The sequence below is a fragment of the Gymnoscopelus microlampas genome (assembly GCF_963454915.1).
Source record: "Gymnoscopelus microlampas genome assembly, chromosome: 11".
NCBI classification, from domain to species: domain Eukaryota; kingdom Metazoa; phylum Chordata; class Actinopteri; order Myctophiformes; family Myctophidae; genus Gymnoscopelus; species Gymnoscopelus microlampas.
The window spans coordinates 35,132,968-35,205,056 of record NC_139948.1 but is presented as its reverse complement, the minus strand read 5'-3'; the positions used below and the strand labels follow the sequence as shown (position 1 = coordinate 35,205,056).

The following is a 72,089-nucleotide window of genomic DNA, read 5'->3' as shown; positions in this document are numbered from 1 at the left end:
AGGGTTGGGATCCGGAACCGGAGGAACCGGATCCAATATTGAGGAACCGGAATTGGCTCCATCACATTTGGAACCGTTTCCGAAACCGTTTTTAACCCACTGTCAGAGCTGATATGTGAACTTCACGTCTGCTACACAATTACACTTCTAGTGGTTCTCAAACTTTTTTAATTTCAAGGACCACCATAACTCTGATAGTGTACAAATGGAACGGGTCCATTTGGTTTCATTTGTACACTCTCAGAGTTACAGATTCCATACAGGTCCATTTGAAACCCCCTATAGGAATCGTTAAAGGGAACCGTTAAAGGTTTCATGACATGCTGGTTTACAAACATTAAAAGTCTTTATCATGGTCCTTCAAGCGTGTATTAAAAGGGTTTAACTGAAAAATTCGCTGTTGAGGGATTTTGCCTGTGAATCATCGCCTCTGCTCCCCCCCCCCCCCCCCCCCAAAGAAGAAGGAATGGGGAGGGGTGGGGAGGAGAGGGGGCGAGATTAACTCATTCACTGCCATTCACTAAATAGCCCAAAAAGCCCAGACTGCCAGCGATTTTTCTTACCAAGTAGTCACAGAATATTTATCTCCAGTATGATCGCTCCCCTGATGGTTGCTAATCACGGAGGGTTTCACTGTGCTTCCGGAAAAAAATAAAATGTCATCGCGACCTCCCGTTCGCTTGTCATAAGCCGTTGAAAATAGCCTGTCTCGCCAAAAATACATAGTAAAACACAGGAGCCGAGATACAGAATATTTCCCAAATACTTTAACCAGGAAGTGAATGGAGCAGTACATCTTTGGATAACGTTATCTCCTGGTTCTGTAAAAAAATCAAAAACTAAAAAGACGTCATTGGCACTGTGGGCTTTCAATTTACAGCCCTCAAAAGACGTCACTCAGTGAATGAGTTTTAATGGACTGTGACATCAAAGTCCACGGGCCAATCACAGCACTTTTCTGAGCCTAATTATTCAGAAAACCCTAGACCACAGCAAATCCACTGAATGTTCAACCAAGTATAGGGTTTAAATGGTTAACAAGCATGTGAGCCCTGATGCCCTGATGAGTGGATTTATTTTGTGCTCGGATTCACCTCTGTTGACAGATGATGAAAACAGCATCCGATCCGCCGACGATGTAAATAATACTCCTCTCTGTCACCACACTTCACTGATAGTGAATAACATCCAATATGAGATTTTCTGGAGATATGAAGAACGTAATTCTTGTGGATAGGCATTAAAAAAGGGGATATGAATTTCAAGGAATATTAAGGGGTTGTTTCATAACCACCCTGACAAGCACTTGGAATTGTGGTCATTACATATAGTTTGACTCGGTTCCACAGATAAATATTGTGAAAATAGCCGAACTACAAGCTCACAACGCCTCGCACTGCGAGACGTTGTGAGCTTGTAGACCATTCTTTTGCAAAACAAGACCTGAAGAATTCCTTTTTGTCCACAAGTGTGGTTTGTAACAAAGGCTTTCATGTCATAGTTAGTTTGAAAAGTTGCCATAGTTACCCACTACCTTTGAGTGAGTCCTGTTTGTTATGGTTATTGCTTGTTAGTATGTTTGGCATCATGGGCTCCATATTTGGGCATGGCTGACCTTGGGACTCATAGCTGATTCATCGTGATATTACCGGGATGACACAAGCATTCCCTCAAGAGTGAGTGGTGTATATACAGTATATAGACTCAATCTTCAAGGTCTTCAGAACCTTATCATATAGGACAACCTCCAGGACTCATAGCTCTCTCTCAACACTCCCCAGGATCTACACACTTTTAACCACCTTTCGAATCCAACGTGTTAGATATCTGGGCTTACATTCTGATTTGACAGCACTGCGGCAGGTCCTGATCACAAACAACCAGTCCTCTTTCCTTCGAGTGGTGCTGTTGTGTGAAATGTTACGCTGAGCGGATTATCTGGAAAGAGGAGCACAGAGATAACCTATATCTAGATTCCATCGTGTTGTGACAGTAGGGCACAAGGTGTACATATTTGGTGGTTACAACCGTGATCGTAATTTCAATGATCTGTGGAAATTCAATCCAGAAACCTTTTCCTGGAAGAAGGTTGAGCCCAAGGGGAAAGTACTAGTACCAGGCAGCCTCCCCTCCCCACAAGGAAGGGCAGTGCCCCAAAGCATTATGGTCATTGTAGTAATGCAGCAGTCCAGTCAAACCCCAGTCAAACACACAGACTTCTATATTTTTCTGGTCATAGGGTGCACATTAAAAATGTTGCTACTGTTATCTACTACAAATATTATTAACAATAAGTGACTGTAAGTTCTTCCAGGGGTGAAATGCTCCTTTAAGGCCTAGTCTGAAGACGTTATGCAAGCGAGCAGCTATCCGGTATGGTCTGGAGCAGTCAGGACTCCCTCACAACATCAGGTAGAATCTATCAGCCAGCCATGAATAACAACAACAAAACAACAAAAGAAAAAGAAAATATAAACCACAAAAAAACAAGAATGACAGTCATATTATACCAGCTTGTGCCAAGCTCAACCCCTTGAAAAGTACTCTCATAACTCTTGCATCCTGTATACGCTTATAATGTATGTTGGTTTGTTTACTGTTGAGTGAGAAAACAATGTTGCACATTAAGCTAATCAGCTGGGGACCTCCCAAAATAATTTGGGGACCCCCCCTGGGAACCACTGGCTTAAATAACAGACCGTTGTTGACAGGCAAAAACCCTTCATCTCCATATTCTATTATTTTTGTTTTTGTTTTTGTTTTGACTAATATCACTGCGTAGATATTAGTCTGGAATCTCTGTGTGAAACCTGCATTTCCAAGGGGCAAATTAAAAAAATGCCTCTGACAGTTGCATACTGGACCCCACAACTTAAGGGGCAGGGAAATCCAATCACAACAGAGAGGGGCCAGAACAAATCTGCAGAGGGCTGTTTTTTTTTTGACTGGACTTTGACTGGACTGCTGCATTACTACAATTGACTGGACTGCTGCATTACTACAATGAAATGACCATAATGCTTTGGGGCACTGCCCTTCCTTGTGGGGAGGCTGTAACTAGTACTTTCCCCTTGGGCTCAACCTTCTTCCAGGAAAAGGTTTCTGGATTGAATTTCCACAGATCATTGAAATTACGATCACGGTTGTAACCACCAAATATGTACACCTTGTGCCCTACTGTCACAACACGATGGAATCTAGATATAGATTATCTCTGTGCTCCTCTTTCCAGATAATCCGCACAGATAAATGCTTGTATCCAACAAATCTGTTGTTTGTCATGACACGCGGGGAATATTGGAGGCATGATATCCATGTCAGTTTCTCCTTCAAAAAAGGCTTACTGATTGGTCAGCTAGATTACACATACAGTACTGTACAGTAGGTTCTTAGAGGAAAATTCACTCAACTTTGAACAACAAAAAGGGAGGGGAAGCTCCTAGCAGGTTCATGGTTTTCCCCAAAAGTAACATTATATAAATGACTAGGGCAAACATAAATAAATCACAATAAACACATACACTCCCCAAAACACATTCCCATAGCAAATAATAACACAATAGCAGAACAATAACACATGCTGTATAGGTGCACCCAGAGGCATGCTGGGATGTCTCTCCTCAGCCACTAACCACCCGGTTAGCGGCTGCGGTTAATTTCTCCCGAGAGCAAACTGATGTCCTTGTGCAGGAGGTGCAGCGTCTTCAACAACAAATCTACACAACCTGAAACAGACCACCAAGAGCAGATGGTATGAAATAATCGGGGGAGAAAATAACAAATGCCGTTAATACATCTGGTACTGGTCCTATGAGAAGCGTAGCTCAGTGTAAAACCCAATTCATTTTTCTCAAAATAAACTACCCCGACCCCTCCGGGGTCCACTTTGGATCTGCATGGAGCGGACTCTGGGCAGACGCCTAGGAGGTCTGCACAGCATCTTTTGTGTCCATGCATACCTGTATATGAGAAATGGGATTTGTACACTGTCTGGCTTTGAGTATGCTTTGAGTAGACTGGACTATGAAAGGACTAAACGTCCGTCCATGGACTCTCCATCCCTGAGCGTGTGTGCTCCCTGTTCTAAACATGTACATGAGCATCTTAACTGTTAAGGTGCTCACGTACTGTACATGTTTAAAACAGGGAGCACACACGGCTTAACACACTGGCTCCCAACGTCTGGTCCGGGGACCACCAGGGCTCCAGATGGACCCTTACGGGTCTGTAACTCTGAGATTGAACAAATGGAACCAAATGGACCCTTTGCGGATCCAGGTCCATTTGGTTCCATTTGTACACTCTGAGAGTTAAATTAACAATGGATTTTACAGTGTATAGTGGAGTCCTAGAGATCTAAAATACTGAAACTAATAAAAACTAAATGAAAACAAATTTAAAAAAATCGAACTCAAAACAAAATAGGGGGGGGGGTTCACTTGCTCGCTTGCTGACAATTTGCTAGATGGTCTATTTTGAATCCCCCAGAAATGTAATATGAGTTATGACCCACATCAGGAGGAGGACACGTTTCCTCTGTTGTGGAATCCAGCAACATGCAGCATGTTTTATGCAAAAAGTACATTCATTTAGTCTAAACATTGTTAGACGGTGGCAGTTGTTGCCGCTACTAACAATGTTGATGTCGATTCATTCAATGCAAAAAAGGTCTAACTGGATTTAACCCTCCAGATTTACCTCCTTCCAGGAAATAATTGTTAAGACTGAATTAATTAGCAAGCATCAGGAAGAATGTAGAAGCATTTAGCAAGTGTCTGAGGTGCAAAACAGTATGTGCACGCACCTCAGACACTGTTTAATGAGAGAGTATGATTTTGATTGGATTCAAGACATTTGGACAGTCAAATTGGACAGATAGCAGGACGCAAGTAAAACATTATACCGGTAAATGAGAAGTGGGGCTTGTGTGGAGTTCTCTAAGCCTGAAAAAGATGAGGCTCGCAACTCACTTGTGTGCTCCAGGGTTTATTCAAACACAACAGCTCATGATACGACGTTTCGACCCTTTCGGTCTTTTTCAAGTATAAACAAGAAAGCAGGATATGACCTCTTTTTATACAGAAATACATGATTTTGGTTACCAGCCCCACCTGGTGAGCGGGGGCGGTACCAAAACTTAATAAACACTTTGTCCAAAGACAACATTTCATCTTTTACATTTCACAAAATATTTTTAGAACATTTTCTTGATTTTTTACAGCAGTTTTTTAGAAAAGACTTTAGTAAAAAAAAATATATATACATTTTAGTAAAAAAATATACATTTTTTTAAAAAATAGACTCAATTCATTTGATTCAACAGACAGGTAATAAGGATTATGCTTACTATCTGTTGACACATATTTTTCAGAAAGTATTCCTCAAGAAATACATCTCAGAACATGCATTCCTAAAAAATACCTCCTAAAAACCATACATCTTTTTTGACTCGGTCCAAAACCAGCCACTGTATACCGCAAGTTACACATCAAAAAGAAAAGAAAACCCATCAACGGGAAAGATAAGTTAACTACATACAGTAAAGACCGCTCCCTTTTCTTGGCTTGTTTATAAATATGGCCTAATGTCAAAGTCCTCATTAAGTCCTGTTGGTGCCATAGTTTTAAGATAATGGATCCACCATACTTCCCTCCTTAGTAGGAGATTGTCTATATCTCCCCCTCGCCTCGGAAGATGCACTTTCTCTATTCCTATGTATCTTAAAGATGAGACATTGTGGTGTGCTTTTTTGAAATGTAAAGCTACTGGGCTTTTTTCATCCCCATTACGTATCGTACTCCTGTGTTCAGCAATGCGTGTTTTTAATGCACGTGTTGTCTTACCCACATACGCTTTCCCACATGGACATCTGAGTAGATAGATTACATTGTTCGTTGTACATGTTATTTTGCCTCTTATTTTTATCTCTTGCCCCGTTGACGGGTGATAGAAAAAGTTGCATTTTTCTGTAAAGTGACATTGAGCACAAGAACCACAACGTCGATTACCATCTGGCAAGTCATCTAGGAAAGTGTGGGGTTTTTTTTTGGAGGCAGATCTGATTTCTCTAAGCCTAACAGCTGACACATAGTTAATATTTATGAACCTGACACCTTTCCCTCATGAGAGCACAGACCTCTGAAATAGCATTAACTCAGTTCCACATAATACTATAGGCAACAAAACATTGTTTTCACTGCAAAAAAATGCCATTCCTACTTATTAAATTGGACTTCTTGCTTCGCTATTAAATTGCAGAATTATTAGCCCATTTGACTGCAGGCATATTGACCTGTTGGTTAACAACCTTTCATTGTCTAAAATTAAAGGCTGAAATATGACTATGGCCAGGAAATAAATTGTGAAGCATAGGTCAAAATGCCTGTGCATGTCATACAGCTCTTATTTAGTATGCAGCAGAATTATTAGCTCATGAGATATGTAATTATGAGCAGTTGAATTATTGTCAGTTTCCTGGCACTTGGCCGTATACCCTGGCAGGATGCTACAATAACAATACAGCAGCAAATCATCTGGTGGGCCACAGTGGTGGAAGAAGTACTCAGATTTTTTACCTAAGTAAAAGTCATAATACCACAATATAGAAATACTTTTGTTACAAAGTAAAAGCCCTGTATTCAAAATGTTACTTATGAGTAAAATTACAAACGTATTGACATAAAAATATACCAGTAAGCCAAAGTACTAACATTTTCCAAATCTGTAAAAATGTTTAAAAAATAGCTGATCTACAACAGCTGATCTTGTAGATCAGATATTTTCGGACAGCTGAAAGATAAAATAGTGTTTGAGGGGTCAATGTAAATTATGTTTTGGATTAATAATCTGAACCAGTAAAGTAATTAAAGGTTTCAAATAATTGTAATTGCGTACAAACTACAATATTTGCCTCTAAGATGTATAGTGTAGGAGACGTATAAAGTATAGAAAAATGGAAATACTCAAGTAAAGTAAGAGTACTTCAAAATTGCACTTTCCACCACTGGCCACAGCAACACTGTCTTTTATTGGTTTCATTGAATCACTGCTATACGTCTTTATGTCATGACTCTTTTTGAGAGAGAGAGAAATGAGTGACTCATCGTTCCATGATGGGAAGTATAGCTCCTTTGTGGCGTCCGGTCCTAAGGTCTTTAAGGAGGCTCTAGTTGAAATGATAGTCCCGTCTGACCTTGTTCAAGTTTTTCTTCGTTAATGTGTAAGATGATGTCTTTAAATAACGATGATTCAATAAATAACCAGGCAAAGCATGGCTATCGTCTAAACATGCTACTATTCTTAATGTTAAAATCTAATTCCTCCTTTGATGCTCTTACTAACCAAATCAAGGAGGAAGGGGGGAAGGGGGGGTTATCAACCATTGTCATACGGTATCTCCTCAGGCAAAATAAGTTCACCATAGACATATTTAAAGTCAAAAGAAGCAGCATTGTTTTAATCTGATAAAAACATAAAATACAAATAAAATAAAACTCTGCTGTGCCTGTACTTGGATAATTCAGGCTTGCGGTATGGTATGACGATTATTAACCACCCAAACCCTGATTGGACAGACCCCCTGTCTTCTTCTTCTTCTAATCAGCCTGCAACCGATTGGTACTCTGTAAGATCATTTGTCACCATGCTGGCACCAGTGTGGGATGCAATAAAATCCCTCTCCTTTCTCTTCCACAGCAGCAGGCAAATCTGTTCTTGTCTAATAGGCCGAGCTCAACGGAGGAAAAAGCTGTGTTCATTATTTGTTGGGGGCTTTTTGGTTGTGGGGTGTGCACTGGTGTTATAAATCTCTCTCATACCAAGAGAGATATCCCGAGCAAAACTGTGGATATCTCTCACATTAATCTGCCCTCTGTACAGCTGTGCTGCTGAGGGTGGAACATTCTCTGTAAACTACAGTACCGCTTTGGAAATGTTGACAGATCAATCGAACACTCCAGATGAGTGTGGGGGCGACTGAAGTAAAAACTTTCTCTACTACTTCAACCCTTGCAGTTTTGTTCTTACATCATTCCAATAAAATTATTCACACCAGTTTGAAATTAAGGGCATTTATTACAAAACCTGCCTCCACCTTGAGGAAATGGTGCTTTTTAGTTTGAGTCTGTCTGTCTGTCTGTCTGTCTGTCTGTCTGTCTATCTGTCTGTCTGTCTGTCTGTCTGTCTGTCTGTCTATCAATCTATCTTTCCTACCTTTCTATGTCTGTCTGTCTGTCTGTCTGTCTGTCTGTCTGTCTGTCTGTCTATGTATCTATAGTATAGATACATAGACACAGTATAGATTCTATGCAGTGTATATGTCGCAGGGAGATTAGCATTCGTTTGGGAAATTGGAAAGGTATGCTCGTTTTAGGCGCGAGGCGGGGCTTCGGCGCGAGGCGGGGCTTTGATGCGAGGCGAACGCTGAGGAGCGCTGAAAATAAAATGGATAATATGAGAGAAATATTTTATGACAGGTTGGATAATGAAGCCCTAACTGAGCAGAGTAAGGCTGTATTTTTAACTTGCGAGACGGTGATAATAATTATTGTCCATGACGGAGGCACGCCGACTCAGCAGACCTTGTGGCCGAGGAGGCACGCCCGAGCGCCTCCAGGCGCGAGTGCCTGCACCGACCGGCCGATGGTCTGCTAGTCGACTCAGTAAACCGATAGGGGAGAATAGATCTTTTCATGGCTTACTATCCACGACACTCTCTAATTAGTGTGCATGCGTGCGTGCGGGGGGGCTCTAGTGTGGCTTGCATTGCCCTCTAGTGTTGGTTCTACAGAATTGCCTAGTAACAGGTGTGTTGATTAGATAGACAGATTAACGTCACCAGTCGCAATCAAAGTGAATCATAACAAAGGGGGAAGCGAGGGGGGGGGGGGGGTGTGTGAAAACGAGCGCTCCTTTTTCAATTCTACTGGTTTTCCAATTTCCCTGTAACATGTTATGTGTGTGCGTGCGTGTGTGTGCGTGCATGGGTGCGTGTGCGTGTGCGTGTGCGTGTGTGTGTGTGTGTGTGTGTGTGTGTGAAAATGATCCTGTTGAGCATAATAATCAGTGGAGAGCAGCACATTTATCATGCTGTGGAGGATGTGTAGATGTAGTATAAAATGACTCATGTGCTTTACTTAAACAATAAGCCCCCCCCCTCGCTCTTATTAGCATTATTCTTCGTTCGGTATGCAGTGGGTCATTCAAATGCCCGACTTTTAATCTTTGCTGTATGGATTCTTCAAAGTGATTTAAATCAATAAACTTCTACAATTACATTTACACACCCACCTGATTATACTCTCCCAGCCTGCGATATATTTGGTGCCACATTCATCCACTTACCCAGTTGAACCCTAGCCTCCCTATTCTGGGGGGACATTTGCATAAAATAGAATATCTACAAGCTCACAACACTTGTAGACCCCCCATCTGAAAAGATTTTGTGCCAGGGGGACCCCCACAAGATAAGATTTGTGTTGTTAAAAATGTTCAAAACTATTCAAAGACTATTGTTATTATTATTATTAGTAGTAGTAGTAGTATTAGTATTATTATCATTATTTATTTATTTTAATTGGCACTGTAAAAGCTTTTGTAATTTCTAAATTAGCCCCCTTGGGAGCTTGTAGATTGGCTATTTTCAAATTAAGTAAGTAGGGCTAAAATATGCTGTGAACCCCTTGGAGACCCCCTCAAGGACCCTTGGGGGTCCCCGGACCCGACTACACAGCTCTGTACAAATGTCATGTCTACACTGTAGTTGTTTGGCGGTCTTCAAATATTTATGGCTGGTCTCAAATCAGTGAATACAAGTTGTTTGAGCTATTATGTGCCATATTAAGTGGACACATCATAAATATAATGTGACACAAACACCCCTTTCCTTATGGAAATAAGACTGGGGGAAAAAGCTATTATGCATAAACAAACCTGGCAGATAAGAATATTGTATCATGGATGGGACTCATTTTTATTTCATATCAGAAGCATTCTTCATGGTTTGCATTTATATTCATCAACATATCCTTATTGTTGTAGTCGTGGAGATAAAATAGACCTAAATGCGTACGTGTCAGACCAACATATCACCATTTTGCCTCCACCTTTATTGCCAGACCCAGAGGGTCGGCCTACATGAGGCTTTGTCTGTCCCTCTTTCGTCCCTGTCTGTCCCTGTTTTCCCCTGTTTGTCTGTCCCTCTTCCATCCCTCTTTCGTCCCTCTTTTGTCCCTCTTTTCCTCTTTTCCTCTGCACACACGTCATGCGAAGTCCGGCCATTCAGAGTTCAACCACTAGGGGTCTGGCAGTACCAGGTCTCCTGGTCCTAGTTTTAATAACAAAACAAAACATGAACCTACAACTACATGGAAATAAGAATAAAATAGGGGTTTATAACATTGATTCCCAATCTGTGGGCTGGGGGCCCACTGGTGGGTATTGAGGATATTGTAGGTGGGCCCCCAAATAATTGGCGAAACACATTTTAATGATAATATAACATTCATATAAAAAATCATGATAATTTTTTTTAGATGCGATTTCTTTGTGATAATGAGAAATAGTAACTAAAAGTATACACCGTTGGTTCCATTGATCCAAGCAATCAGTTGATTGATGATCAAAATGATCATGAAAATGAAATATCTCTATTTTTCATCTCTATATGTTTTCTGAATGCCCTTAACACTTCATCAGCAAAGGTTGTGAAATGAGCAGACCCAGATACAAGCTCAAAGTGCGCCATAATGCGACACATTGTGAGTTTGTAGATCTGCTATTATCATTTGGGGGGGGGGGGGGTAGTTGTGTTAGTCTGTCCCCATGTGTCTTGTATCTTATTGTGGGATCGCTTTAGCGATCACACTAATGTTATCTTCACTATTTATTATTATTATTATTCCGCCCGTTTTTTGGCGCCTATTAGTGTGGATTGGTCAAGCCTCACGTGACATCACAATATGTAATATAAATTGGTAAGACAGAATTAATCAGGAACAGTACTTTCTAGTGTGATACTATCAAGATTCTTAGCGATCCCACACTGTTTCTTCAGGAACAGTACTTTCTTTTTTTTTTGTAACTTATTTTTTATTGGTTTCCAGTTTTCAACAGTCAAATAAACAAGTATGAGATTGACACATAGACAGAGAAATAAAATGAAATGAAAATAAATAAAGTAAAAACAAACAAAAAAGCATACAAAAATTGTGTTGAGGTGGGCGTTATAACACAAAGATTAACATATTTATGGATTACAGTATATATATATATTTTTTAACAACAATCAGTCAATGAATTACATTTCTCATCAAACAGTAAGAAGTCCATTTCTTCCATTGTTTTGCATATTGTTCCGCTCTCAGCCTAAGAGAGATGGTCAGGCTCTCCATAGAGTCTATCTCATTGACAACTGTAATCCAGTCTTCCTTGGTCGGTGGTGCGGCCTGTAGCCATTTCCGGGTGATGGCTTTCTTACAGGCAACCAAAATGATGTTATACAGATATAAGTCCTGGCTCATGAGTTCAGCAGGGATTTTCCCCAGATAAGCTGTAACAAAAGAACAATCCATTTCTATTCCAAAAATGTCTCTAATTTCTTTGATTACCTCTTGCCAAAAGGGTTGAATTAAAGGACAGTCCCAAAAAATGTGGAAATGATCTGCCATCACTTTACCACAATGCCTCCAACATTGACCCTGTCCTTGACAGCCCCGAAAATGGCTTTTCAATTTTGGGGTAATAAAGTAACGTATAGTATTCTTCCAGGCGAATTCCCGCCAAGCCCTTGAGTTAGTTGTCCTTGTTTGACCTTCCCAAATATCATTCCAATCCTCCTCAGATATCTCCAGGCCCGATTCTTTCTCCCATTTCTGTCTGACTTTAGTAGTCGAGTGGACTTTAGAGGTTTGTAATCTGTTATAGGTTTGTGATATGAGGTGTTTACTATCCTTATTTTTGTACGCATTCATAAATAAATGAACCGGATTGGGTTCTGTACCCTCTACCTGTTTAATTTCCTTATTGACATAATCCCTGACCTGGAGATATCTGTAAAAGTCATTTTTCCCAAGGTTATACAGTAGGTATCTGACATTTGACTGAAGGATGCAAAAATGCCTTTGCTGAATAATGTACAAAATAGGCTGTTATGCCATTTTCCGCCCATTGCCTATATCGCTTATCCAGATTGGATGGTTTAAACTCTGAGTCAAATGTCACCCATTTCAATATTCGTATATGATTATCAAGATGCAGTTTTTTGCAGATCCTGAACCATGTCCCCAGTGCCACCTTAATCCACCTATTTACTTTGTTCTGGTGAAGGGCCCATTGACGTTTGTCACCTAGTATAGACTGAGCAGGTATATCAAATTGACTTAGTTCCAGTTTCTTCCATTTCGCCGAATATTCTGGGTTGCACCAGCACATCAGTGGTCTTAATTGGGCCGCAGTAAAATAATCCTCCATACATGGAAGAGAGAATCCACCTTTATCTTTGGGTAATTGTACGGTTTTATATTTGACCCGGGGTCTCTTACTGTTCCAAATGAATCTTGAGATCATCTTATTCCATCCATTGAAGTCTTTAGAGGGGATTGGGACAGGTAGTGATTGGAACAGATACAAGTAGCGGGGTAGAACGTTCATTTTGATGATTTCAATTCTATTCGACATATCTAGTGGCAACAGGGACCATCTGTCAAGATCTGCTTTAATTGACCTAACACCAGAACCATAGTTCTTGTCATATATTTTAGATATATCTTTTGGAATCCAAACCCCCAAATATTTGACAGCTAGTGCGTCCCATTTGAAGTCAAATCTGGTTCGCAGTTCTGAACTTGGAGTAAAATTATAAGTAAGTAATTGGGTTTTGTGTGTGTTCAATTTATAACCCGAGTAAATTCCAAATATGCTCAAGGTTGTCATCAATTTGGGTACACTAATCTCTGGATTTTTTAATGTGAGCAATATGTCGTCCGCGAATAGGCTTATTGTGTATTCTGTGTTCCCGATTAGTACCCCCTGAATCTCTGGGTCCTCCCTAATTGCCTGAACCAGTGGTTCGATGAAAAACGCGAAGAGGGCGGGGCTTAAAACACAGCCTTGGCGGCAACCCCTCCCTAGCTTGATTGAGCGGGTTAGATGTCCATTAATTTTTATTCTGGCTGTGGGAGATGAATAAAGAGATTTTATACATAGCACTGATTTCTCGTCAAACCCAAATCGTTCTAAAACCTGGTAAAGATAGCTCCAGCCTACACTGTCAAAGGCAGAAGCGGCGTCAAGGCTTATTAGCGTTGCACTTATCTTTTCCTCAGTCATATAGTCAAACACATGGAGTGTCCGCCTAATACTATCTTGCGTTTGTCTTTCTTTGACAAAGCCTGTTTGGTCAGGATCTATCATGTCCGAGACAATATCTTCCATTCTTCTAGCGATAATCGCTGCAAATAGTTTATAGTCTATGTTCAATATTGATATTGGTCTATATGAGCTACATTCCAATTTATCTTCACCCTCTTTGGGAATGACTGAAATCAGCGCTTCACTCCAAGATTGGGGCATATGGCCAGGAACAGTACTTTCTATTTATTATTGTCTCCGCCAGGCCGAAGGCATGGCGAGAGAGTATGTTTTACCCTCCGTCCGTCCGTCCGTCCGTCTGTCCGTCTGTCTGTCTGTCCGTCCGTCTGTGGACAGCTAATCTCTGCCACCGTTGGCTTGATCGCAGCCAAACTGTGCACACACACTCCCTGGATGCCAATTCAGACCCTCTGCCCCAAAATGTTCACATGGGCTTGTTATAGCGCCACCAGGAGGCCGCTTTTGCTAAAACACATTTTATGACAGTACTCCTACAAAATGTGTCCAAACGTCACACAAATCGGTACACAGTATCTCTATAGTCATTAAACCAAACAACTTTTTCAGATTTCTCATATTCCATCTGGATTGGCTAAAAATGGCTTCCAAAGTTTGCAGGACTGCTCCGTTTTGAACAAAATGCCTCAAATCATGAACACAGCATGCAATTTCCGTGAAATTTTGCACGCACATTCTCACTAGGCCGAGGAAGAACTGCCACTTGAGAATTTTGAAATCAGCCTCATGGTGGCGCTACAACAGGCTGCTTTGTGTTTTCACCTATAACTGCACCGATCTGTGTAAAACTTTGTATGTGCACTCCCTAGAGGTCAAGGAAAAACCTTTGACCTGCATTTCTCACATCTGCCTTTTATAGCGCCACCAGGAGGCAGACTTATGTAAAACATATTTCTTTACATTACTTCTTCCGATTTTATCCAAATTTCACGCAAATCAGTACACATGATCTCTATAATAGTCATGTGATCAAGGCGGATCTGTTTAATTTTTCATATTCCATCCCGATTGGCTAAAATTCACATCTTAAGTTTGCAGGTGTGGCCCGTTTTCAACAAAATGCCGCAAATCATGAACGCAGCGTCCGATTGTGGTCAGACTTTGCACGCACATTCACACTATGTTGAGGAACAAATGCTACCCTTTTAATATTTGCCTGTTATAGCGCCACCAGCAGGTCTAATTTAGCAAAACACATTTTTTGAACAAAATGCCTCAAATCATGAATGCAGTGTCCGATTGCCGTGCAAGGCCTAAGAAGAAATGGCACCCTTTTCACATTGGCATATTATAGCGCCACCAGGAGGCCACAATAACCTACCTGACCTGGCGGAGACCTGTGCTCCGAGGAGCACTTTTTCTAGTTATTATTATTATCATTCCGCCCGTTTTTTGGCACCTATTATTATTGTGCATTGGTCAAGCTTCACGTGACATCACAATGTGTACTATAAATAGTGGGATCTTAGCGATTCCACACTGTTTCTTCAGGAACAGTAATTTCTAGTAATGTTGTTGTTGTTGGTTGTCATGGCTACCAGTTCCCACCTAATGTTGTGTGGGAGTTCAGACTGCTCCAGACCGTGCTGAATAACTGCTAGCTTACATAGTGACTTAAGACTAGGACTTAAGTCTAAAATACACAGGTCATCAGAGGGTGTGTTGTCACAGACTCTGTGTTTGTATCCTCCAAAGAGGATGATACGATCTCCCATCATGCAACAGTGCATGCCATACATTGGACACGGGCCTTTCCCCTTGGGCTCAACCTTCTTCCAGGAGAAGGTCTCTGGACTGAATCTCCACGGATCATTGAAGGTCTGGTTATCGTTGTAGCCACCAAATATGTACAGCTCTCCATTGTAGGCAAAGGCTGAATGATCCCTGCGTTTTTCTGGAAGAACCTGTGCAGAAGGTGTGTTCAGCCAGCAGTTGGTCTCTGTGTCAAACACTCTGATGGTGTTGTAGTAGACACAATGGCTCCAGCCAAAGCCCCCAAATACAAACATCTTTGTCCCGATGATGGTGGCAGAGTGACCATATAAACCAGGTGGTGGAGTTCCTGTGGTGTTAATTGAAGACCAGACTATTGTGCTGGTGTCCAACTTGTACAAGGCATTAGTCCATCCAGGCCACTTGATGAATCCTCCACAGATAAACATGACCTTCTCCAACACACAGGCTGAGTGGCTCCATCTCTCCTCTGGAAAAGTCCCAGAAACCCTGGGTTTCAACCATCTGTGGGTAACAACATCAAATGCATAAAGCACGTTGCAGAAATCCCGTCCCCACTGTCCCCAGTATCCTCCCCAGACATAGACTGCATCTTCTACCAGCACAGCTGTGTGGCCCCGGCGCTTGGAGGGAACCTCAAGGTGACGTTCTCCTCTTCCAGGTGTCACTGAAGGCAACTTCCTCCAGCATAAAGACACCGTGTTGAAGACATGGACATCCATATGATCCATGGTGTTGGAGGTCTCTCCATCAAAGCCTCCAAAGGAATAAAGGTTGTTCCTCACTGATACAGCAGCATGATAGACTCGCTTTGGTCCTCCTGCTTTGGAAACAGTCCAACAAGACATAACCCTGTCTGTCTGTCTGTCTGTCTGTCTTTGTGTCAGTCTGTCTGTCTGTATTTGTGTCTGTCTCAATCTCTCTCTCTTCTTTCTCTCTTGACGTCTACAGTCATTGTGAACACAGAGCATCATCTTATATCTTCTGGTGTGAAATCACACGCAACACAAACTGCTGTCATGCATGCCGTAACGACGCCAATTTGTGCAGCTGTTCTCAACTGCACCCTCTTACTCTCTTTAAAACCATGTTCATTCACACTCACTGGAAATTGTTGGTATATGACAGTTTTGAGTCATTTGTGAACCAGTGCCAATCTTGTATGGCACAGAGAAGAACTCTAAGAATCTAAGAGATCTTCTCTTTGCAGCCATGTGCTTCCTGGTACAGTTCAGTTGGTAGAACACTTATCTATCGTTTCTGTCAGGTGGAAACCTTATATGTCCAAAACTATTACTTTTCATGATTCAAATTCAAAAACAGCAAAACAATAGCAGATCTACAAGATCAAAACCAGTCGCTTCACGCCTTTTTATTACGCCTCTGGATATACGATCAGATCAAGATTACGATCAAGATTATCTCAGGTTCAGTGATAAACATTCACATGATCTTGTAGATCATTGATAAACACCTACATACAGGAGTTTCTGTCGGGCAGAAACCTCTTATCTCCAGATCTAAACATTTTGTGAGGTTTTTGTTAAATTAACACCCTAATAGATACAAACTACAAAGTCACACAAAATAATCAAACATAACAGCGTTTGTTATAAGACAGGTCGGGATACCAATTTGATCCAACCAGGGGCCTGTTTCACGAAAGCAGAATTAGGGATTAAGCCTGGATTTAACAGCTATCCTGGCTTAATTTATCCAGGATTAGCCATGAATCGGTTCCATGAAAGCTGAATTATCTGAAACAGATTAATTTAGCCATTTAACCCTGGATAGGTTTATCCATGACTCGGTTTCATGAAAGAAATCCTACCTTAGTTACCATGGAAACGTAGCTGTGAAGTTAGCCTGGTCTGGACTAAGCTAATCTTTCCAACACTCCTTTAGAATGTCATGTGACACATGGAGCCTGTCCTTCCTCCACCTGCGCTCAGCTCTCCGACACTCTCTCCTGGCAGCACGGGTGTTGTCTTTTAGCCAAGGCTCAGGCCTAGGTCTGGGACGCATGGCTTTTAGCGGCACAACAGTGTCCAGAATGCCCACACAGTTGGAAAGAAAGGAAGATGTGAGTTGCTCAGTGTCTAGACCCTCAGAGAAACCATTGTCAACCTGAGCTACACTAGTAAAGGTAGAAGAAAAAAGCGCAGCAGTAGCAGGTTTCAACACGGTACTGGTGCGCAGGAGCGCATGATTTAAAAGTGTCACAGGGCAATACAAAATCAAAGCACAAACCTGTACATTAGACAACTTTTTTTGTTATATTACTCCTTCCGATTTTATCCAAATTTCACGCAAATCGTTAAAGATGATCTCTATAGTCATGTGATCAAGACGGATGTGTTTGATTTTTCATATTACATCCTGATTGGCTAAGATTGACATCTAAAGTTTGCAGTAATGGCTTGTTTTGAACAAAATGCTGCAAATCATGAACGCAGCGTCCGGTTGCGGTCAAACTTTGCACACACATTCACACCATGTTGAGGAGCAAATGCCACCCTTTTACATTGGCCTGTTATAGCGCCACCAGCAGGTCTAATTTAGCAAAACACATGTTTTGAACACAATGCCGCAAATCATGAATGCAGTGTCCGATTGTCGTGCAAGGCCTAAGAAGAAATGGCACCCTTTTCACATTGGCCTATTATAGCGCCACCAGGAGGCCACAATAACCTACCTGACCTGGCGGAGACCTGTGCTCCGAGGAGCACTTTTTCTAGTTTTGTATTAGTGTTCTTGGGTTTTCCTGTATGCCTTTGTAGATGTTTACCTGTGTTGTCTCATCCCACTCTGATTGGTTTACTTAAGTTGTTCACCTGTGTTCTGTTCGTATCATCCAATCCTGTGTTGATTGTACTTTGAGTTCACCTGTGTCTAGTTAGTTCTCTGTCTATATAAAACCCTCTGTTTCCTTATGGAGTTGTTGGTCAATAATATTGGTCTGAGCTTGTGTCTTGAACCTTTAGTTTATGAAAATTATTTTGAGTTAAACTGCTGTAGGCTATCATCCTGCGCTTGGGACCTGTTCTACTCTCACCTTGACATTAACAAGAGCTTGTGATTAAATAATAGCTAAAAAAAAAGAACACAGGTTCTTTTTTCCACTTTCTGAAAAGTAGCGGTTTTGGACATGCATTACAATGTGAGGTTTCCACCTAACAGTGAACATACCAGTAGTTCTCAAACATTTTCATGTCAAAGACCCGCTAATTGATATAGGCCAAGGACCCATATTTGCAAAGATTTTGTGCCAGGGACCCCCATAAGATTTGCGTTATTATAATGTTTCAAGATTATTCCTTTTTTTTCTCCCTCGAAAATGGCAGCAGATCAGTACGTGACACGCTCTGAGCTTGTAGATCTGTTTTTTTTATTAAAGTAGTTAACCCTGGTTAAAGTAGTTAAGCTGATTTTGATGCTAAATTGTCATTTTGTTGGGGACCCCCTGGAACCCCCTCATGGACTCATGGTTCATTTTGAGAACCATTGGCCTATACTAATCGTTTTTGTCGGGCAAAAATCTCTTATCTCCATATTCTAGCTTTTTGTGTTTTTTTCATGAATCAACGCCCTACTTGATCATACTACAGCGTCACACAAAAGCATCAAAAGTAGCAGATCCGCAAGCTCGAACCATGGAGCGAATCGACACGTTTTTAGCTTGTAGATCTGCTACTTTTGCTGTTTTTTTTATTTGAATCCTGAAAGGTACGTTTTTGGACATGAGGTTTCCAGCCGTCAGAGACGATATATTTCCTCATTGTACATTTATGACAGGCCATTTCTGTTCATTCCCCCTTCCCCTTCAGTGAAGGACTACAGTAAAAGTACAACATGACATGCAACCAGCCTGTCTCTCATAAGATGCCATACAATATTGTTACTGTCGGGCAGAAACCTTGTATCTCCATATTCGTAAATTGATGCCCTACTTCTGTCATTTACTACAGTTTCACACAAAAGTGAAAGTGTGTCTGTGGGTTTTAAGAGCTTGTGGCTAAATAATAACTACATTGGATCCTTTGAAACATGTTATTTTCTTCCATTTCCTGAAAAATAACTGTTTTGGACATACAAGGTTTCCACATGACAGCAGCGATACGATCCCAATCCAACACGCTTCCTCTGTAGCTGCTGTCTCCGAATTAAGATTAATTACCGAATGGCCAAATGTGCTGAAACGGGGAGTTATGTGCCCCAGGAGGAGTGCTTTGTCTCAGTTAGTGCAGCAGCTTTAGATTTGCACTCACATCTCGTGATGCTTAGCACTGCAGGTATGGCATTGACTGTCTGTGGCATGTTCCATGCTTTACACAAAATGCCAATGAATAAAACAACGACAAGCTTCAAAACGCTACTGAGGCCTCGCTGGAGATCATTAACCTTAGCTAACATTAACATACCGGCATCATTACTCATTGTCTGTTCACAACTTTGGCCACATGAATGTAGACCAGTGGTCTTTTTTAGACCAGTGGTTATCAAAGTGATGTCCGGGGTCCCTCAGGGGTCCAGGGGGTCCCCAAGTCAACATTTTTGAATATTTTTAAAACATTTTAACAGTACAAATCTTGTATGTGCAAGTCCCCTGCACAAAATATTTTCAGATGGGGCCCGTGGGGAAAACATCCTCCTTGACATGAAAAAAGTTTGACAACCGCTGTTTTAATTTAGATCACTCACACAGTATGTTTTGTATTTGGTCTCATTCCCTGCCGTTCAGGTTTAAAAAATGTGGGAAAACACATTTGAAACTTGTGAAAGTCATTCAGCCTTGTGAAAACCACAGTGCCATTTAGTTTAGGATTTTAATATAAATAAATAAATGAGATAAATAATGAGATCCTTTCAAGTGCTGCATGTAAAAGTCGATTTTAACATGAAAAGTTCGATGAGGGATCGTAATAACGGCGACATGAGTTCAGACAAGTTCAGTGTCATTTTAATGATATGGAGAAAATCTAAACAGGCAATGTCTATGTTTATACATACAATATGTGGCTTTAGTTGTGAATAGACGTTTTCCTTTATTAAAGAGACAAACGGGTCGCTGTTGTTCTCCTTTCAGGGGTTCAAGCCTGAAGGGAAAGAATAGCCTGTTGAGAAGGCCTTATGACTGAAGCTCCAGCCAGCCATCCTCTTTCTTATAGTCATAGTCCCATCTTTTCCTCTATCTTTCTTCCTGCCATCTTGATCCAAAATGTAGGTCAAGTGGGCCTGCGCAGCATTTATATACATGCTGCAAACTTCAATCTTCAACTTCATTGTCACATCACAAGTTATATGGAAGCAGATGCATTTGTTCTGTTTCTCTACCCAGTTATTCAGGATAACGCCAATATAACGCCTGGGATTCGAACACGGGTCTCCGATGTGGAAAGCCAACATCTTAACCACTAGCCTAAAGGGGAAAAGATACTGGGTTTTGGTCATCAGGCAGAGCCTCTGAGCCACTACTGCTATGTGTGTGGGTGCGTGTGCTGGCAAGCAGGTATGTGCGTGCATGTGCATGGTTTAGTATAATGAATTTATTGTCTACTCTACACCTTTACTTTTTACTCGCATTATTTTGTGCTACTGTAACGACCTGAATTCCCCCCTTCCGTGATTAATAAAGTGTTATCCTATCCTATATAGACTGAGCAAATCTGGGGTTATTGGTTAGCTTTTGTTCACTGTTTCAAGTCTTCAACTAAACAAATACGTTAAGTTGCATAATCCTGGTTTGTGCTGCATTATTCATATATCAACATCATTCACCATTCTTGAACCAGTTGGCGCTCAGCAGGAGCACAGCAGTGCATACAGTAGGTGTGTGTGTACACACACACACACACACACACACACACACACACACACACACTGTGTGTGTGTACTGTGTACAGTATGTGAATGTTTTACTGTAAATAGGAGAGCCATAGTTGGAAGTGTCTGAGTAGAGGTTATTGAATTGGATCATCATACTGAATGTTGTTGACAGACCTGTTTTAATAACTCTGCATGCAAACAACGTTGACATCGCAGAGCACAAAATCTGCTTGTCTCAGCGGAGATCAAGTCCCAGTTATGTCAACAGACATTAACTTGTGTGCAGTGGTGGTAAAAGTACTCAAATGTTTTACTTAAATAAAAGTATCAATACTGCAATGTAGAAATACTCTGTTACAAGTAAAAGTCCAGCATTGAAAATGTACTTGAGTAAAAGTACAAAGGTATTGGCATGATAGCATCAAAATATACTTGAAAGTATCAAAAGTAAAAGTACCCATTATGCTGAATGTCCCATTTCACAGGTTTCAAATCTACAAGCTCCTAAGCTTGAGCTTGTAGATCGGCTATTTTCAAACAGCTAAAGTTTAAATAGGGCTGAAGTGGTTAATGTTTTGTAATAATAATTCAAAGTAAAAGTAAAAGTGTAAAACATTTGAAATACTCCAGTAAAGTAAAAGTACCTCAAAATTGTACTTAAATACAGTATTTAAGTAAATATACTTAGTTACTTCCCTCCACTGCTTTTTGGTAAACCTACTAGTATAGAGTGCAACTTGTCATGGATCTGAGATTGTTCTTTTTATTCCTGTCTGTCTGTCTGTCTGTCTGTCTGTCTGTCTGTCTCCAAAAGTGCTTTCGTTTCTGCCTATAGGGGGCACCACAAATGAGAGAAGTTAAACCGTATGACGTAGAAACGCTATTACTCGCTGCAGCTTCCTCAGGTCGTGACTTACACAGCCCATGGTAGGCCACCTGGCCTGGCGGCCTCCGTGAAGCACCCCTTTCTAAGCTTCACACTTACAATTCCAGAATGATTCATGTTTCCCTAAATGTCTAGATCAACCGACCTGGTCCTCCATCCATGTTTATGACTTTGTTGGCCATTTATTCACACCTTCAAAACAACCGTGGCAGATTTATGATTTAATTTTATTAGAAATGCCCGTATAAATCTTATCCTCACATTCCTTGCATACGAGCATATCTTCACTGTCGTGTGGAAACCTTCTATGTCCAAATCTGTTATTTTTCAGCAAATTTAACCTATCTAACGGATCCAATAGTCACAAGCTTTTCATTGGTTATATATGCATAAAACCCAGACAAGACAGACTTAACTTTCAACCTGGTGTCCCTATCTTACTATTCTTAAGAATACCCCAAACTTTAAATTTGTTTCAAAAATATAGAAAATAATATGTATTCGTTACTTTTGCGTATAAAGTAGTATAAAAAAGGACAATCATTTGTGAAAAAAATTAAAAACAAAACATGTTGATGAGATACAAGGTTTCTGCCCAATAGCGATGATATGAGCAAGTAGCACAACAACTGTGCGGTATCTGTAGTCAAACAGAAGCTGAGCATTATGCTCTAGCTCTAGTGAAAATTGCAGTGAAATAAGATCATGCAAACTTCTACGGCCATTTCACTATACTGACTAGTTGGGACTTACAGCGTATGCATAGTTTCAGGGATGCATTGGTAATGGGACACGGAAACACGCCATGCAACCCCTTTTTTGGGGTGGAGCGCACGCACACTCATCGATTTAAAACGACCCTTAATTCACACCTCAACAAAGTTTACAAAGGCTCCCGACTGCCGGGTGTCACACCAGCATGAATTACCATAGGAATGAGCCTAGATGCATATCAATTGTCCATTGTGTGACCTGTAGTGTAGGTGTTAAGCGACGTGCGCGTGACGTCTTTAAAATAGCATCCCACCACTAACAAAATCACCAATACAACACTGGATAGTTTTGTAATGAGTGCATGGGGACATAGGATTCAGTGTCTGTCTGACCTTTATGTATGAGAGAGACAAATTATTGCATCTTTTCTTGGCTCTGTAGCCAACAAAACGTGCTATGACTTTTCACTATAGTCCACCTTGCTTTAAGCCTATTTCATACCCAAATTACAATGCATTTTGTTAGTGTGTAGATCTGTTGTTTCTGACGAGAGACACCATCACGTCAGTGATGCACAAAAAAAAGAAATGCATGTTATGATTCTGTGCAAGTTAATTCAAGTCTGCTCTGGTACACAACTTGAACGTGGTTGCATTTCTGTGCTCCCTTGATAACAGAAAGTAATTGAATCCATTTGGTTGGGAACCTATTATGCGTGCCCAATTAACCAGCTTGTTCTTGCATGTTTTCAGTTGTCTGGTTTTAACAGAACAGTGCTTGAGTAGAGGTAGCATCCCCACGGATTCAGTTGTGTAATTTGGACTTTGTAACCAAGTGAACACAACCTTTGACAGCCTGGCAAAGACCTGTAAGATCTGTAGTTATTCAATATGAAATGCTGTTCAATTTCATCATTATAATAACCTAAAGTATCATGCAGTCTGTGATTGTACCCCAAAGCTCCGGTTACTTTACGTTTAAATGATGGGTTCCCAAAGTTTGAAAGACGCAACGATCTTGTGTGAAAGCATGCAACAGGATGATTGGGGAGAACTCAGCCTGTGATTGGCTGAGACTGGGGGGAAAGAGCGATCGTTTTGCTTCATGTGATAAACGATTCCGTCCACCTTGCTGTGGTACCACCACTTGGAACACATGTTCCACAGCTCAAGGTGTCCTGGTCATGAGTCAGCACAGCATCTCGTAATCGCCATAATAGTTGCCATATAACTGCAGTCTCATATTCTCATCTTCCCATTCACACAACAAAATTGGATTTGAATTACGTTTAAAACCATGCCATCCGTCCAAAACGCCAGCCTTGTATTTCTGTTGCTACAGAAAGTTCTTGAATGCATTTGTATCTAAACATTTTGACTGAATTTTATTTTCCTCAATGTTTCACTTTATATGTATTAACATGCAAAAAGCAAAGGTTCAGGTGCTTAAAGACATTCAGCAACTGGACACTTGCACACACATCTGTTCAAACCTAACAATCCATTCAGCAGTGGTGTAAATTAGGTACTTTTACTCAAGTACCGTACAATTTCAAGGTACAATACATGGGCTGTGAGGATATGGCAAGTGGGCCCCCAAATCATTGACACAAAATATAATGGTATATTTTCTTTAAAACCTTAAAAATGAGTTTTCATCGTGATACCAATAAACAGGGAATTAATATATAGAGTACTGCGTTAGTTGAGTTCCATTGATCCAGGCTGGAACACAATCGATTGATTGATTGATAATTTAAAAAAAACGTGCTCTGAAAATGCATGCAGCCCCCGCTTGCTGGTGTGAGCGTGTGCATATGGGTGTAAGCTTCTCCTTTGATGTAAAGGGCTTGACAGGATGTACTGTAGGGCAGTGACTGTGCCTGTGCCATCTTTAATGGCCGGTTCTTCATTAGTGTGACACAGAGCTAGTCATGTGGTTTAGAAGATAAAGCATGAAGCAGCATTGTGGCAGTTTCCTCAGACGAGGAAAAAAACATCAGCCAGTGTCATCCCTCCTGTGGAAGAAAAAAAAAGCACATAGATTTGGTTCATTGTTTGATTTATAATACCTCCTTGAGGCATCATACATTTCTTAAGATTGTGTTCTTGGATGAACCTTGCGGAGTGGGATATTCAGACAGAGTATTGATGCAAGCTAGAGGTTATCCTGCATGCATCTTAGTATTTAATGAGATATCCTTCTAGAGGGGGTTACGGCTGTCAAGTTTCAAATCATCCACATGAAGGTCTGATTTTCTTATTGTACATTGCAGAAAAGGGAACATTCTCATTATCCTCCATGGCTTTGCCTCATTAGGAGGGACAAAGTCCTGTTTTTGGTACAGAAGAATTAGTGTCATGCATATCACTATGGTAAATTGATGCATCAATGGTATGCATTCATTAAGAAGCATTTGGAAAATAAGGTGTCGCTCTCACTTTTTAAGATGTATCTTTCCTTTCATTTGGGGTATTTCTGAAAACCTTCATACAGTATGTAGAATATACAGACCCAGATTCCACGTCAGCCATTAGAATAGAAGCAAGGCAAAGCTCTGCTTATACCTTGCAGAACACTTGGAAATTGCTAGTGACATCAGAAAAGAAATTGCTACTCAAAAATAATGATTGTGAGGATCAGGTAGAGCTTCCATTGTAAATGCAGAATGGGCAAAGAGTTCAGGTAATTTCCCACATCTAAGCCCTTGGCTAACAGGCCAATAAATATGTAAAAAGGACTTCTAAATACTCTGCATCCTGTCACCTTTTTTTCTTTTATCCTTTTTTGTCATTGATTTATCATGATGAACAATATCTACAACTAGGAAGGTGCAAGGTATCCTTAATGATGTAGCAATGTATGAAGTAAAATTTCTTCCGACAGCCATGAAAATGTAGCGTGTCAATTCATTTCTAGTTGTACATCGTCTCTACTGTCTTCCTCCATGAGCCTGTCGCTCTCTCTCTCTCTCTCATACATATTCATTCATTGTCTACCTTTCTCCATCTTTCTGCCTGTCTGGGGCATGTGACGACAATGTTTTGGGGCTGTGTGAAAGTATGAAAAGACACTGGGAAATGGGGTAATTGAGCTATAATAAAGAACTCAGATTGCATTATCGCGGTGCAACCACTGACAGGCTATATGGAGATAAATCTTTGGACAGTGAACATATCGAAAAGTAGGGTGGCATGTTATCATTAGGACAAAAGGTTACAATCTTATAGCCTAATACATTGCAATATGTGTGCTTGACCCTCCCAGTGTCTCCAATCCTCCAATATCAGCAAGATCCCGCACGTAATACTGAACAGATTTCTGTCGTTCAAATTTCTTTGTAACTTGCAATGTCAATTCATTGTCAATTATGTTTGTATCACAGTCAGTCAAAGGTTGTGCACTTTCCCACAGTCCTTTGCGAGACCTTCATGAGAGGAAACATTAATTATTAGATCCATACTCCATTAACATAAATGCAGAAACATTACTTGCTGTAATGACTTCAGAATGGGGGGAGGGGTCCTTTTGTGCTGTAGCAACACCCACCGTGGCCAGTTCTGGTCCACATGCTGGCGGGACCATATGGGCGGGACACTTATACTATAGCCTGGAGTTTCCATGGTCAAAATAAACAAATCAATCTGAACAATAACAGAGTTTCTATGTCTCTCCTCACACAGTAACCAGAGTACAATAAGTAAGTGGTATAAGTAGTGAGGGCTTGAGTTCAGATGCCCTTTGATTGGCTGAGATGGGAGCGCCGGTTGGTTTTGTTTAACGTGATGACCTATTCCATCGACACGCTCGCAGTGGCGTTTCTGGCCATCCCGGGACCCGAGGCGAGATCACCAACCGGTGCCATGGTCAGAATCATGTCAGTATCATGGTCAGAATCATGTCAGTATTATGGTCAGTATCATGATCATAATCATGTCAGTACTACAGTATGTCTGTATCACAGTCAGTATCATGGTCAGTATCATAGTCAGAATCATTTCAGTATTATGGTCAGTATCATGATCAGAATCCAGTCAGTATTATGGTCAGTATGTCAGTATCATGTCAATATTATGATATTGACTTTTTGTTAGAAATTATGAAACATTGCGGCATTCTTTAGCATCCTACAGTAGCCTATATGACTGAGAAATCACCTACAAAACTAAACAAAAACAAAAGCAGGTGGTGCCCTAATAGGCAACTGCCTATGCCTAGAAATGCCCCTGCGAAGGAGAAAGAAGGTAAAGTCCGAGGACATCTGGTGGATAAGAGGAGAATAGAAGGTCTGGGGATTTGATGTGTCTGGAGAGGAGAGACAGAGACGGGCTGTGACAGATTGATGACTGCAGAGAGCATTTGAATGCTCTTTAAAAAGCTTGAAGATTTCATTCAGCTGCCTAATGACTCTTTTTTTTTCGTGCACTGTCTGACATTGCCCATTAACGGTGGAGGTATAACTACTTCAGAGTCTCTCATAGTTCATGACATTTACAACAGACTGTTTGCTTCTTTGGTATTTACTTTGAAGGTTAGACTGGCCAGTGCAGGTGATTGGTTTAGTCTGTACAATGGAGACAATACACCGTTTACTCCAATGTGTATCATAAAATAAGATGGTTTGCTGTTCCACTTGCTGAAGAATAAGCACCTTTATTTGCATCTCCAACACACTCACTCACACACATTGATTCCCTTCCCCTATTTGCATGTACTAGGGCGTGACATCGACACTGTAGCTGAAAGAATTGAGAAAAATAAACATGAACATAGCACAACGATAGCATGTGAATTCCTCAATTCTGACGTGCTTTGGAAGGTACTGTACCAATTTCTTTATAAAGTAGCAGCATTAAAATGACCGCCACAAAAAAAACTGTTGTACCCATTGTCAGAGGACCCTTTTATACCCATATATGGAGATTTCTGTGTCTGTCTATCGGTGTCAATTTTATGCCCACTGGATTACAACTTTGACTTGGCCAGGCCGATGCCGTGCACACACTCTCCCAGCCTTTAGCACCATAATACTGTGTTGATAATCTACAGTACATGGTTCCGTGTTAACAACTTTTTTCACTTGTAGCAAGTGAGCACACACACACACACGCACACACACGCGCACACACACGCACACACACACACACACGCACACACACACGCACACACAGACTCAACAGCAAGTCACGTCACCTCTGTAATATAATTCATGAATCCCAGGACCATTATCCATTCTCTTTTAGACTGCTTCAGGACATCTGACAGTAGCCTATGCCTCCTACAGACTACTAGACTGGGCCAGAGCTCCATTGCCTGGCCGACTGGCCCAACAGACGCTACGCTTCTGGTGCCCATATATCGTGTTCCGTGTCAGGCATAGCAAAATGAGTCTAGGCCAGTCTATGATGTCATATTATGTCACACTATGACAAACACTTTCAAGATTTTCAAGTGAGTCCTGAACCAGAAAAGGACGGGAACCATTGGAGTTTAATGCTCTTTCCATTCCATTTCTCCTCTATTTCTAGTATACAGCTACTGCCAGCCACACACCAATCAGAAATTCTTCAAATATAGAAATTAGCATTTTTTTCCTGCCATATAATTCTGTTTAAATACAAATCTTACACTGTAGAATGCCCATAGACAGACTTATTTAGAACAGCAATTTTTCTGGATTTCATTGGAAATGAATGATTCGGCAACAATCCTAATGTAGAGCCCAAGTTTCAGAGGCATGCTAAATTACGAATCAGAATCTCATTTCTCAAAAGCAATCAGTTCACCATCTCATTGCAAATTGCAACCTTTGAGTGCTAAATATTGCTGTGAAGCACATCAAATAGATGTGTGAACATTTCTACGCTCACAGACACAGGTAAATTAACACAGGAATGGATCTGATTAGTGCTGGAGTGAGGCAAAAGTTCACAAGAAACTACAGTAGGAAGTTCTAGGAACAGGAAGTCATAAGCGCGTGTGATAAGACACAAGCACACGCAGAAATGACAGTATGGGCTCATCCAAAACTCTTATGCAAGAGAAACAGAAAGTTGAATTTCAGCATTAATAATGTATGTTTATATCCTCGCTTTGATAAATGAATGCCCTACTTTGTCATACTACTGTGTACACAAAAGTACACAAAAGTAGCAAAGCTTGTAGATCTGCTATTTTAGCTTTTTTAAGTGAAACAAGTGTGCCTGTGGGTTTTATAAATATTGAACCAATGAATAGTATTAACAAGAGCTTGTGACTAAATAATATCTACACTGGATCCATTGGAACACAGGCTCTTTTTTTGTTTTTTTACATTGGTGAAAAATAACATAGACATACTAGGTTTCCACCCGAGTGAAGATATGGTCTAATATTGTAAATGAAAAATAAAAGCCAAACGCTGTGGAAAAGTTCAACATATATGGCAAACACTGATCTGTTTAATCACATCTGTTTTTAATTTATTATTACACCTGTTGTACTCATTAGAATTATTTCATGTTCGCTGTATGTCTTCAGTAAACATATCACTTTTGGCTGTGAGCTTATCTCACCACTCAAACAGAGAGCGTCTCCTTTCAAACCCCAATGGTTCTATTGAGCCCCCCGCCCACAGGAGTGCCCCAATTCTCTCACAACTTGCTACAAAAATCGCTCATGCAAAAATATATAATCTCCTACCTTTCATTTTCCACCTTCACATGTGTCTCCTTCTCTAATAATCAAAAAGTGCTATATATTTCATCTCGCAATTTACTTCCGGATGGTTCGTTTTGCACCTTTTTCGCCACATCGGTCACGGGAAAGAAATAAGCGCTGCCGTGGTCTATGGAAACGAGCCCAAAAGTGCACCCAAATAAGCCCAAAATCGCTTATACAAACAGTCAGACCTGGCAACGCAGCCTACGCCAATCATGTGTGAGAGATCTACAAGCTATGGGGCAGAGACGCCACCGTATCTTAGCAACAACTACAGCGCTCACTCTCATTGGTCGTGTCACGCTAAGAGCAGTCTCCAGACAATGGCATCGCAGAGAGCTTGCTGTTACTGCTGTAGCCATCACAGTCAGTCGCAGCGACGACGGACAGGGCGCTGTGATAGCTGCCATGTCGCTAACGCTAACGTGGTTGTCATGCCTGCAGCGGCTGTGCAATCACTTTGTCAACAATGCACGTTCGTGTGGTGAATGTCAATATTGCTGCTCAGTTCGTCCATTGTAGATGGTGTATGTTTGTGTGTGTCTTCTGGAGAACTATGTAGCTCCACAGCAACTACAGTAACTAACGTAATGGCAGGACCGCCCCGTGCAACGCATGTTAGGCTGCATTATGGTCATGTACTAATTTCAGATAATTTCGCTCCGATTACAGCAGTGCTTATCAACCCTTTCAGGCCGCCCCCCCCCCCCCCCCCCCCCCCCCCCAAATAAACGTACTTGATCTGGGGACCCCCCCATTCTGTTTGACTCCGTTCCACAAGTAAATATTGTGAAAATAGCCGATCTACAAGCTCGAAACGCCTCACGTTGAGAGGCTTTGTAAGCTTGTAGATCGGCTATTTTCGACATGATTGCCTCTTTCTTAGATTATTTGACAATGTGGCCCATGTTTTTATAGTATAGTTTGTTGACTACTTTTGTTGCAGAAATGGTCATTTCCTTTACTTTCGATTTTTCATTGTCTCCGCCAGGCCGAAAGGCATGGCGCAAGACTATGTTTCACCCCCTGTCCGTCCGTCTGTGATAGCTAATCTCTCACATCGTTGACTTGATCGCAGCGAAACTGTGCACACACACTCCCTGGATGCCAATTCAGAACCTCTGCCCTATTTCTTTCACATGGCCCTGTTACAGTGCCACCAGGAGGCCGCTTTTTGCTAAACACATTTTCTCACAGTACTGCTACATATTTTGCCCAAACATCACGCAAATCGCTACACAGTATCTCCACAGTCATTAAAAAAAACCTCTCTTTCAGATTTTTCATATTCCATCCTGATTGGCTAAAATGGCTTCCAAAGTCTGCAGGACTGCTCCGTTTGGACCAAAATGCCTCACATTATGAACACAGCATGCACTTTCCGTGCAACTTTGCACCCACATTCCCACTATGCCGAGGAAGAAATTCCACTTGAGATTTCTCTAATCAGCCTCATGGTGGCGCTATAACAGCCCGATGTGGAGAGTCAGTGAGAGCTGGATAAACGAGGTAAAATGTGTCAAAAGGAGTCTGTACGGCTGTCGATAAATGAACACATGACGTCGGTGGCAGAGGAGATATTGTGTCTTTTGGACAAACAGCAGCGTGGTGCTGATGTTTGTTGTGTGAAGCAGCTTAATGTCAGAGTGTTTGTGTTGGAGCGCCTCAGTGCGGCTGCAGAGTTCATGTGCAACCTCTTCCAGAGAGAGACAGAGACACTAGAAACTCTGCTGGAGAAAAAAAAACACTGCTGGCCATTGACTTTCATATGGACATTGATCTACACACTGCAGGTATATCTGCTACACACACAACATCAAACTACACACTACAGGTATGATGCAGCGTTTGCATTCCAGCCAGCATGCCAGCGTAGTTCCCATATGGTTTCAAGGTGGGCTAAACCATATGGACCCCATGTCAGCAATGTCAGCGGCATCCACTTCAGTCCCAACTGCGATGCCCATGCAGGCTATAAGTAGCTTCTACCTGGCCCTTAGGTGGGCCCCAACTAGCCATGTTTATGTGGGACCAAGGCGGGTCCTAACTGGGTTTGCCCATGCAGGCTTTAACTGGGTTCTACCTGGGCCCTAGGTGTACCCTAACCAACCAGAGTGCAGTGCCCAATTGTTGTGACGTCAGGGCTCTCAATACTGCACATTGGTGGAGGAGGAGAGGCCGCAGGGCGACCGCACACATCGCTGAACCAATGGTAGCCCACGGATGTTTCCTCTGGGGATTTACAATCTGCCCCTCTATGCCACATATCATCCGCACTACAGGGTCTTCACTGACCGAGCCACGGCCCCACTGGCCCTCATGACGCTACGCCACTTATATGAGTTGCCAAGTGGCCGCGGGCGCTATGTGGGCGTGGCCGCGGGCTAGACGCGAGCCCCCGCGTAGCGGGGGCGAGCTTCTAGTGTAAACAATAAGGAGCTGAGCACAGTAGCCTACATTCTCATTTTCAAAGCAGACAACGTTTTTATTCACTTATTTGACATTGTACAGCCTCTTTACAGTATATGAAGACTATGGTCACTGTTTCTGATGAATATAATAAGCAATGTTTATTACAGATCTACTGATGTTTTGTGGCTGTTAATTACTGAGCGCTGGCTGCTCATGAACGCATATAGCATGATAATTTGCTGTATGAAAACATTTCTGTGTATGTTTCTACCAAAGTGATTGATTTCTTTTGGTAGTAGCCTACTTTGTCTTTAGTGGAGTGACAAAAGCAGCATACACTAGGAAGGTGCACTCCTCGGAGCGCATATCTCTGCCAGGCCATGTGACCTTCTCAGGGCTGTGTGAGTTGTGGGTTTTGCATTTGTTGTGAGTCATGACCCCCTTATAGGGTCAGAAGTGAAAGTGCTTTTGAAGGTGCACCCTATACAGGACCCAACAACAATGTTCAAATTTGGGTATATATAAGATATATGGTGTTTTCTGCGCGCGCACACACACACACACACACACACACACACACACACACACACACACACACACACACACACACACACACACACACACACACACACACACACACACACACACACACACACACACACACACACAGTCCCTGGCCTTTGGCCTGGCGGAGAAAACTAAGCATATGAGGATACATTGTGTGTCCGACTGATTGATTAGTTCAGAACAAGCTTCACTATTTATACACAACTCAATAACCTCACCCTGACAGATCATCTTGTGACGGTAGCGTCACTTGAATTCAGACATTTATCGTGTCACGCCATGAAAGAACCAGTGACTTGACCAAAGCAGCAATCTTGATATAGTATGTGACGTTTTCAATCCCACCTGAAGTCATGCCCCACTGTCTCATAGAATTTAACATTGAAAGGCCTGTAAAAGTCTCGCAGCTGCTCAATGACCTCCTGGTCCATCTGCACATGAGTCCTGCCCTTGGACTTGCCGAGGCAGCGTGGCTGACCACTGCTCTCTGGCTTCTTCAGGCAGGGGAAGCCTTTGGTTCTGTTGAAGTAGAAGTGCTTGTCCGTGATGATGCGCTTGATTCCCAAAAAGTCTTGCACGCGGGCCAGCTCCCCCGCCGGGTCTGTGATCAGCCGCTCTCCGCTCACAAAGTGCATCTGCGAGAGGCGGAAGTACTGAAGCCAGTTCTCCAAGTGCAGGATGTACATCCCGATCCGGATGGCGTTCCAGGAAGTGTCAACAAGGCCTGAACTCCTGTTCTTAAAGGCCAGTTCCTCAAATGCAGGGAGGTCGGGCTTCTTGGACCGAGTCTGTGTGTAGTCGGAGATAGCTCTAGTGACCGGGTTACGCACCACAACAATCAGCTTGGTCTCGTGGGACATGCTGGAGATGCGTCTAGGTGCCTCTCTGGTGACAAAGTAGCTTGGAGTCTTTTCTAAGGTGATTTGACTGTCTAGAGTCCGTGGCATTAGTCCCCTAGACAGAGAGAGAGAGAGAGAGAGACAGAGAACGGAAAAACGATCAATCCAGGTACTATTTATAGCGATACTATGATGAAGACCTCAAGGAGAAGTTTAATCACTGACATGTAATAAATCACAATTACCTATATATTAGAGAGAGCGAGAGAGAGTGTGAGAGAGAGAGAGAGAGAGAGAGAAAGAGAGAAAGAGAGAAAGAGAGAGAAAGAGATTGTTAGACGGAGACATGTTATGGTATTATTAAAAGGTAGGTTCAGCAATTTGTTTGGAACACCTTGTCAAATAGATAAGTATAATATTGTTGCGGTCGGGTAGAAAATGTTTCCAAAACGGACCGGTTACTTTTCAGGAAATAAAAAAATAACCTGTGTTCCCATTTTGACTGGTGAGTTGCACAAGCTTAATCAGAAACATGCATGAAATATCACTGTTTCTAAAGGCATTAGTGGCTTTTTTTCTTCTTTTTTCCTTTTAACATGAATTTACTTAGTTATAGATTAGTTAACATTGACATATTGATTTTAATGACCCAGTGAAACTTAAGCCTTTTCTAACATGTATTTAGTCATCATCTTCATCTTACAGTAAAATACAGTAACTGTTGGCTTCATACAAAAATGTTCCCATTTTACGTCTACTCCAATAGTGATATTTTGCTTTTGTGATCACAATAGTTAATTAAGTGCCTGAGTTTCAACACATCACTGCAATTATGAATAATTTAGTGGATTTCCAGTAAGTTCCCATGCAGTTGAGAATGATTAATTGCTACAATCTCCGTTTTATTTCTGATGAAAGCCTTCGATTAGAAACTAACCTTTCTAAGGGGGTAGAGGTGGTCATGAGGTAGCTCTTAAGTGTTGGAAATATTGATCCATTTAGCTTTATTTATGAATCCTGAGCTGTTACCTTGGGTGCTTCAGGGCCACCGGAAAACATGAATCTTTCATGAGATGGACCTTTAAAGCAAGCAGCTTTGCTACACACACAAAAATGCGATGCCATATTCCACAAAGTATGGTGGTGATGCAAGAGAATGTAAGCTGGCTGTTGGCTGTGTGATCAACAATCTGTATTTTCTTGTCAATGCACACACATTTTTTTTCTCTGTCCTTTGAGATTTATCGAGCCACACTGAAGGAAAACAGTTTATGATAGTCCAGAACTAGCCATGACACGGAAATGGATTAAAACATGGATGCCTACAGCAGTGGTTCTCAGACATTTTCATTTCAAGGATGCCCAAATTGAGATGTATTTGGCTGCGGACCACCATTTGAAAATATCTTGTGCCATGAGAGTAAATCTGTGTCCTTAAAATGTTGTCAAAATATTCAGCCTCTTTCAAAATGTTTCGAAAATAGCGGAAGTTCTACAAGAGCTTTTAGATCAACTTTTCTTTTTTTTTACCCCTTTTTCTCCCCAATTTAGTCGTTATGCCAATTAATTCCTCCCCACACACATGTGTGTTGTCACTGCTGTTGTATCCTACTGACTCACCTGCCAGTGAGGAGCCCCCACCGAGAGGATGTAGAGTCTTAGTCCTACTCCTCCCGCCCAACACTCCCTACTGACAGGTACCGCCACAGCCTGTAGAAGTACGTGCCGTGACAAATACCACCCTCCCCGTCCGGCTTCCCTCCCCTGCACGGGCCAATTGTATTCGTATCCCCATCTCTCCAGCTCTTTGATGAACAGATTAACAGAACATTCATTTTCAGGTGGATTGCCAATTTCATCAATTAGAAGAGAGTACACATTCGTCAGCTTCAATTTTACAGTGTTTCGGTTCCAATTTTGTTTCATCACCTCCAATTTTACTTGTTTATCCTGTAACTGGTATGAGTTCTCTGTCCTGATTGGATAAAATTGTTATCCCAACGTGAAAATGTATTTTCAGTTTACTAAAGATCTGGAGAGACGGGGAGAACCCTGTTACTTAATAAACAAGAAAGAATGACATAGATGTCATGATGGACGGTGCAGGCCCCCCCCCCCCCCCCCCAAAAAAGAAAATAGTTTTGGGGGTCCAAAAGCATGGGATGAAAAAAAAAAAAAAAAAAGGAGGTCCGCGTCCCCCCCCCCCCCCCCCTTAGGGGTCCCTGGAGACCCTTGGGGGTCCCTGGGGGTGACCTACAGACACGGCGAAGGAAAACTGTAAAGCCACAGCCATGCATGCAAGATGTTGCACATGAACTCTGCAGCCGCACTGAGCAGAGATGCTCATAGGCCTGCGTCCTGCGTCGCTGACGCACAATATTGTGAAAGGACGCATTCATGACACCGTCGTGGCGTCCATGGGACGCACTAGAGTTGTCACCAACAACAGAGAAAAATATAAAAATAATTTGTGATAAAATTATTAGTGCACGATAAGTATCGGCCCGATAATTATCGGTTCGATATCAGGAATTATGATGTCATCCCGATAAAACCGATAACATTAATAATAGCTCTGATAATATATAATATTTGTCAACTGTGATCTGCATGGACTCTCGGTTAGACACCGTTGTACTGGAGAAGTATAACTCTCGGTTAGACACCGTTGTACTGGAGAAGTATAACTCTCGGTTAGACACCGTTGTACTGGAGAAGTATAACTCTCGGTTAGACACCGTTGTAGTGTTGTGCTAGTGTTGTGCTAGTTACTGAAAACCAGTGACCAGTTACCAATGCCATTACTAGTTACTTCATTTAAAAGTAACTCAGTTACTTTACTAGTTACTTACACCAAAAAGTAATGCGTTACTGTGAAAAGTAACTTTGAAGTTACTTTTAAAAAAAAGGGCTCCCATTATTGCCCTTATAGCCTTCATTTCAGTACTGTTATTGCATTGGGGAATAATACAATCTGTTGATCAACTTGACATGCATTTGCATCACTGAACTCTGCTAAGCAATGTGGTATACCAGGGGTTGCGATATAGGATTGTAACCTGCTGGTCCCAATGTCCGGAATGAATCAAATTTATCAGACATCTGATAAAAAATACCGGTCATAATTATGTTGAAGCATTAATTACAATTAAGCAGGTGCGTAAATACAGCCTTAAGGTCCTTACACACCGGCGAAAATAGCGAATATACGCAAAATTCGGACTCGTTCCGAATAATTAAAAGACGCTTTTTCGCTTCGCTTTTTCGCTTTTTCGCTCCATGTACGGAGCCATTGACTTTATAAGGTTTTAAAAAAAAACGCATTATTCGCACGAAAAAATCGCCCCGGTGTGTATCAACCTTAACACTTAGGCCTACAGCATTATATTTTGGATTGAGCTATTTGAACATGAACCATGATGAACGAGTAATATACACATTTTATATACAGTAGCAGGGTCATCTTGCACAAATACATTAATTACCTACACTACCATTTGTGCCTGGCAATCTCCTTCTCACCCATTGACTTGCATGTTAAATGATGGCGTTTCCCCTTAAAAATAATCGATCATTTCAGGAGCAAGAGCTTAAAAATCTCTCCTAAATCTAGTCAACAAGGCCTGCAGTAGGCTATGCACTGGACAAATATGCATGACATTATTTCAATACACTAAAAAACAGTGGTGGAAAGTAACTAAGTACATTTACTCAAGTACTGTACTTAAGTACAATTTTGAGGTATCGGTACTTTACTTGAGTATTTCCAATTTCCAATACTTTTACTACTACTCCACTACATCTCAGAGGCAACTATTGTACTTTTACTCCACTACATTTATTTGAAAACTTTAGTTACTAGTTACTTTTCAGATATAAATTATGATATAATGAAACATACATTAACCACTTTAACCCTATTTTATACCTAGCCGATCTACAAGCTCGATCTGCTATTTTCAAATATTTAGTACTTTTACTTTTGGTACTTTAAGTACATTTTGATGCCAATACTTTTGTACTTTTACTCAAGTAAATTTTGAATTCTGGACTTTTACTTGTAACAAGAGTATTTCTATATTGCAGTATTGGTACTTTTACTTAAGTAAAGAATTTGAGTACTTTTTCCACCACTGCTAAAAACATGGGAAATGTTAGAGGGAGTAATAGCCATGGATACACGACGGTCGACTGTCACGATGTCCTGTTCAACAAGATTTCAAATGTATAAAAATCTTTGGAAAATAGCAGATCTACAAGCTTGTAAATCTGCTATTTTCAAATGGCAGATATGTGTAGGGCTGAAGTGGTTAATGTGTGTGTTGTTTATAATATTCTAGAGCTTAATCTACAAAGTAACTAGTAACTAAAGTTTTCAAATAATTGTAGTGGAGTAAAAGTATAATATTTGCCTCTGAGATAGAGTAGAAGTAAAAGTGTTGAAAATTGGAAATACTTTCCATACTTTACTACTACTACTACTACTACTACTACTACTACTACTACTACTACTAGCCTACTACTACTACTACTACTAATAATAATAGTAAAAAAAATACCTCAAAATTTTACTTAAAATTTTCCTAAGTACAGTACTTGAGTAAATGTAAAAAAAAAAAAACAGAAAAGGCCTATTTTCATTCCAGCTAATAACATTCACAATATCGGTTGCATATCGGTTATCGGTGACCGATATAATCCAAACCTCTCTAAAATCGGTTATCGGTATCGGTCACAAAAATCCCTATCGGTCGGACTCTAATTACCAGTGATGTTACATGAAGGCCACTGTAAGACCTTATGTCGAAGGCCATATCCTGCCATGGCTATGTACATTCAGAGGAGAAAAACAATGCATGAGGTGGCATGAAAAGGTATTAAGCATTAACATGTACATCATTGAAGCTACTTTGTGTAGACGTGAATTGAAGTAATGCTGTTGTGTGGGTGGGTCTTTAAAAGTGAAGATGGGATGTGGTTTGCTGTAGGGAGGTATTGTGCTATTGAGATTTTTTTTTTAAAATGCATGTGTGTATCTATCGATCGATCTATCTATCTATCTATCTATCTATCTATCTATCTATCTATCTATCTATCTATCTATCTATCTATCTATCTATCTATCTATCTATCTATCTATCTATCTATCTATCTATCTATCTATGTAACCCACCACGACAGATAAGTCATCTAGGCTTTTTTCATTTTTGTTATTTCATGTCATATGAAAGCAGGGAATCATAGCTACAAATACTTTTGTAAATACAGTATTCAATCAAAATACAAAATAGCAGATCTACAAGCTCACAAGGCGGCGACGCGTTGTGAGCTTGTAGATCTGCTATTTCATGACACATGTTTTGTTTGTAACTAGTGTTGCCATGTATAGTAATTATAAGCGACCTCGTTCTCTGTGAAGTTGCTTGCAAATATTGCTAGTTGCTTTTTATTTGTTTTTATTATTTTGTTGTGAGCTTGTAGATCGGCTATTTCCAAATCGTCTATTTTCAAAAAGCCGATGCATATAGGTTTATAGTGCTCATATAGCCACTTACATCTTTGGGCTTGTTTTCATTGACCTGGTTGCTTATTACTCTCTCGAAAATCTGGCAACCGTGTCATAGTTTATACCACCGAAGAAGAAAATGCGGAAGTGATCGTCTTTACAAGGCCATGAAAAAGCATAATAACGTGACTTGCGTCGATAATAAGTAAGTAATTAATAGTGGACAGTACTGTGTTTGGCTAAAAACAGTGTGTTTGGTAACCTCATACAAGCGCATTATTAACCAAGTTAGGCTAGCGCACGGAGGACGCACTGTTATTTTCGATTCCACTTTTACCACACATTTAACCGTATTTACTCCAATTTGCAAATGTTCTTTGTGGTTTTGATTCCTGTGGAAATTAAGATGTCATGGGAAGAATGACTTAATTTTGTGATGCGACAAACATCCGTGTTTATGTGAAACTTGTGTGTTATTGCAAAGGAATTCCACGAGTGGTCTTGCACATGCGCAGTAAAGTTGTTTACATCTGAAAGAGCATTTCATCCCAGCATATGAGAACGACTGCACGTTGAATGCGAGCTGGTAAACAATTGTGCATGGAAAATTGTCATTTTGTGTGTTATTTTATTATACATGTTGTTTGCGTAGTTTTAATAGTATTTTCCATTTGTGTGTTTTCTGTTTACAGTTAAATAACCTACTTCTACTGCGACAGCATCTTACAATGCTTATCTTTAGCACCCACTTTAAGGAGAGCTAATGTGTGTAGTTTCTCTTGGGCTGGCTGAGGCTATCAGATACTGTACCAAGTATTAGTAGTTTAGTAACCATGTGTGTTTATGTGTGAATGTGTGTGTGTGTGTGTGTGTGTGTGTGTGTGTGTGTGTGTGTGTGTGTGTGTGTGTGTGTGTGTGTGTGTGTGTGTGTGTGTGTGTGTGTGTGTGTGTGTGTGTGTGTGTGTGTGTGTATATGTGTGTGTTAATAAATTACCAAAAGTCAGTATCGGTTTTGCGTGTTTTTATGTGTAGTTGTTGTGTTGTAGTTTGAGTGTTTTACGCCAAATCTACTACGTGTATTCGTCCCTGGACCGAAGGGAATAGCTTGAGTTAGGTTGAGCTCAGATATCGGTACAGTTATTTAACAATCAGCCCGTGCGACGAGGAAAGTACGGAGATTGGTGTTGTTCACGTCAGGAGTGCTAGGCTAGCTCGACGTCGTGGGTCTCTTATCGACGAGCGTCGTGGGAGAGGCGAAACGCAATCATCTCTGCCAAACCAACCCCCACGAGACGAGAGGGAGTTCGGTTCCGAGTCGGACAAGCAACGTGGAGGACGTTTTGCATTTGACTGTGCTGTTGTCGGACGATGAGACGAATTAGTTTAGAACTGTGCATGATAGCACTGAAGGCTAACAATATTAAAATATTCTGTTACAAATGGTCCGGAATTCCACATGTAGCCTACTAGAGTTTCACAAGTACAAAAGTATTGGCTTCATAATGTACGTAAAGTATCAAATGTAAAAGTAGTCATTATGCACAATGTCCCATTTTCAAGTGGTAACATGTAGCCTAGCCTATTAAAAATATGTTTTAAACTGCCCATGTACAAGCTGACCTCATGGCACCAAAGCTAATTGTGTGTACGGGTATTTCAAGGGCTGGCAGAGAATAACGATTAGTTTGTCGTAGTTTAAGTTGCGTTGTCAGCTCCACATCTGCTATTTGCAAACATTTTTGTACTCTGGGTACTGTAAGCCCATTTAAATACTAATAGTTTTACTGAAGCACATTATTATCTCCGAATCCTTTCTCATCATGCAGTACTTGTACATTGCAGTATTGATACTTTTACTTAAGTAAAACATTCGATCACTTCTTTCCACCATGCCATTTATATTTGAATCACGTCAGTTTGCAATGCAATTCATAACTAAAGGTCTATAAACCTGTGTGATATAGTGACGTTATGAAGTACTGCTAACTGGGAAAGCAGCCTGTCCAGCAGGGGGCATTCACACACTCTCTATGTTGTCTTGACAATGACGTTGGCTGTAGTACCCCGGATGCGATGTTACAAACAGCTGACCTGAATTTTGTGGTTGTCCTATGCTAAACAACACATACAGTAACGTAAAAAGGAATACATAGGTTTGATGACAGGAAATGCATTTATATACTATTGCTATAAAACAACAAAGCTAGCCTACATGTTTAAGGTGACATTACACTTATGCTATTGTGCTCCACTGTTTTCACATTTCAATGTGTAAACATACAGATGCATTTACTATGTCCATGTGTATGATGCGACAGATTGAATAGCATGTTATTGACTTCATTGATGCAAAACATTTTGTATAAGTGATTAATGTCCCTGAATGGGTTTGAGCCTTATTGTTGTTGTAATGTGTGAACATGATGGCGCTCACAAATTGTGCATTTTGAGACTCGGGCGGAATGCAGTGATTCCGTGCCGCCACGTTAATATTGGAGCGTCGGGTTTATATCCTTAACCCAGCCAGGTTGTGTAGCCTACATAACTCTGTATGACATAACTCCATAACATAGGACAAGCTACTGTAAGTTTGTAGACCTCACTGTCCATGAAAAGAATGTCGGGGCTCCCGAAAATTATCTCGCAGAATCGCTGCTGCGCTGAAAATAGCAGATCCACAAGCTCACAACGCTTCGCAATGGGACCTGTTGTGAGCTTGTAGATCTGCTATTTTCAAATAGCCAACGCAGCCATGCAGATCTGCAAGCTTAACCGAGTGACTGTTAAAGCAGTTTGTTTAAATTACTTTATAAAATGTTATATTTTCACAGGGATTATTTATTAGTGTAGATTGGAGTTGGAGTGGATATATGTGTCCAGATGCCTGTCAGACCGTCTGCTCCGCAGGTCTAGAATGGAATAAACGGGCGCAGGCAACGTCAACAACTGGTCTCGACCAGACGTGAGATCTCAGCGTAAAGTAGGATGAAGGCCACGTCAGGATATATTGATAAATGCCGAAAGGTGCGGTGATATCGCCGTACGTTCATTATTCGGGCTGCACCGCGTTGATAAATGAGGGCCACTGTGCCTTCCTTCCGCCAGACAGCTTTTTGTGTATTTACTATGAATATCGCCCCTATACTTAAGGCTGACAAATAACGTAATACACATCCATTCTCTCTACGTCCTGCGTGTCTGGAGGATGTTGGGTCTTTTGAGCAATTGAGCCAATGTGTATTCTCAGAATCCCATTTCACACTCGAGTGTGAAATATGTCTGTCTGTGTCCCTCATTCACAGAACCGGTTTTCTACGTCATGACATAAGCGCACAATATAAACAGCACACACATGTCCTGGCCTCGTTCTCTTCATTTTTGATTGTTGAGACAGCAGAGAGGCAGCAATGGCACCAGCGTAAAAAAAAAAGTTTGTCCAGAGCAAACTCATCGACGCGAGGACGCCTAAACGAACGGTAGCCACCGCGATCGACCGCCTAAACCACTTTCAGGACAAGCTGCTTCAGGCTGCAGCATCAGTCCTGCTTGGTAAAATAAAGGCTGAACTCAGTGGACATTGGACAATATTTTGCAATAGGCCTACTCGCGTATAAATATTTCCCGCTTTCCAAACGGGAACTAGTTGCAGTTTGTATTCGATTCATGGAGGATGGAGGACTCATCAAAGAGCGGGCAGTGGAATTTATTGACACGGCGGATTTAACTGCACGGTGCATCACAAAGCGCTCCTAAAAGAAACCAATCATCTACCAACTATTGTAGGCTACCCGTGTCTAAGCTAAAACATAAACATGTAGGTCGCCTACATAGGCTACTTTGGTAAATAAATCTGGTTATTTGAAGAGGAGGTTATTCAACTCTCCAGCTATCTATCTGCGACTCTCTCCCCCCCTTGCGCTTCAACTACATGCAAAAAGGCCGTTCGCAGCTCGCGATGCTTAAATGAAGAAATGTGCACGGAAAATCATCTAAAACTATGCGAAATGAACCCCAAAAAAATATCAAAAATAAAAGCGGGGCTTTATTGTGGCTTAAATAGATTCAAGTCGACACTTATTAATGTTTTGGTGCATTCTATAATTTAATACAAAATTCTGATGCCTCTCTGCAGAGTGATACTGCATGAAGAACTCAGTGTGTAGAGGGGAAGGCGGGGCTTTAAGCTGCGCGGACACTGGTGTTGGAACAATGGCGGCGGTGCAAACATGTTCAGATGTGAGAGGGGGCATGTTCAGACCTGAGAGGGGGCGTGAGAGGGGGCGTCTCCCTGCATGAAGCCAGCAACCAATCGGTGTTTGGAGCAAAGAGGGGGCGTCGCCCTGCATGAAGCCAAGTTGCAGCAACCAATCGGTGGCAACGAAGCAATGACGACGCGTTCCAGACCCGTTTTTAGCAAGACCGCCCCCTTTTTCCCACAAACAGAGAGTCCCTGACCAAATCACGCCCTGTTACGCCCCTTTTTCGCCTAAGCCACCTCCTCTCTTTATATACCTCGAGAGGTTAACTCCCACATACCTCACTTGCCTTTCATCTCTCTCCATAGAGGACGGCTCGCTTCGCTTGAGCCGTCCTAAAAACACTCTCAGTGTTGCTCGACGGGACGGTACAGAGAAGTTTGGGGGGGTTGGGGGGGGCAAGAGCACTAATAGAGCAGCAATAGACTATAGAAACCACTTATTTTAACAAAAGAACATCCTTTACTGCACCTTTAACCATCTGTCACTAAACTGCAGCTTTTCATGAAACGATTCTGATATTTTGACATCTAAGTACTACTCCTTGTCATTCACAACAACACCGTGCCCTGTTCTCAGCACTTTACTCAAACTCTTATTAAATATATAACACTAGTAACTAGTAACACTAGTTCTCTATACTGGCATTCACACACACACACACACACACACACACACACACACACACACACACACACACACACACACACACACACACACACACACACACACACACACACACACACACACACCTTGATTAAGCGGTTATTTAATGTCACAAATCACAATTGTAGAAGATTGATGATGTCTTCCTCACCAACTAAATTCATTTTCGTAATTTACACTGCAATCGTTTTCGGGTCAAACTAGAGTCAGAATACATTACAGGTTTGGCTTTGACATTTTAATCACTTTGGGATAATGGACTGAGTTGCATGTGGTGGATCCAAATATTTCAAATGTGTCCTGTTCTTTCTATAGCTTAAAACATACAAGAATGTTAACCAGTGGCTAACAGTCAAAGTCCAATGAATGGTTCACAGCACCACTTAATACATGAATGGCACTTTCTGATCCATAAGGTGAGAGATACTTTTATCAAGCAAAATATCTGTCTGCAAATTATTTCTCTTTTACTTACTCTGTACCATTAACAGTTAATCAAACAAAAATCAAAACTACAACATAAGTCAGACAAGAAACCATTGTTATTGACAATCTCAAATTATTAGCAGGTACTGTAAGTAAGTGCCATTTCATTTCTCGGTATGCATAATTCAGAAATGGCAGACTTGCACCATTAAAGCAAGCGGTTCCTCATAGAAAGTCAGAATAATATAGTTGGAATAGATGTCAGTTTAATTGGTTTAGAGTGAATAAACAGAATACTGTACAACACTTTTTGTTTAGCTAGCTATAGTATAGTGAAATGAGACAGTAGAGAAGAGAAGCATACAACTCATTTCATATTGCATGTGTCCAGAGGTGACAGTGGCATAGAGTGATGGAGCCTGGACTAGAGCTCTGCAGGCAGGCTAGTCTTTTGGCATCAAGTGTAACAACACACTTATTTTTATTGCCAGTTGACTAGTTGAAATATAATGTTTGTTGCTCAGAGACGCAGACACTTCAGAGTCTGTCTGCCAATGTTACATAACCACACACCTCTGAGAACAGAACAACACTTATAATGACTGTGAAAAAGCTATAACAGAGCCTTAAACATTTATTTTTCTTAAAAATGAAAGCATCAGAAGCTGTCATACTGTATACTGTAGCAACACTTTCCAGTTTCAAGATCTGCAAACTCACAAACAACACGCTCACATGTGAGCTTGTTGAACGCCTATTTATGGTGCGTGACACCATAGTACGACTAAGTATAAATCAGGCTTAACTATGTGTCACTTCTGTTTCATCTGCAATAAGGCAATTTTGAATGTGTGATCACAGTGTGATGTTCCTATCCCTCACTGCCTGTAATCAAACATTAAAAGGCTTCTGAAGACACACGGTTTCTAATTAAGGGGTTTTATGAATCCGCAGGATAGCAGCTCTTCTGATTGGAATTTAATTTAGAAACTATCAATCACAATGTGGAGGGTTTCTGCACTGATGGATCAACTTGGTCTTTTCACTGCACTGATAGGTAAAATGACAGGGACTAATAATGAAGCCTATCCTGTTCACAACACAGTCTATAACAGTTACAGTTTGACCTGTTCAACCCGGGTGGACCCTCCGATGGCAGGTGTCAGTACTGCACCCGATTCGGCTACAATGGGAAAACATGGCACAGGCTGATTAAATACGCTATTTAAACGGTTGTTTCAACCCAATTTTACTTTCTGACTATTTTGCAAATATCTGTAGGAGCTACCTTTACTTTTTGGATACGATGTTGCAAAAAAGGCCATCTTCACTGACTCTTGCCGGACTATACCTCTGCTGGGACCCTACGAAGCGGGTTTTACAAAAGTCGGCCTCCTGGTGGTGCTCTAAATGGCAGATGGGAAAAATGCAGGGCAAAGGTTTTCCCTTGGCCTCTAGGGAGTGTGCGTGTGAAGTTTCACACAGATCGGTGCAGTTATAGGTAAAAATGCAAATCGGCCTGTTATAGCGCCACCATGAGGCTGATTTGGAATATTTCAAGTGGCATTTCTTCCTCTGCCTAGTGGGAATGTGCGTGCAAGATTTCACGGAAATCGGACGCTGTGTTCATTATTTGAGGCATTTTGTTCAAAATGGAGCACTCCTGCAAACTTTGGAAGCCGATCTTAGCTAATCAGGATGGAATATGGAAAATTGGACAGATCCGTGTTGATCACATGACTAGAGAGATACTGTGTACCGATTTGCGTGATGTTTGGACAAAATCTATAGGAGTATAAAAACAAATGCAGCCTCCTGGTGGCGCTATAACAGGCCAATCTGAAAAATTCGGGGCAGAGGTTCGGCTTTGGCATCCAGGGAGTGTTTCGCAGCGACTAATTAACTGACACACAGGGTGCGATTATCGAGCTAGTAGCTACTGTAGGCTTTAGATTAAGATACTAAAATACAATAAAATACCTCTCACATACCTCTTCTGATTAACTCAAAGACATCATATACGCAGGTGAGATAGACACAACAAAACATCTTTGAGAATTTGCAAACAAAGAAAAATGGAAAAACTCAAATTAAAGTGATACAAACAATAACCATAAAGAAATAAATAACGGTGTGTGAGAAACAAGTGTGAAGTGACAAGTGAGGGGAATCTATTTGGTTATGATTTAGGGTATGCTTTAAGGACAAATATCAGAATGAAAACGCGTTAATGCTCTATGCTGAAGCACAATTATTGAATAAAATAGATTGTCTTTTTCAATGTCATTTGAACTAGTCTCTTGTAAGAATAATCAATGTATTTTTCTGCTAAGGACATAGTGCAGGGGACACTTGATCTTTTTTATATTACTTTTTGGAATGTTATGCTTTATTTCAGATATGTCAGTGTAGAGAGACAGGAAACCAAGGACAGAAAGAGAGGAGACACATGCGAGTCAAGAAGGGTCTGATTTGAAGCCAGGTCCTCGCTGTCAGGTGTAAACCTTGTATGTCCAAAACCATTACTTTACAGGAAATGGCAAAAAGAGCCTGTGTTCTACTAGATCCAATGTAGTTAGTATCTAGTCACAAACTCCTGGTAATATTTTTCATTGGTTCAATATTTGTAAAACCCACAGACACACTTAACGACTTTCACTTCAAATTTCAAATTGTTTCAGAGATGTGAACTTGTAGTAGGGCATTCACGAATAGTGATTTTTAGTATTCGAATTATTCGACCTATAAGTATTCGAATATTCGATTAATCGATTTGATTATAAAAAATAAAATAATAAAAAAATAAAAAATAAAAAAAAATAAAAAGTTTTTTTTTTTTTTTTTTCAATGACATTGATGACTGGACTCAAGGAATGCGAGTTGACGTCACACCAGAGCTCACAGCTGCGTGTCTGCTGCAGAAAAGCCACAAAAAAAAAAAAAATCTAAAAAAAAAAAAAAAAAAAACAACTTTTTTTTTTAAATTTTTTTTTTATCGAATAATCGAATAGTGGTTTGATAGTCGAATAGTCGGTTTGATAGTCGAATATTCGAATATTCGATTATTCTGTTAATGCCCTAACTTGTAGATTGGCTATTTTCTCTACTTTTGTGTGACACTCGTATGACAAAGTAGGGCATTGATGTATGAAAAAACTTAAAAAGTTGAAATGCGGAGATACAAGGTTTCTGCCCGATAGTAACGAGTGTAGTCTGTGCACCAACTGTCTGGGCCACCAGGCACCCCTGGGACCTCTTCTTGAGCAATAATGTTTGATTGACTGAGCTGAATAAAGTGCTGCCAAAGTGTCGCGTGGTTTAGGAAACTGCCCAACGATGCCAAAATGAAGACACCGAGGGATGCCTCTGAAATCCTTGCCAAGAAACATACACATTCTCAGGTGAAGGTTTCAGTTAATTGCTTACATAAATGATTCAGATTAATTAACAGCTGCTGGGTTGGTGGTTTCACCTAAAGACCCATAAAACCTCTTCTGGGCTCATACATTTTCTTTATAACTCTCTGGTACATGGTTATACTGTAGTCCCTGCTTTTTTTTGCAAGGTTGCAGGACATGGCAGAAACAAGCAATGGATAATGAGATACAGTATCATCTGGGTGGCAACCTGTATGAAAATGTCTCAAAATCCTATAATACTTCGGAAATTACTTTTTAGATGGGGGGAAATTGTATGCAACCTTGTATTTATTGAGTATGACAGTCTAGAACCAGATATGGGCAACTCGTTGCCCTCAGAGCACGCGCAGCCCCTGCATCCCTTAGATCTGACGTGACATACATTTTTCACCTCCAATATGTATGTGTACAGCATACCTTGCAGTGTAGCTACAGTAAGCTGATATTAAGTGGGTTGTTTCAGAAACCAATCTAAAACCGTCCTGCTAACTCGCTTTTTCTGGCATACTCTATAATGTTCTTTACCGTTTACCTCCAGAAGGCTAACGTATAATGAATAACAACTGCACAATATTTCAAAACCGATATAGATTTTATACTGTTGTATTTGCATTGACGCACTCATCTATGAGGAATAATTACCTCTGCCAATGGGGTTGAAATGGGATTATGTTTTCACCCCATTTTGTCTGTCTGACTGCAAAATAACTTTAGAATGGGTGGGCAAATTTTCATGAAATTTGGTGGGAAGGATCAGTATAGGTTACCCCGAAGAGATGATTAACTTTGGGGTCAAAAAGATTAAAAATGTTTTGGTCAAAATGACAGACTCTGTCACAATTCTAAGTGGAAATTACATACATTTTGACAACATGGCATTGAAGGGAAAAATGGACTCTAGTGCATGCAATCTTTCTAGTTATCATTCCCGCAGCAATTATGCATGGCAGTGTATTGTAATTGTTCCTGTCTGGTTGATTGTTTGTTAGCAAAGTATCAAAACAGATGAGCAGATTTTCATTAGATCAGGAAGGAATGGATGATAACGAAATGATTAGCCTTTGTTTTCGTCAAGAAGACGTTAGTTGATTAATTGACTTTTTCCAGCCTTGAATATTTTTTTCCTCCCTTCCGTTGTGTCCATTTAAATCAGACTCAATCCAGGGATTTTAGTATACAGTACATACAGGCACTTTTAAGAATGCTGTATTTTGTCTTTTTTCCAGAATGAACACACTACTCAAAACATCATGGTTAGAGTATTTAGTATGGAATTGGGACACAAGATATGTCTCTGTGGGTATATTGCTCTGTACAGTATCTAAGGCATAGTACATATTTTACAAGTGTTCAGATTGACACATTTGGGGGCCATTTGTGCACTCAGAGTTAAATGTGCGCTCAGGATTATACTGTGTAATGATCATATATCAGTTTTGGACTGCCGCCTGACAGATCTACAGCCATTACAAACCACTAACCACAGTCTTTCATTTGAAGTGAAATAGCACAATTGTAGTTGGTATTTGAAATTTCATCATATTGTACAGGATGGATCACACCACTTTATTACTTGCCGGATAAATCTTTATTTTATAGGCATGTAGAATACAATACCGATTTTTTTACTCACACTAGACACTAGTCAATACACTGATTTATTCAACGTAAGAATGATCATCTTTTTGTGTCTTGGACTGGCTCCACTGGGAGACCTTTCCTGAAAGGTAGTTTTTTGTTATTAATTCTGCCCATTAGATGTCACCAAGCTATACTGCCATGAAGTCTGCTCATTAATAATACACAGGCCTGGCCACCCCTCACTGTAGAAACGTGTGGTTTTCCGAGTTAAATGAGCACCATCCAACTTCCTGTCCTCATCAACCTTTGTGATGATCGTGTTTCATACCTCCCTGCCTCCCAGAGCCAATTAATGGTGAACCAGGAATATTCTTAGCTGCAGCCGCTGCTCATAAAGTTTCAACACATCTCACAGGCTCCACTGCAAGTGCTTCTGACTCCTGTACAATCAATAGAGCTGGGATGCCCTTTCAAGTCTTGTTGGTGCATGGTGATGTGTTTTGTTTGATGTTCATGGTCCTGTGGAAAATGGATAGAAAAACGTACTGCACTGTAAAATGTACAAATGTAACCACATTCGTACACTCTCTCAGTTACAAATGGATAAACCAACACAGAGGATTTTATTGCGTAAGAGAGGTACTGTACAAGGAAATTAAAATAAATTCTCAGCCTTAGTTTAATGTTAGTTTTATGTAACTCTCCTCTTCTATCTCGGATTTGAACCCGGTTTCCATGCAGCGCAAGTGCTGACATTTTTACCATTGAGCTAATAGAGCCTGCCTGCTTGCTCAGGGGATAAATTGAATCTTGACCATCAGGTCAAACTTCGAGTGATATCCTGTGTCTAGGTGAGACATGACCTTTGACACAATCTAAATGCCTCAATAGAAGAGCAGGGAGACAAAACATAACCACCCCAATTGTATAGGTTATAGTATTAACATACAGTATACTCTACCATTATACAGATTGGCCAAAATTACATTTTATTCATAAAGAAAAGTTACATAGTGCCGCTTTAACTCCAAGATTGTAAATTTATGCTGAGAACTTTGCTGTGTGGCAGTTAATTCTGATCAGACCCTGTATAGTTATGTGAAAACCCTGACACAATCTAAATGAGGCCACATCTGTGTTCTGCTCCGGTGGCACAGTAATGAACACTGCACCATTTCTCTTCTTCTTTTTTTTTTCTGTCACACTGGTCTGGCTCATTCAAGCGGTAAAAACGTAGACTGTACAATGGGGCTCTTGAAAATCGTTAATTGTCTGTATACTGTATGTTTCTGACTGGGTAGATGTGGTATCTGGGTGTGTCAAAGAGAACGTACAATTTCAAGATTAACGATTATTGATCTTTTTTTTTCAATGAAATGATGCACTTGATCTGCTTTTCAACATTGCGTGTCTTATTTGGACAAAATAAGATTTCATTTAAAAGGAAACGGTGGGACAGGCAGACAGATAGAAACAACATACACATTATACTGTATGCACACAATGCCAGCTTCTGCACAGAATTTGACAGTCGATCCAAATAGATATACACTCCAGTAATCATTGCGGCAGATTACTGCTTTGCCCACTGTAGGACTTGTATAGAGAAATGAATCTCACTCGGTTACTCAGCAAATCGAAAAATCTGTAACTCAGCGAATAACAAAAATGCTGCTTTGAAAAAGAGCCATTGATGTAGAACAGGGATGTCAAACTGATTTTAGGTCACAGGCCGGATGACTTTTCGTCTTTTTTCGTGCGTGTGTACAGGTACGTGTGTCGTGCGTGCTCCCACCACTAAAAGGCACGAATGCTGTCATAGTATTTGGTCACAGCAACAAACACAACATGATGGTTACATTCTTAAGCTACTGATTTTAGGTCTATGAATAAACAGGTGTGTATACTGTTATATTTTATTTGCATTTTCATATTTTGTTGAGGTGTGTAAAGGAGCTTTCCACCTGCAGTGTCCAAGCATCCAATGGTAATTTTAGAATCATGTTTATTATGGTGGTCCCATGGTCCCTATAGGGTACCATTGGTGCCTGAATTGCTTTATGTTACAATATTTTGGGTCAAACCATGTACTCTAATTACAAGTGAGCTGTGTTATACTTTGAAGGTTGTGGAAAGCATCACAGAAGGGAATGACAGACGACAGAGCACTATACTTGCAATCCCAAACAGTCTGTATACCAAGAGGACAGCTACTGTACATTACGTAACATTTACATTGTCAACAGCTCTCTGCACGTTCACAAATACATGTATTATTCTCCTGTACTTGAAAAGGCACATACTGTTGGGTACTTATGGAACACACACACACACACACACACACACACACACACACACACACACACACACACACACACACACACACACACACACACACACACACACACACACACACACACACACACACACACGCGCACGCGCACGCGCACACGCACAATGTCAAGTTTTGATATTGGATTTTCGAACTGGGTGTAGTTCTGCTTGGACAGCTTTTAAACAATTCTAGTTTTGAATGAAATTGGCCCTCTTGGGTGTGTTAAAAAATAAGGATCGATTGCTGTATGATGGTTGAGAGTGACAAGGGGTTTCTCAATAACTATACTCGTCTCAGCAGCAAGCTGCCGAGGTGACCACGTGACCCCTAAGTACAGTCCATCTCAAATTAGAAAGATGCATTCTCTGGTTTCACGAACTTGAGAGAATGTTCTTCCCATGTTAACTTGATGAGAACATTCTATCCAAGGACGCAAATCTGTTCTTTCTGTTCTTGGTAGTGAGAAATGGACATTGTTCTGACATTGGCAGAGCCAGGGAGCTATCAATCAAAATGAGGGAGATGTCAATCAAAACGTCAATCACTAACCTGCTCCCAATGAGCAGGTGCCTTACATGGTTGCCTCTGCCGTCAGTGTGTGAACTGTGAACGTGTGTGAATGGGCGAATGTAATGCACATTGTAAAGTGCTTCGGATAAAGGCGCTATTATGAATGCACCATTTACTGTGCATGATCTGACACACCTACACAGTCTTGAGAAATGGTCTCAACAGTAAAATGAAACCATTACACCAAAAATGTTCTAATAGTCATGACTGTTCATTTCCACTATTTTGGTTGGAGTCATGCAGTGATTCTCAACCTTTTTCTCCCCAAATTGATATGCTTTAGACAACAGACTCGATTTGATATTATTATTATTATTACTATTAATAATAATCTCTGGGACCCCAATCTAAGAACATTTTCATCAGCATGATTTGGTGACTCTGATATGTTCTCTCATCCAGAGTTGGGGCTACATCTGACCAAGGGTTGACGCGCTTGTCGTCACATCATTTTCGGATACACTGGAGGCACTCCCATCTTGTATTAGGTTGATGCCTCTGCAAAAGAAACATTTAAAACAAGGCAGTTACGCTGTCAGAAGCGGACTTGAGCCCTGGGAGGCACCCCTGAGCGAGCGAATGGCCTTGGCGAGTGGTACGAATTATGCTTCTGCTGACTCAGCCCCGTTTGCGTTTCAGACCGATAAGTAGAGAATGGTAAATCATCACATCCTCGTCAGAATGCAATGTCATATTGGGTACGGGTGACGTTTTTAGTCCTATTTTAGTCATCTGAAATTGTTTAGTCTTAGTCAAGTCTTAGTCGACTAAATATCTAAATCTTAGTCTTTTAGTCTTAGTCTTAGTCAACAAAATGAACACTGACGTAAGGTCAAATCTATCCCTAGTTGTCAGACTCGTCACTCGTCCGACACAACGGGTGTGAGAATGTGTTGACTTAACCCATTAAGACCTGAGGCAGATTCAACAAAATGTCCTCTAAATCCTCTAAAAACAGTTTTCTGTAAAAGTTATGTTTCTATGTCAGTGGTTCTCAAACTTTTTCAGGTCAAGGACCCCCAAAATGATATGTATTTGGCCGCCGACCGCCATCTAAAAATATTTTGTTCCAGAATAGAAGAAAAGATATGAGTTGAAAGAATTCGAACAAATCGTGCAAATTGTGAAAGATTTGCACAAGTTTTCACGATTTTTCAAAAATAACAGATCTACAAGCTTTTGTATATCTGCTATTTTAGAATAGCCAAAGTATAAAATAATGGTTAAAGTGGTTAAAAACTAACAATCATCAAGCATGTTGTCATCTGTTGTGTATAACTGGGTGTAATGCGTATTGTTGTGCAGAGGAATGCTGTGGCGATGCTTGCTGATATCTGTGTGGAAGCTGAATGGATGCACCCTTCAATCTAATCTTCTTAATCCTAAAATTAAATACTGTGTGTGAAACTCATTCAAAATTAAGATTCCAAATTTGATAATATCCTTCCAATCCTTTTAACCCCAACTCTAATCACTGTGTACAGCACAATGGACAAGCACGAAAGACAGGCTAAATGACATTTTTAACAAATCAATTTCTTATCATAAACCAAGTTAAACTACATAAAATAATGACAAATATTGGACCGGCACAAGGTTTCAGAGTTTGCATAATTTTGTACAGTAGTTACGACTGCCAGCTTCACACTATTGATCTACCTCGAATCCATAACAGGTGGAATCAAACTGGTGAAGTTATAGCCTCTGTGTGTGTGTGTGTGTGTGTGTGTGTATGTGTGTGTGTGTGTGTGTGTGTGTGTGTGTGTGTGTGTGTGTGTGTGTGTGTGTGTGTGTGTGTGTGTGTGTGTGTGTGTGTGTGTGTGTGTGTACACATTTTAAAGCATCCATCTGTGACATTGCACCATGACACCCTCAATTAATACACAGGCTCCTGCCAGTAATTCTAGTCAGTGTTTAATTACAGTGTAGCCTATTACACTGTAGATGGACTGTATAAGTGTGTTTCACACCCAATACATTTTCCAATGACTGGTAGCACACTAATAGTGCCCTATGTAATGAATATAATCGCATGAGTTAGTACTTATGCATTACATTTCCTGCTAAATAAATAGGATAAGAAAATGAATCTAACTAAAAACCTCAACCCATGACCATGCAATCAAGCTTGTCAGAAAGAAATCTACAAAACATCTCACACATTACTTGAGTGTCTCACTGACCAGTGGTGTAAGGTAACTAAGTACATGTACTCAAGTACTGTATACCCAAGTACAATTTTGAGGTATTTGTACTTTACTTGAGTATTTCCAATTTCCAATACTTTTACTTCTACTCCACTACATCTCAGAAGCAAATATTGTACTTTTACACAATTATTTGATAACTTTAATTACTGTACTTTGTAGATTTTGATTATTATTACAAAACATACATTAACCACTTCAACCCATATAGATTTTGGCCATTTGAAAATAGCCGATCTACAAGCTCACAATGCATGTGAGGCATTGTGAGCTTGTAGATCTGCTATTTTCAAAAATATTTTTATATATTTGAAAACTTGAAATGGGACATTCTGCATATGAGTAGCCTACTTTTACTTTTTGTACTTTAAGTACATTGTGATTCCAATACTTTTGGACTTTCACTCAAGCACATTTTGAATTCCGGACTTTTACTTGTAATGGAGTATTTCTATATTGCAGTATTGATACTTTTAAAAGTGTGAGTGCTTTTTCCACCACTGTCTGCCACTGACACAAAGAGCAACAGACAAGAGCTGCTGTTAATCAGCCTAATTGTTTCCAAACGATGACCGTTCCTATTCCTCACCTGTACCAATCAAGCCCCCTGTCATAGTTTCTGTCGAAAAAGTGCGGTTCCGTCCCCAGTGCGCGCACGTCCGGATGGATCCGGATAAACTCCAGCACAGCCCTGGTTCCCCCCTTCTTCACACCGACAATCAGCGCGTTGGGCAGCTTCTTATTCCCGTACTTTTGTGCAGCAATAGTCATGTTTTTCAACTTGAACTCGTTCAAAGCGACCCACGAGTGATTGTTGGAAGAGGCAGCGTGTTTGCTTTGGTTGCGTAAAGAACTTAATGGCGCCGTTTGGCGTCCCGTTTGCGCGCGGGGCGCAACAACAAACCTCATGTCCGAAGTGCAGCCGTTAGATTTCTGCAGAAGTTTCTTGCTCCCCGCTGCGTTCTTGTTGTTCGACGGACACCTTATCGTTCTCTCGTCATAGTCTTGGTTTGTCATGATTGTGCTGCAACAGAAAATAATACTGTAGCACAGATACGTGAAGGACAAGGAAAGTGTGAAGATGAAGGCGAATCTTTTGCTGAATCTACTTGAAGATGGGACGATTCGACTTGAGAGGAACCTGTGTGCCATGTCTCCATGGATTAAAGTCATGCATGGTTTTTCCATCAAGTCTTCCTCTGATCCTGTTGTCTGCGGTTGGAGTCCAGCAATAATATCCAAGTGGGAATAAGAGGAATATGTTCTCCAAAGGCATCAACTGGGTGTAAGTAGCATTATTTATTTTCATAGGTTACTGACTGTATAGGAAAACTTACTTTGATTAGGATAATAAGCGTTGCCTGGAGAAGACACAAAATAAATAAAAAATCAGTCCACAGGCAGTTCCCAAGTTTGTCCAACAGTCCAAGTAATGTAGTTTGAGTCGTAGGCTATATAAATGGATCATTTAAGCTGCTGGATGCAGCATCTTCGAAGCCCAGAGGAATTTGACGACCACCTCTTTTCTCCTTCCCTTAGTAGGCTATGTGACGATGTTCTGGACATTGATGAAGTGACAATGGAAAGCTCTTCACTCCTCCTTAAAACGCACCATGTTGCTCATTATCATATCAGCTGTGATTGTCCCAGGTCAGCGTCCAGGGACTGAATGACTCCTCTTCTCCCATACGTCTCGCTTTTATAAACTTGTGAGGAATGAACGCCGTTACAAGAACTGACCATAAATATTTAAACTAACGATATGACGTCACTCATGATGATAATTCCCCATTCGTTTTACTTTTTTTTTTTAAAGGAACACCGGTATTATTTTTTAGATAATCATTTGCAGATTTTGTCTTGGGGTTAGGTAAATTGGTTATCTTAATGTCAAGGTTAAATTTGTCTATAAATTGAATTATTGACCAGTTTTGCCAATGTTTAAAGCTATAGCCTACAGGAGACAAGCTAACACAAATCCCTATGAACGCAAAGCAAAGAATGCACATTCACAAAGACTTTCACAAAGACTTTGATGATGTGTTATCAAATTGTCATCCAATTGTTGTGCCACAGGTGTGTGGCACACAGCAGTGGTTCTCAAACCTTTCCATGTCAAGGATCCCCAAATTGATGTATTTGCCCGCGGACCCCCATCTGAAAGGGTTTTGTGTCAGGGACCCCCAGAAGAGAAGATTAAAAAATATTAAAAAATGTCCAAACATTTTAGATATTTTCTAATATTTTGAAAAATAGCAGATCTCGGCTCAAAGTGACGTGCTGTGAGCTTGTAGATCTGCTATTTTTGAATAGCTAACATAAACATAAGTAAATAAAGTGGTTAAAAAGTGGTTTAAATTATTGTGATGCTATATTAACTACTTGAGCTGGGGACCCCCTGGAACCCCCCTGCCACATATAGTACTTTTGCTGGGGGCCCCCTGGAACCACCAATGCGGTAGATCACCTGGCTGTTGTGATGGAAGAGAGTGTGGATTTCTGCAGTCATGGGTCCATATATAGCCTACTCATACCAAAGTGCAGCATACAGGTTGAAAAAAGGTTGAGATTTTAAGAATTAGGGTAATTTTCAAAGTATGTATTCATTATGAATGACTGCCATCCATTCTATTATTCCATAATATATCCTCTGATATCATGCACTTTGATGCACTTGATCATATTTGACCAAGACATGATCTGCCCAACAGAACAGACTTATCTGGATAAGAGTATCTTTAAATGCTGAGCAGCACACAAATACTTCCAAGATTACTTGGACAAAGCATTTTGGAACATGAGAATGTCACTGCCATTGGACCACAATGTCTCCATACTGTAGTGCAGTGGTTTAGCAGATCTACAGTAGACCTATAAGCGCACAACGCATTGCAACACTATTTTCCAATAGCCAAAGCATATAATGGGGTTAAAGTATTTAAACTGATTTTGATGCTATATTCGCTAATTTCCTCAGGACCCCTGGGGGTCCCCAGACCCCACTTTGAGAACCACTGCTGTAGTGTACAATATGTTCAGAAAGCTGAGATGAGAGCTTCCTCTGGCTGAGAGTAGTTTGTGTATTTCTTGAGTCAAGATCTTTGCTATGATGATGGCTTTTCTTCATTGTCTTCCGTCCTTGTGTAGAATAGACCGTTTTCACAGCGGACATTTTGATGAGTAAACACAGCATTTCGCATTAACCACCGGCTATTTTTGTTGGAGAGATTTGGTGTAGAGGGAAAAAAAGGGAGTGGACATGGTATGTCCTCACTAAGGGTTTTAGGTGGTTAAAGCTCCTGTACAGTTAACCCATTAAGACCTGAGATCGATTCTACAAAATGCCTTCTAAATCAGTAGTTCTCAAACGTATTTGGGACCACCCACATTGATATATATTTGGCTGTGGATCCCCCATCTGAAAATGTTTTGTGCCAGGGACCCCCAGAAGAGAGGATTTGTGTTAAAGAAAATTCTAAATTATTCAAAAGTTTTCAAAGTTTCAAGCTTTTTCAAACATGTTCAATAATAGCAGATGTACACGCTCACAGTGCGGCACGAAGTGACGTGCTTTGAGCTTGTAGATCTGCCATTTTTGAATATCCAACGCTATAAAATCTAAAATGATGCTTTCCCAGGTTTTAATGGGTTGACTTCATGCTGGCACACAGTAACACCTAAATGAAACGCACATCTTGAGTTATGTAAATAGTCGCAAGGTGGAGATTCTATGGATATTTACACAATATAAAAGTGTCCAGAACATTATGTCTAGTTTGTCAACCTGTGGTGATAAATATGACATTTCTAATACTCAGTAACGATATCATAAGTGTCCCGTTCTTCCAGATATGAGTTTAATGAATAATACTGCTCCAATGCGATGCTCCCGGAGTTGATCTACATGGAAGTACGTTTTTGGTTGTGGTGCAGCAGATGATATACTATTGTTACACTGACACTGTACTGGACCAAGTACATAATACCAGAGCACAGTCATCATAAGCCATACTGTATATCAAGCCTTTTGAATTGTCCATCGAGTGGCGCATTTTCTTCTGTAGCAAATGTTGAAACACTTCAAGAGAGTGCTCTGAGGCCACAAAGTTGGTTAATACACATACAGCAACTTTTTCCAGAATTATTTGTTGTGTTTTTCAAGCTAACCAAAGATAAAACACCTTCATTTCTTCACATTGTCATATACCTAAATGTTTTTCTCCCAAAAGCAAACGAGAAAAGGAGGGTGATATCACAATATAGTTCAAAATGTGTATGCATAGTAAAATTGTCACTGTTTATGTATCCATTTGTAACTCAGAGTGTACATTTGGGGTCCATTTGGTTACGTTTGCACACCGTGGGAGTTCTATTCACACTGAGGATTTTACTGTGTACAGTGTAATCCATTGTTCTGCCATGGCGCTGAAGCAATGGGGAAAAGATTATGTTTTAGGACAATACATTTTTGCACTGAATGGACTATTGCTGTGTCACACTTTGGTTGGGCATTGAAGCTTGGCCTTGGGCTGCAGGCTCAATTTCATATTTTGGCAGCTACACTGAATAAGTATGGGCTTACAACTGCTAATATCAAAACTACAAGGAGGCAGAGCGAATTTTAACAATTTGGAAAATAGCCTGCGGTTAAAACAAGTGTGTGTGTGTGTGTGTGTGTGTGTGTGTGTGTGTGTTCGTGCAGAGAGTGGTAGGAACTGTTTTGTTTCATAGAGAAAACTTTTCAGAACTCTTCAGTTTAGTGGTTCTCTCAGGAGTGGTAAGAAGTTAAAGGACGACTTCCCCCATTTTCAACCTGTCTTCATTGGTCATCACTAATCCTCATTATAACACGGCACCATTTTTGCCTACTCAGCCTGTGTCTCAGAGGAGGGCTGTGGAGTCACTTGAAGACATGTCGATCCTGCAGAGATGTCTCTTCGGTGTCCACAGGTCAATAAGGTCAGTACATTCTCACACAACCTAACGCGGGTACACTACATACTTGCATGCTAGATATTGAAGGAGTAGTTCACCCAAAAACATTCTTATTTTCTATCAATTACACACCCCATGAAGCCTTGAATTCATGGAGATTTTTTTGTTTTTGTCGCATTCCTACGCCAATAAGTTGATGACCAGCGGTCTCTGGTAGGAGACTCAAATGCAGGTCAATGGAGTCTCTGGTCATCGAATTATTGGCTTAGGAATGTGACAAAAACAAAAAAAATCTCCATGAATTCAAGGCTTCATGGGGTGTGTAATTGATAGAAAATAAGTAATTTTTTTTTTGGGGGGGGGGGGGATATTAGAATATTACCAAATCATATAATTAGCCACAAAACGTTTAATGTCTGTTGGCTATGTTAAGAGGGACTCCCAGACACCATTTACTGCTAGTAGGTGCAAAGGAAGCTCATCATAGTCTAGCCTGTATTCAGCACTATGCTAATGCTGCTCTGGCACTTACTGTGCACTCTCTGAAGCTTGTTTTTCCCCCTCATGCATGAAGTGTTCCACACTGACAAACAAGATTCACAGTGAAAAATATTGTTGCTAGAAATTCAAACACCCTTTCTCCTTTTCTGAAATGTAAGTACAGTAGGAAAGGAAAATGCAAACTTGACAAGCTTCCGTTGTGTAACACTGGAGCTGTCTGTGGTGCTGATATAGCTTTGTTTTCATTGATCTCCACGGTTGTACAGTAGCAAGGATGCAAGCAAAACCAAATGCTGTCAGTTGAAGGGGTAGTGCTTTATTTTAACACTGGTAAATTTAGGAGAAGCATAATATAGTGAATTAGAACATAATTAGAACAATAAAATCACGTTTTAGTTTTGCCACTGCACACACATAAAAATCAGCATAGCTAAAGCTACCCTTTCAGTAGTACATATGCTTAGGTTGTAAGCTATTTGAATCTGTACTTGCTTATTGCCATTCATCTATAAACGCATCATGAAATCATTGTTTCATTAAGTTTGTGCCACCAATAATGTAACATATGACACTGGCCTAATTTAAAAGCCTAAATTAATGATGGTGCTTTTGAGTGAGAATCTTTACTACTACACAATACATTTCCTGCGTTAATTTAACTGAGGACAGAATTTGAAACAAAATGGTCCCTCATTTACTTCCCTTAGCCTTTGTACCTCCCCAGAGTTAAATGAACACTGAAGATGCTACTGTGTAATGTGTGAATGAATGTGCACAGGAGAAAATGACTTTGGCAACTCCAGAAGCACAAAGCCTGCTTTCAAATCACTCCTCAAAACTCACCTTTACAGACTTGTTTTTTGATGTTTTTCCTAATATGACAGCGAAAACATGAAAAACAAGTCTTTAAAATGGTGTTTTTAGTTTTGCTGTCATATTGATCTATTTAAGTAATTTGGTGTTTATTTAGGCCTATGTTAATGTTCAGTATGAAAGCTAATATTGACATTAATACTATTTATGACTACAACTAATAATACAAATGATACATTTTTTTTGTGCTTATCAACCGGAGGGAAAAAATAAATCTTAAAAGCCAGTTAAAGGCCATTGAACAGCAGGCTGTCTCTCTCCCTACCAGCCACTGCGTAAGCTAATTGCTGCTGACATTTTGCCCATGTTGTTCAGATCAAAACAATTTTGATGTATCGATTTCTTTTGTTTCCCACAAAAAAGGGACATGTTTAAGAAATGCCACGTTCCTGGTCATCTGCTGTGCATCTCAATGGGGCCGTTTCCTGGAATCTGGTAATCGTCATACAGCTGATAGCTCTGCAGGGTTCTCTGCACAGTGAGTGTTTCTGATCCTTTTCAGTTCATTTTCATGGGGGGGATCAGGGGCCAACCAGCAAATTCATTAATCTCAGAAGTCACACTATATATATTTTTATATGAAGAAAAACAAGACATGGTATACTGTAGCTCCAATGCATTTCTAGAGTCTAGTCTAGCCTAGTCTTTACTTCCCACTATCCCAATAACAATGGATCTTTTGCACATATAATGTTATTAAAAACGAACTGACCAATAACACAATACATTGGACTTGCAAGGGCCTTAAGTCTTCCTCTATTTATTTTTAAAGATTTATTTTTGAGCTTTTTATGCCTCTTCTTTATTGATAGAACAGTAGGCTGACAGGAAATGGGGAGAAAGATGGGGAGAGTGACACGCAGCAGGCCGTCGCTGTCAGGCTACATTGTAGCCTAGGTGCCCGGACTGCTACGCCAGCGGTCAGGGCCAAGTCTTCCTCTATTGTGTCATTTGCAAACGCTTTGCCATTCTTGGCACCTAGGCTCAGTGTAGCCTGACAGCGTGTCGTGGGTTCGAGTCCCGATCCCGATGGCCTTTGCTGCGTGTCACTCCCCATCTCTCTCTCTCCCCATTTCCTGTCAGCCTTTTGCCTTTTGAATAACACACCATTTAGTTTTAGTCCTATTTTAGTCATCTGAAATTGTTTAGTCTTAGTCTAGTCTTAGTCGACTAAATATCAAAATCTTAGTCTTTTAGTCTTAGTCAACAAAATGAGTCCCTCTGGTGTCCGCTCTACACTAAATATCTTCGCTGAACATAGCCGACATTTATTAATCAAGCCGACTGAGCGTTGGAGAAACTATTGTAATGAAGCTACCTGTTTGTATGTCACTCTCTGTCCATAATCATTCAATACTCTGTTCCATCTTCAAATCACTACATAAGGGCAAAGCCATAGCATTTCATTTATCAGATCTTTAACTCAATATCTGACATGGTGCAGTTTGGTGGTCAAAAGTCAAAGTTGGCTCATGGCTCAACTATGCATGCCTCTAGTCTGTCCTTTTACTTCAGCTGCATGTGGGCCTTTTACTTAGTGTCTGTACAGAAGCAGAAACAGCTGTATGTGGACCTTTTACTTAAGTGTACTGAAGCATACTCACAGCTGTAGGGTATGTGGACTTTTTTGTTTCAGGGTACTTGTTCAGAAATCCACCAGTCGACTAATGCCCTCTGAAATAGGCTTGGAGTTGGGAGGAGTATCAAGTAGTTATTGCTCAGACCTGTGCCTTTGATGGGTTTTTATTCACTACACATATACAATCTGACCACAACAAACAGTCCCTACCGCAATATTACCGTCCAGTCCTGTATTAAGTTAACATTATAAAACAAAATGAGAGAGTGGGCGAGCCTGGTGGGCTGTTTATTTGAGAGGAATTGCAGAGAGAGAGAGAGAGAGAGAGAGAGAGAGAGAGAGAGAGAGAGAGAGAGAGAGAGAGAGAGAGAGAGAGAGAGAGAGAGAGAGAGAGAGAGAGAGAGAGAGAGAGAGAGAGAGAGAGAGAGAGAGAGAGAGAGAGAGAGAGAGAGAGAGAGAGAGAGAGAGAGAGAGAGAGAGAGAGAGAGAGAGAGAGAGAGAGAGAGAGAGAGAGAGAGAGAGAGAGAGAGAGAGAGAGAGAGAGCTATGTGTGTGTGTCTGTGTGTGCAGCATGCGTGTGACACACGCCGTGTGTCTGAACAGCGTTGCCAGATGTTGTGAGAGAAATAAGCAACCAGGTCTATGAAAACAAGCCCAACAAAAGGCCACTTGAGCACTTTAAACCTATTTACAAATACATTGGATATTTGAAAATAGCCGATCTACAAGCTCACAACGCGTCGCAGCTATTTTCAAAGAAAAATCTTGAGAAAATTGTGGAATATTTTCCAAATCCACACAAATCTTGTATGGGGGTCTATGATGGCACAACATATTTTCAGAAGGGGGGTCTGCGGACAAATACATATTATGTGTTGTTTAAACCACTGGTTTAACAACAACATTAGGAAACAAGGCCAAATAAGCAACTACACAAATAAGCCCAAAAAACACAACCCGCAACAACCAATATTTACAAGCAACTCTACTTAAAAACAAGCCCAATAGCGTCCTGTCTCGGTCTCGCACATATCACGGGAGCTGTGCATGTTTTCATGAGACGTCGGTTAAAATGAATTGGAATAAAAACAAATGTATGTATCGGGTCTGGATAGCATCCTAGTGAACTATCCTACAGTGTGTGATCCCTAGTCGGTGATCAATCGTATAGTGTGAAAACCACAAGGATATGTGAGAGACGATTTCAAGAAATAGACTCCTGTTGTGTGAAATGCTTAACGATCAGACGACCCCCGACCACTTTAAAAGTCCTACAGTGTGTACCTGCCCTTAGTCTAACTTCGATCCTGAAAGTAGGCTCACACTCCACTAACAAGATCTTGACCAGGTCAGGTTATAAACCTAGGAAATAAACACAGAAATAACAACAGCAATATAACCAACATGAATCTCCACACAAACAATAAACATATAAGCACATGTAATCATCAAGTCTCCTCTACTCACTTCTAGCATCCACAAAGTTTCACACAAAGACCCATAAAGGACGTCGCCTCCCCCTGTTAGACATGTCATTTGAGCCTCTCTCTCGCTCTCTCCTCTGTAGATAAGGAACTTTAAGGAATTTATGACCTACAGCCTTCCAAACAAGCAGTACTCGACTTCATGCATGTATGTATCCACCCCTGCCTGTCTATGTCGGCGTACCACTCTGGTAAAATCCTAAATGAGCAGGAAATACACACATAATAATAATCATAATAATTTCGCAGGCGTTGGAGGCGTGGAATAACTCAACAGTACAGAAGCATACTCACAGCTACGTATTTGGACTGCTTCTTGAAATTGTGCATAACTTTCAGGAGACATTTAGCAATTGGAGTATAAATATGCAAATAAAAATATTAGAACAAACACTGCAGTTTAACAGCTTTTTACAGGTAGAAAGATGTGTGTAGAGGCCATTAGCAGAGAGAAATAATGTACACACACACACACACACACACACACACACACACACACACACGCACACGCACACGCGCACACTCACACACAATGTTAATGTAACTTTGAGAGTGTACAAATGGAACCTTAATGGACCCTTATCTCTCAATTTGGTTCCATTTGCACACTCTGGAGTTACAAATGGATAAAATAACAAATGGATAAATGAACACTAGGACTTCACTGTGTATGTATTGAATTCATTGTCAGCTGTTGGAAGCAAATGAGGTGCATACTGCATTGTTTAAAGAGATAAACCACATAGCTGTGGTGGGATTTCATTAAGTTTTATTTGGATTTCAGTCACAAAGAAGCTGCTGCACTTTTTAATCCAGTTTCCATAAAGACTGCTGCATTATTGACTGATAACAGTAGCTATGATGTGGCTTTCAGAGTCTTCTCATCCTTCGGATCCATTCAGTGTTTCTTAGATTCCATTTCAACACATTCTTTAGGGGTAATGCCCTGTGTAAAATAGGGAGAACCAAATCCATAACGTTTTTCCGAGACCGAGTCCTAGCAAAATTGAATCCACACAAAATGCCTTCTGAATGAAAGCTGAGAAAGACCACTATCCCTGAGCCATCTCAGGCTGAGAAAAGGGAAATTATACTGATGATTGATGATGCATGACAGAAATGACATAAAATGACACAAATAAACAAACTTTGTGGTATTGGTTGGGTATGGGTAAGTGTGTATTGTCTGGGTAATACAGTATATTAATTGCTTTCAGTATAGTTAATGAAGAATATGATTCAATTTGAGATTGTATGTTATTCCTATGAGTCCAATACAATCTGTAAAGAATGTACCATTGTTCTTACAAGATGACCTTTTAAACCAATGGCACTAATCCTTCATAGATAGTAAGACAAGCAAATGTCTCTGCACAAATCAATTCAAGCTAAATTAATCATCTAGTATGATATACGTATGGTGCATCTAAAGCCTGGGTAGGCTATTAGTTGCGTGCGGGTGTCACAAACCAAAGATAGCTGATCTACAAGCCCGCAACGTTTTGCAACATGACACGTTGTGAGCTTGTAGATATACTATTTTCGTTGTGCGACACCCGTGCACAACCAAATACAGAAATCAGGCTTGATTATATCCAGCTGTCTGTTGCTAAGGTTTGCTAATGGTAGCTTCCCAAAATTGTCTGCTGTCCTTTTAGTATTAGAGGAAAATACATATCCGTACAAAGTATTGAACACACATTTACTTATTTTTTTTATAGTAAAGTGTCAAACACAGTTTGTGATATAGAGTGCTATTTTCCTGAGGCAAGAAAATTGTTGCTACAGTGAAAATTGTGGCGAGTGTAAAGGTTGTTACACACCGGGGCGATTTTTTCGTGCGAATAATGCGTTTTTTTTTAAAACCTTATAAAGTCAATGGCTCCGTACATGGAGCGAAAAAGCGAAAAAGCGAAGCGAAAAAGCGCCTTTTAATTATTCGGAACGAGTCCGAATTTTGCGTATATTCGCTATTTTCGCAGGTGTCGCCCGGTGTGTAAGGACCTTAACAGTGAAATGGCTCTGTATGCCGCTCAACAACACCAAGTAATTGTGTTCTTGTTTTATTTGCTTGCACCCCAATTTGGCACATGGGTCAATAAACTGTTAATTAGTTGGACCACCTAAATTAAATCAATATATGGGAATCTCTGGTGTGTTCTAGGACTAAGTACTGTCTGGTTCAACCATTCATGCATCTAAATGAGGATAATGGTCATGTATATGACTTGCAATAACAACATTGCAGGGAAGACTATGCAGTGTTTAATAATGTGATTTGATGTATGTTTCATAATCTTTCATGAATCTTCACTCAGACGTTCAAGTATTTTGGGCTATGCGCTAACTATTTATGAGGTACTTCCTAATCAAGGTTGTACTAGAGTACAATGTACTGTCCTATCAATGTTATACAGTAAAGACACAATAGGCTAAATCTAGTATGCGTTGCTTATATTGACATACCGTCATTACTCTCCATCAACGAAAAACGCTGCCTTTGTAGAAATGATAGATGGGGATGTTTTACACTTATGTAAATATTCATATGGACTGGCCAAGCAGTAAACCATATCCATTATTCAAATGTGAGGGTGAAATCTTTGAGCACTCTGAGTTACTGGCATATTCATTATTTATGTGTAAATCCTTTACAGTCCACCACTCATATTCAGGGCTCATTTACTCTCATCCGTGACGACTTTATCCTCCAGGAATCTAGACTCAATTAATGTTCTTATCGGGATTTGGAAGGGGATTTATTTTGATAGTAACCTGCGAAACACTCAGACCTGAGAAACGGAGCTTCACATTCGTTAGGAGAACTTAATTGGTGACAGTGTTTCACTGGGTTTCGTTTTTGTCATTATGATCGGGGTCACACTTTGTTCAGCACGTTCCTCCTCATAATGGCCAATTTATGCTCTGTTGTACGACGTTGCCACGTGCCACAAATAGTAGATAGTAGGCTACACGTACACAACGTGGTGGTGTGAGCTTGAAGATCTGCTATTTTCGTATGACGAAAAAAAACTAATCATGCTTCAGGCTGGAAAGCGTAGTCCAGTACGTTGATTACAACTTCTATGGATATGTCTCAGAACATTGTCTAGTCAGAGTGGGCTTTATCAGCATGCAGCATTAGGATAGGTGCATACATATTTAATTAGAACAAATTGATTGTGACAAATAATGATGGTAGTTTTCAATTTTCTGCCTAGTGGGTCTTGTCACAGGGGGCTGATTCCGTGCTCACACCATTCCGACAGCGCTTAGGGAAGACGCTACATGCATCCTGTGCCATGTCTGTGGGAAGAGATAGCATTGGCACTGTGTGTGTGTGTGTGTGTGTGCTTGCATGTGCGTGCTTGTGTGTGCGCACGGTGCTTCAATCATTCATCATTTCTCACTGCACTAGTGTCAGAGGGGAGGGGGAGTAGAATAGAAAGTACCAGATCCAGAGATTCTAAAACGGCAAAGACGGGATGGAATATTCTTTGGGGTCATTTGTCATACTTTTGTGTGGTGGACAAAAATCTACTGTAGCATTACAATGTCATTGTTGACAGATCTGCATAGAACCTCATATCAAAAATGTCACCTGTTACATTTTGTTTTACCTGAGTGTTTTGTTTTTATAGATGGCTTTTCAAAAGAATACTTTTGTTTTGTTGGTGTTACAATAGCAATGTTAAGTTAACATAAGAAATCAGCCATTCACATTGAAGCATCCATTGCGCCTCAGTGTTTTAGTGTGGTAGAGAGAAGCATTGTACTACGTTAACACTGGGTTGCCTCAGGTTAACACTGTTGCCTCAGCAAGAAGAGTCCTGCGGCTTTCAAACTCAAGTGGGGCTTTCTGTGGATTTTGCATGTTCATGTAGGTGTCCTCCCACATTAATGCTTAATTACTCAGTCGTACACAGTGTGAATTGGTCTTCCAGGGCTCTATACTAGGTCCACTAGTGTTTCCCTCTACAGTACACCAAATCTACTTTACCAACAGGACCCTCCAACCAAAGAAAATTGGATGGACATTATAGGGGAATTATACACCATGAAAAACTAACAAGTTTCACAAAAATTTGGAAAAGTGGATTTTCTTCCAAAAAGAAAAAAACATTGTACTAAAGTTAACTGTAGCAATTGTAGAATGCAGCTCTTTTGTCTTATCTTGTCTTCTTTTGTTTTCCTTCCTTATGTTTGTATCCTTGTATGTTTTGTTTGTCTCTTTAAATCGTATTCAAATAAAAAACATCTACAAACTCACAACGCAAAGGGTTGCAATGCAGAATTTGCAGAATGTTCACCCCAAACTATGGACACTAGGTTTCATGCGGTTAAAATACATTAGAGACAGACTTTAGCCATAGTGACCATGACCAAGGCACAGAGCTGAAGGACAGATGGGAACATATAGTACATACTGTACCCTACTATACAGCCTAGCTATAGGCTGGACAGAAAGTACCTTCAGAAAACTACTTTAATTTCATTTCATTTGAAACCTTTATTTATTCTGGAAAGACATTGAGGTTGCCCTCATTTGCAGTGTCGTCATGAAAGGTATGATCAAAATACAAGGAGATTAATAACTATGTACAAAGGATTCTTCCACATTCTCCCTTCTTCTGTTCTGACTAAGAGTATGACCTTCATAACATTATGGAATATTAAATAACTTCCTCACTTTAATCATTAACAGTGATCTTTGCAAAGCTCACCAAAGGCAAAGTCAAAGAACTCTTGGCGTATATTAATGGTCTTCTATACAGTAAAGATAGCTTTCCACCAAACAGACTACTTCAGACTAAAACAGACTGGTAGTCGGGTGGCATTTGGTTCAGCAAAAGCAGTAAAATAGCTGATTTGATAGGGCTCAAGTGGTGAAACTGGTTGCTTCTTTTGGGCTTGTTTTCATAGACCTCGTCGCTTGTTTCTCTCACAGAATCTGGCAACACTGTCAGCTCCGACAAAAACAAACACGGAGCATTTTTGCGCTATTGTAGCCTACTGCTTTGCTTTGGAGTTGATCGATTGGTATAGAAATTGAGAGTTGAGATTGAGAATATGGTATCTAGTTCAAATGTGGGACGGGCAAATGTCGCTGGATTATTTAGGCTTGCTTCTGCACCAGTAGTAACAGAGGAGAGGTCCACTAGGAGCCTGTCTGACCAAACAAGCTAAACAGCCAATCAGGGTGCTCTACAGAGCCTTCACCCCCCTCTCCCCCCTCTTCACCACCCCACGGCCCTACCAGTCGGCCAAAGAACTGAACAAGTCCGGTCCCCCTGAGTCGGCCGAAAAAGTCCCGACGGACCCCTCAACGACGATATCCAACGCTTCCCGACGGCGAGTCAAATCGGTGCGGTGGAAAGCTAGCTTAAAAGACAAAAAGGCAATTGGGTTAAAGTTTTACACTCGAGTTAAAAGGGATGAGTTGTTACAGGCATCTCCTCGTCTCCATAGCACTTTAGTAAACACAAAATACAATTTCAGGTTGGGATACCAATTGTATCCAGTCAGAAACGAGAACTTATTCAGTATACAGGATAAACAAGTGAAATTGGAAGTGATGAAACAAACAAACAAAAAAGAACACAAGATTTAAGCTGATAAATTATTTTTGTGGGGTTCTCTCTCCTGATTGGATCAAATTTGAATCCCGATCTGAAAATGTATTCACTGTGAACTAAAGAGCTGTGGACATGGCGAGTTACAAACACTCTATAGCAATGTTTGCTGTTGGAATATAGAGCTTTAACTTTTGAACAAAGAACTAAGTCAATACTGAGGGTTTTACCGTGTAGACGGGATCAAACTCAGGCTGGGAAATCATACGTGTGTGTGTGTGTGTGTGTGTGTGTGTGTGTGTGTGTGTGTGTGTGTGCGTGTGCGCGCGCGCCTATAGTTTAGTCAATTTACTATTACATTTAACAAAGCCTTCATATTAGAATATTTTTGATATATCATTTATGACTAGCTATTAACACAAAAAAATCACACCCATGGTGAAGTAAGTAACCATTGCCTTGAAAAGTTTATTTCATATACTGTATGCGTCTTGAGTGACTGTGCATGCACGCTGTCTCTCCATGTGTCGTGCGTTTGAGCTTTGCTTTCGCGAATGTGGATTTATAAAAGTGCCGGTGTCGGCCAGTGTGTGGGTGTGTCTTTTTAAGTGCTGTGTCCTGGGCATGACTTTAAACTGCCCCGTTGTAACTACCATCGTCAATGTAGTAGGTGCAGTGGATGAATTTGCAATTTATGTGGACTATGTAGCTTGCATACAAGAAGGCATTTCTCACCGGTGGGCTACCAACAGCCAACCCTACGTGACGACGGCCCCTCCCGTGAACAGCTACCGGGAAGAGAGGCAATAGACACGGCGGCCTTCCCGCGGTGCGGTGGGTCCGTCCGCTGTCGGAATAGCAATGGGTGGACATCCAGGCCCATGAGAACAACCAGAGAGAGAGAGCGCTTTAACACCAAGCAGGCTTGTAAGACTAAGAACTTTGTTTCCTCTGGTGATCCAGCCTAGGACATACCCACGGACTGTTTGTTGGAGGGTTTCGACAACTTGGGATGGATGCCCAAAGACGAGGCAGAAAGGCTGGCAAAGTATTGTGGGTTGTATTAGTTGCAGGTGTTAATGCTACATGGAGACGGACATATATACTGTACATACATACTGTACATACTTGTAAAAGCGGCTGGCACCGCTTAAGAATAACACAGATTGTCGGATGCTTTTACAGAACTCATTGGGATTCCAGTCTGTGCAACAGTCGGTACAACAACACAAGCAGCAAAGTTCAGACTTGATCACCATTCAGCCACTCGCCAGGCTCTGCTCTTCTGTGTTTGTTTAATCAGGTCTTCAGGGTCCTCTTGCAGATGTTCTGAAGGTCATTGCATCCAGTGTATGAGGGCAATGGATTATCTTCCATACTAATGTGTACCAGTAAGCTCCGGAGAGATGTAACTTACTCAAAAATGCTTTTTCTTTTTTACTCTGCATATGTACGTATATCTTAGTTTTGCAGGTTATGCAAATCCAGTGTGTGTGTGTACACTGCAAAACAGTCAAACTCTGTAAAAAAAAACAACCCATTTGCATATCCTTATTTAGCATTTTGTAATGTGGTGAATTATCAGTTTTAAACAAAACTAGAAATACAGCATAGCATTGCGATTGTATGACCCCACCAACCAGTTGCCGTTTACATCCATGTCTGTCCAGACCCATATAGGCCACAGTGACCTTGACCTTTGACATTTACCACCTAATTCTGTCCAAGTGGACATTTGTGCCTAATGTCATGAAAGTCCCTCAAGGTGTTCCTCAGATACCGCGTTCACAATGTTTGGACGTACGGACAGACAGGCATCCCGAAAATATACTGTAATGCTCCCGGGCATGGCTGTCTGCCATGGCATAAAAATCCAATAGTCGGAGCCATCGCTGAGTTATAAATTGTACCTTGATTTGTTAACCAAATGGACCCGTAAGTGTAAGGTTCCATTTGTACACTGTCAGAGTAGAGTCCATTTGGAGCCCCCTGAATCCTGAGGGTGCAGGACCACACTTTGAGAACCACTGATATAGATAGTTGTGCTATAAATTCTGAGGCACATAATGTTCCCTACTACAGTATGCATCCATTCCAATTACATTTCTGTGGAAATATCAATAGTGACGACACCATAGATTAGTTTCTGGGACAAATACTTCTGCCTCTTAAAGATTTCATGGCTGTACTGTAAGATACAGTGCAGAATACTCGCAGTACGATACAGTCAAAACCATTCTAGGACATGGGAGTACATTTCATCCAGCTTTCTCCATTAAAGAACATTTGGTCCCAATGCACCTAATTACAGTTATGTACAGTAAGTGGCCCATGAATTGAGCGCACTTGGTAATGTACAGAACCAATGCACAAAATGAAAATACAGTCTTCTATTGCCCATCTTAGTCAACCTGAACACAACCCATTTTGAAGAAAACAACGACTAAAGCATGATTTATACTTTGTCCTATGACGGTGTTGCAATGTTGAAAATAGCAGATCTACAAGCTCACTTGTTGTGAGCTTGTAGATTGGCCATTTTCAACGTGCGTCATCATTGTACAACGGAGCATAAATTGGGCATATTACGGTTGTGGATGAAGGACCTGATACTTTCCCAGAAAGTGGGATGCGTTATCCCTACACTGCAGCCTCAAATGTTGACAATCTATCAGTGACTGATGGGTTGAAGGCACACATTCCAACAAACATATGGGACACAGGGTTGCTCTTCTGTGACCAAGCTAAAAGCATGTTTGTGCAGATGTTGGCCTGAAGAGGAGGCTGCTCTCCTCCCACAAAAAAGGGGAATATGAATAAAGCAAACCTTTAGAGAGATAATGCTTTTGACATTTTGACATACTTGGAATGTCTAACATGAAAGGATCAAAGGAGCTTGAATTTTCAGTCCCTAACTGCTTCTGTGCTTCCAGTTTCAATTCATAATTATGCAACTAAATATTTTATATGGGATATTTCCCCTTCAAAAACAGTTTGATAATTTATATGCAATGTGCTGTATATAGTCCACTTTTTGTTGACGTTAGGGCATTTGTCGCTATACATTATTTTGCACATAATTATGTGAAATTTGTCCTTTGCATTTATCCATGCA

The 72,089-nt window shown here is 40.7% G+C and overlaps 1 protein-coding gene across 1 annotated transcript; it reads right to left on the bottom strand.

The window, feature by feature from the left end:
- Window positions 1–32,559: 32,559 nt before the first annotated feature.
- Window positions 32,560–55,181, bottom strand: hs3st2 (heparan sulfate (glucosamine) 3-O-sulfotransferase 2; the record flags this gene model as incomplete). Its single annotated transcript, XM_084072619.1, has 2 exons — window positions 32,560–33,178; window positions 54,619–55,181. The coding sequence occupies 2 exons, from the start codon at window positions 55,179–55,181 to the stop codon at window positions 32,560–32,562; spliced, it is 1,182 nt and encodes a 393-aa protein (XP_083928745.1).
- Between the last annotated feature and the right edge of the window lie 16,908 nt (window positions 55,182–72,089).